The following is a 72,089-nucleotide window of genomic DNA, read 5'->3' as shown; positions in this document are numbered from 1 at the left end:
TTTTTGAAAGACTAGTATGACCGTTATGCCAAGCATGGATTTGAGAAGGTAGGGTGTGAGACCAGAGGTAGCTGGTTTCTTAAAATACTGTTACAATATTCCAGGAAATAAATACTGAGAATATGACCTAGGTCAGTGCCAGAAACCAAACATTGAGACATTGGAAGTTAAATGTGAAAAGGGAATCCGGAATGCTTTGGTCAACCTTAATCGCTCTGAATGGTCAGAGCTAGTCACTCATTGTTTAGTTGAGACGATGGTAGTTAAAGCAACTCTCACCTGTTAATCATATGTAAATTTTTGCTGATTGTCTATTATTGGAATTTCCTGCCTAAAGGATATGGGTGTATCTCAGAACCCCAATTAAAGGGATGGCAAAGGCCAGAGCAAGGAGCAGTCCTCCCACTAGAGGTGGGCTCCCGCCTGGCACCCCTTTTACCCAAATTGATTCTTTCCCAGTCTATTTTCTTTTTTTAAAATTTCTTTATTGATTACAGTGTCACATATTTGTCCTCATCCCCCCATTCCCATCCCACACCCCTCCCCACGGATGCCCCCCCCCCCCGTTGTCCTTAACCATTGGTTAGGCTCGTATGCATGCACACAAGTCCTTTGGTTGATCTCTCCCCCCTACCCCCACCTTCCCCTACCCTCCCTCTGAGGCCCGACAGTCCGATCGATGCCTCCTTGTTTCTGGGTCTGTTCTTGTTCATCAGTCTATGTTGTTCATCATTTCCCCTAGATGAGTGAGATCATGTGTTACTAGAAATATACTTATAAGAACCGAATGTGAGACGAGCAATAATAGTTATGCTGACAGGCAAGTGAATCAGTCTGTAGTGAGTCTTTCTGGACCAACAGTTCTTTTGAGACCCAATTTCAATGTCCACCAGTTCCTTATGTGTACATGTCGGCACTGACTTTTCAGCTCTGGATGGTGGACAGATGGTGGTAATGCAGGTCCGACTCCCTCTGGTTTGGTCTCGGAGACTGCCGGGGTAACCAGGCTGAGCACGTTCCAGGCCACCATTGTGTCGCCAGAGCCGTAGTTCTTCAAGTGTGATCTTTGGCTCACCAGCATCAGCATCATCCCGCGTACCCCTCTCTTTTATACTAGTTGTAGAGCATCTGCTCAGCCAGCCCTCTGGTGGTTCTGGATGGTGTCTGCTCTGTTTTCCCATTGTAGTTTCAAAATTGTTGTGGTAGGCAACAATCAGGCGTCTGCCCTATGCCTCCATCTTGGTCCTCCTTTGTGTAGTTAAATCTTGATTGTTGTTGGTGTCACTGGGAGGAATTTTCCTCCAGGCCAATTGGCTGTGAGGACCCGCTGTATCTATAAAGGAAGAGTTGCTGTGCAGGAGACATGTTTATGGGCCGGGATTTGTTGCAGTAGGGCTTTGGGGCTCACTGAGTCTGCCTCTTGAATGTGTCCTTTATGCTAGTGGTTGAAATCTGGTGTTGTCTCACACCGACCACTAGATGCCCTCGTTTCTGGGTCTCCAATGGGGTGCAGGTCAGCTACTATCTGAGGCCATTCAGCAGGAGTTACAGCAAAAACTGCAGTTCTCTCCTCCTGCTTGAGTGGTTTTGGAGTAGTCTCACTGGAACTACAGTTTATTTGGTTAAGCTGCCACAGGGCAGGCCATTTATATGCAAAAGCTGGTGTTTGTAGCCTGGGCGGGTTTGTAGAATGTGCAGGGCGGGTCTCAGGGTGGGGCATGGTCTCAGGGCGTCACTAGGCTAGGGCGTGGCAAACTGCAATGGCTGCAACTCTGCCTTTTCTGCCTTTCCGAGTTTCCAAGTCCCCGCATCCCGTGCTCCAGCACAGTAAACACTGATTGCTGGGCACACCTCCGCAAGAGAGTCGCTCTCACTTTCCGACACGATGGCCAAGAGTCCAGCTTTTCCGCATAGGTGTCTGGGTCTCCCACGCATCACCAGAAACAGTTTTACTTTCCCTTTTCCAATTTGAATTCCTTTGATCTCTTCTAGTCTGATTGCTGTAGCTAGGACTTCTAGTACTATCTAATCTAATAATAGACAAATATGCAAATTGACCATACCTCCGACACACCCACAAGCCACGCCCACCATCCAATCAGAGTGAGTATGCAAATTAACCCAAACCAAGATGGCTACAGCCACAGAGAGCAAGGTTTCCTAGGTAACAGAGGAAGCCAAGCTTTCTGCCAGCCGTTGCAGGCCTAAGCCTCCACTCAAGCTACAAAGTTTCAATTATAGAAGGTAAACAAATTCAAACAAATAGCGGCAGAATGGAGCTTGAGAGAGCAGGCCAGGGTTGCCCCCGGCAACAGGGGAAGCAAAGCTTTCCACACACCCTTGCCAGGCCACCCGCTTAAGGCAACAAAGTTTCAATTATAACCCCAACACAAATGGCTTCGGACCTCGGAGGGAGCCCCAGGCTTGGCTCTGCTCCAGGCTACAAAGTTTCAATTGTAGAAGGAAAATAAATTCCAGATACCAGGGCCTCTGCTTGCATTGCCAGGGGGCGTGGCCGGCCTGCAAACCACCACAGGCCCCTCGCTCAGGCCACCCCACGCCCCCAGGGTACCCCACCCTGATCAGGGACACCCTTCAGGGCAAACCAGCTGGCCTCCACCCCTGTACCAGGCCTCTATCCTTTCTAATAAAAGAGTAATATGCAGATTGATCATCACTGCAACACACAATATAGCTGCCCCCATGTGGTCAAAGATCCTGCCCCCATGTGGACACAGGATGGCCACCACAAGATGGCCAGCAGGAGAGGGCAGTTGGGAGGCACCTGGCCTGCAAGGGAGGGCAGTTGGAGGTGATCAACCCTGCAGGAGAGGGCAGTTAGGGGTGACCAGGCCGGCAGAAGAGGGAAGTTGGGGGCAAACAGGCTGGCAGCAGAGTGGTTAGGGGGTGATCAGGCTGGCAGGCAGAAGTGGTTAGGGGCAATCAGGAAGGCAGGCAGGCAAGCAGTTGGGAGCCAGCAGTCCTGGATTGTGAGAGGGATGTCCGACTGCCCGTTTAGGCCTGAAGAAGAAAGTTGGAAGGATCACAATACTGGATATCAAACAATGCTACAAAGCCATTATAACCCAAGCAGCCTGATACTGGCACAAAAACAGGCATCTAGACCAATATATCAGAAAAGAGACTCCAGAAATTAACCCATACCATTACAGTAAATTAATAGGAGTAAAGACAATCTCCTCAACAAATGGTGTTGGGAAAGCTGGACAGATACATGCAAAAAAAAAAAAAAAAAGATGAAACTAGACCACCAGCTTACACCTTACATAAGAATAAACTCAAGATAGATAAAAGACTTAAATGTAAGGCATGAAACCATAAAAATCTTTGAAGAAAACAGGCAGTAAAATCCCATGTAGCAGAATTTTTTGCCAATACATCTGGGGCAAAGAAAACTAAGGAGAAAATAAACAAATGGTACTACATCAAAATTAAAAGCTTCTGCATAGCAAAAGAAACCACCATCAAAATGAAAAGGTAACTTACTGTATGGGAAAACATATTTACCAATGATAAGGGGGTACTATCCAAAAATATATAAAGTACTCAGACAACTCAACAAAAGAGGGACAAACACTCCAATTGCAAAATGGGCAGATAACTTGAATAGACATTTCTCCAAAGAGGACATACAAATGTCCAAGAGAAAGATGAAAAAATGCTCAAAGTCACTAATCATCTGAGAGATGCAAATTAAAATGACAATAAGGTATCACCTCACACCTGTCAGATGGCTATCATCAACAATTCAATGAACAACAAGTGTTGGCAAGGATGTGGAGAAAAAGGAACACTAGCTCACTACTGGTAGGAATGTAGACTGGTGCAGCCACTATAGAAAAGAGTATGGAGTTTCCTCAAAAAATCAAATATGGAACTTCTGTTTAACCCAGTGATCCCACTTCTGGGAATATATCCTAAAAACACCAAAACACAAATCAGAAAGAATATGTGTACCCCTATGTTCACAGCAGCATTATTCACAACAGCTAAGATTAGGAAACAGCACAAGTACCCATTAGTAGATGAATAGATAAAAAAGCTGTGGTACATCTACACAATGGAATACTATGCTGCTGTAAAAAAGAAAGAACTCTTACCATTTGAAACAGCATGGATGGACCTGGAGAGCATTATGTTAAGTGAAATAAGCCAGTCAGAGAAAGATAAATATCACATGATCTCACTCATTTGTGGAATATAATGAACAAAATAAACTGATGAACAAAAATAGATCCAGAGACATAGAAGCATAGAAAAGACTTTCAAACTTCAGAGGGAAGGCAGGGGAGAGTGGTGGGGGGTGGGGTAAGAGATCAACCAAAGGACTTGTATTCATGCATTTGAGAATAACCAATGGACACAGACAATAGGAGGGTAGGGGCATTGCTGGGGGCAGGAGTCGGCTGGGAGAGGTCAATGGGGGGGTTGGGGAAGGAGACTTATGTAAAACTTATTACAATAAAGAATTTTTAAAAAAGCTGTGGGACATTTATACAATGGAATATTATGCAGCTGTAAAAAATAGGGATCTTTTACCCTTTGAAAAAGTATAGATGGACCTGGAGAATATTATACTAAGTGAAATAAGCCAATCTGAGAAAGAAAAATATCACATGGTCTCATTTATTTGTGGAATTTAATGGACAAAATGAATTGACCAACAAAATAGGGCTTGAAGAATGGAGGCATGGAACAGACTGACAAACCTCAATGTGGGGATGGAGGGATGAGAAGAGATAAATCAAAGAACTCATATACTTATATACATAGCCCATGGACACAGGCAATAGGGTGGTGAAGAACTGGGGTAGGTGGGTAACGGCTGGAAGGAAGAGAGTAAAGGGGGGGGAGATGGGAGACATCTGTAATACTATCAACAATAATATATATTATAATATATAATATAAATATTATATATAATATATATTATCCTACCTAATAAAACAGTAACATGCAAACTGACCGTACCTTCGCTACACCCATAAGCCACACCCACCAGCCAATCAGGAGCAAATATACACATTAAACCAGCAAAGATGGTGGGGGGAGGAGGCAGTGCCTGCTACCGGTGGGATCCAAGCCATGATGGTAGACTGGGGCAGGCGGTTAGTGCCAGCAGCCGCCTGACCAGCGGCGGCTGACTCGAAGCCCCGATCAGGGATCACTGACCAGGGCAGGTGGCGTGAGTTAGCACCCGCAGCCGCCTGCCCAGGTCCTCCATCACGGATCACGGACCAGGGCAGGCAGTGTGAGTTAGCACCGGCAGCTGCCTGACCAGCTCCGCGATCATGGATGACGGACCAGGGCATGCGGCGTGGGTTAGCGCCTGCAGCCACCTGCCCACGTCCTCCATCATGGATCATGGACCAGGGAAGGCAGCGTGGATTAGCACCGGCAGCTGCCTGACCAGGTTCCCGATAGGGACTTGGAGTCTAGCATAACAAAAACAATATTCAGCAAAAGCAGGAGACAAGGTTTCATAAGTTTTTCCCCAGGTCACCACTGTTCTCTTATACATTTTAATTATCCCAGACTTTGCCTGATGGGATTTGATTTGAATTATGCCTGATAGAGATTACATGGCATGAATTGTAAGCTCATTCTTTTTGTGGTTGCCTGACTGAGAAAGGCCTTGGAATGAGAGAAGGCACTTTTATTTTCCTTTTTCATTCTATAGAGACTGAGGAATTACAGTTATATGAAGAAGTTAGTGAGAGAATGAAAGTCTCATGCTGTATTTTTCTGTAAGTTTTATCATGTGTACTATCAAAAACTTGGTGGGATCCTTTTCAAGAGGTGTTACAAAAATTATGTTGGAATTAACATTCAAGAATAAAAGGAGAGAAGTGAGTGGTGGGTAAAGGAAAGAACTTTGTCCTAGAAACCAAATAGAAGCCACATAAACCTTCAGATTCTTACTCATTGTGCTTTGGAGGTATTAAAGGATAATTTTTAAAAAGGTAAAATCATGACTCATAATCTGTATAGATAAAAGGCTAAGTGACCGACATTTGTCCATCCGTCTGACCAACCAGTACATATGACGCACACTGGAAATTTAAAAATAAACTTTGACTCGCACACGTGCCATACATATAAAGCTCTCGCTGGCGCTACTTTGAATGTTGCATTTGGTGGGAAAGTTCTTTTCTGAGGGGATTTTTGTGCCACCATGCTATACGATTGGCCATAGTACAAATAAGTTAAAAGTACTGTAGTGTTTGGGGATGTTTCAGATAGTTGTCTCTTAAAACAAATATGAGATCAGAGGATTCTGCTTATAGTGAATGGTTAAAAAAACTTGGAGATGGCAAACTTGATAGTAGTTTTCATTTAGGAATGGATATTATTGAAATTCCCCATGAAATGATTTTTAATGGATCTATTATTAAAGCCACCTTTGGAAATAGTATATCTATAGATAATATTAAAAATATATCTAAACGTGCAATTCTTTGTTCAAAAAATGAGCACGTTCAAAAATTAAATGAAGAAATTTTGGATATACTTGATGGATATTTTCACACCTATTTGAGTGATGATTCCATTGACTCAACAGATGATGCTGAAAAGGAAAATTTTCCTATTAATTTCTTAATAGTATTACTCCTTCTGGAATGCCGTGTCATAAATTAAAATTGAAAATGGGTGCAATCATCATGCTATTGAGAAATCTTAATAGTAAATGGGGTCTTTGTAATGGTACCAGATTTATTATCAAAAGATTGCGACCTAACATTATCAAAGCTGAAATATTAACAGGATCTGCAGAGGGAGAGATTGTTCTGATTCCAAGAATTGATTTGTCCCCATCTGACACTGGCCACCCATTTAAATTAATTCGAAGATAGTTTCCCGTTATGCCAGCATTTGTGATGACTACTAATAAATCACAAGGACAAACTCTAGACAGAGTAGGAATATTCCTACCTGAACCCGTTTTTGGACATGGTTAGTTAATGTTGCTTTCTCTCTCTCTCTCTCTCTCTCTCTCTCTCTTTTTTTAAGTATTTTTAAAAAATATTTTATTGATTTTTTTAAAGAGAAGAAGGGAGAGGGACAGAGAGTTAGAAACATCGATGAGAGAGAAACATCGATCAGCTGCCTCCTGCACACCTCCTACAGGGGATGTACCCGCAACCAAGGTACATGCCCTTGATCGGAATTGAACCTGGGACCTTACAATCCACGGGGCAACGCTCTATCCACTGAGCCAAACCAGTTACGGCTGTTGCTTTCTCTTGAGTTCAAAGAGCATGTTACGTTAAAGTTAAAGTTGTAAATACTTTATCTCAAGGGAAATTAGTCAAGCACTCTGAAAGTGTTTTTACTCTTAATGTGGTATACAGGGAGATATTAGAATAAGTTTAATCACTTTATCAGTCATTATTTGCATCAATGTTGTTTTTATATTACGAGTTTGTTATTGTTGTTATATCATTTTGTTATTGTTTAGTTATTAATAAAATTATGTATTATTTTCCTATACATTGTACTCATTTCCTTTTATCTCTCACACTTTTATTATAGAGAAAGGGCAAATAGCAATATTAAAATATTTCATCTAATTAATTCCCTTTCAATGTGCACAAATTTTGTGCACTGGGCTACTAGTATATATATAATAGTCACAGGGATGTAAAGTACAATATAGGGAATATAGTCAATAATATTGTAATAACTATATATGGTGCAATGTGGGTACTGTAAATATTAGGGGAAATACTTTGTAAAGTATATGATTATCTAACCACTATGCTGTACACCTGAAAATAATAATCTATAATAATAAAAGAGTAATATGCAAATCAACCAAACGACCAAATAGCAGAATGACTGTCCAGATGACCTTCCAGACAACCATGCTATGACACCCAATGGCACCAAGCCAGCCAAGGTGGGTGCGATGCAATTGGCCATCACCCCATGATTGCCCTGCAGAGGGAGGTCCAGGCCATCAATAGGCAGCTGTGGTGGGTGGGTGGGGCCTCCCTCTGTTGGGGTGATGGATCGCAGAGCTCCTGGACTGTGAGAAGGCACAGGCCAGGCTGAGGGACACCCTCCCCCCCTGAGTGCATGAATTTACTGCACTGAGCCTCTAGCACAAAATAATACAGAATGTAAACTATAATTGAAAAATAAAATTCACACATATTTTGCTTATAAAAAAAGAAGAAATTTGGGAAGAAGATAGAACCCTGGAGTTTTCATGGAAATAGACATGAGCTGCCTGCAGCTGGACCTGCAGAATTCTGATCAATGAGACATTATGATTCCACTTGCTTTTGGACCTTGCCTGGGTTCTCTGCCCTAGAGATGCTGCCATTTTGCCTTCTCAGCTTCCCTCCCATACCCACTCTTGCTCACTCCTCCCTGTGCTTCTACTAAAGTTACTGTTTGCAGTTTGGATCTTGGCTCTTTTAACAATGCCTTGAGATTCTGAACCCTGGCTGGATCCCTAGATTGTTGACTCATGGACATACCCTAGGTCTCCCTCTTTGGTCTTGGACTTTGTCCAGGGCTCATGCTGGCTGGGTTTCAGGTTCTAGCTGCCAAGACTCAGCAAGTGTTGTGGGGGAGGAATGAATTCAAACATGTTTCTTCATCCCCTCTCAGATTTGATTCTTTCTCTTTTTTTTCCCAGTAGGTCATAGAGGAGGCTGTGATTTGCTTGAGTGGCAAACAATCTCCAAATTGAGATTGCAAAATGGGCAGATAACTTGGTTATATTCACATGGCATGTTAGTCAGCAATGAGGGCTTTGTAAACTGGAGGGCAAGCATTAATTTAGGAGTAAGTTGGGGGAGTAGGGATGGCAAGGAAGACAAGGCAAGCTCTCATTCCTGTATTCAGGGAAACTGGAGACAATTTATTTCTGTCCTCAGATCAGGAGAAACTAAACAGCAAAATAGTTATTTTAAACCACATATTAGGAGGGAACCCCCCCCACACACACACACACAATATTACCTGGAGAATGGCACCTTTTTCTACTTTAGCAAAATGAAGCACACCAGGTATATATAACCTCTTCCTAATGACTCCTGGTTCTTATTGTGAACTTTACATCATGTACTCACTCGAATATGTTTTTATTGATTTTTGAGAGAGAGAGAGAGAGAGAGAGAGAGAGAGAGAGAGAGAGAGAAGAGAGAAACATCTATCAGTTGCCTTCTGTATGTACCCTGACCAGGGATCAAACCTGCAACCTAGATATGTGCCCTGACCTGGAATTGAACCCACAGCCTTTTGGTGTATGGGATGATGCTCCAACCAATTGAGCTACCTGGCCAGGGCCAGTGTATCTCATTTTACAGGGTTTATTTTCTTCCTTCACTGTCAATATGTCAATTGCCACTTTTCATGATCGTCAGCAAACCTACTTCTTGCATGAAATCACTTTTTCCTAATATTCTCATTTGCTTGACATTAGAATTTAGATTCATATGGTTCATAGAAATTTATATAAACTAAAGTTTCTGGGCTCTGACTACATTCCTGAGCCTTTCAGCACCCCTCCCTGAGAAAAGTATGACACTTGGGCTTTGTGATGGCCATTTCAATTGCTTTGAGTCTTTCCTTTTTCCATCCTCTCAGTTGTGATCTTATTAAGCAAAGTGTATTCATTCTTTTAGATAATATTTTATGTAATATTTCTGACATATCTCTACCATATGTCAGAGATTCTTTTAGAGGCTTGGGATATAGAAGTAAGCAAAATATAAAAGGTCTCATGAGGCTTTCATTTTATGGACTAAGTACATTACATAATATTAGAAGATTCAGAACACTATGAAAAGAAATCAAGCTGGGGTGGGGAAATGATGGAAATTATATAGTGCTGAGGGTGCAGTTCATTATTTTAAACTAGGGGCCCAGTGCATGAATTTGTGCACTTTGGAAGGAACTGTGGGCCGTGAGGCTACTGTGGGCACAGGGGTGGGTCTCGGCCCATCCTCTGCACCCCTGCCCAGTCCCCTCTCTGCTGGCAGCCCCACTCCTGCTGCTGCCACTGACAGCGCCAGAACTGCTGCTCACACCCACTGCCGGCACTTGGCACTGGTCCCGATTGCTTGGTGGTGTCAGCAGGTGTGAGCAGTGGCTGCTTCTCCCATCACCCTTCAGGAGCAGGGGGAGGTGGAGAAACCCTCAAGGGCGATCGGGGCTGGCAGCTGCTCACACCTGCTGACAGCGCCAAGCGATTGGAACTGGTGCAGGGTGCTGGCAGCGGGTGTGAGCAGTGGCTCCAGCACCTACTGCGGGTGTGAGCAAGGCCGGTGCCAGCAGTGGGTGTGAGTGGGGCCATCGCTGACAGAAGGTGGGAGAGGCAGCTGCTGGCCCTGATTGCCCCTCAGGAGCAGGGGGAGGTGGAGAAGCCCTGAGGGGTGATTGGGGCCAGCAGATGCCACTTGCAGCTGCTGATGGCGCAGAGCGGTTGGGACCAGTTCTGGGCACCGGCAGTGGATGCAAGCAGTGGCTCTGCATTGGTCAGGTGCCCCCGCTCACCATCCCACCCCTGGTGGTCAGTGCACATCATAGCGACCGTTGTTTAGTTGTTCCACCATTTGGTCTATTTGAATATTAGCCTTTTATTATATAGGATAGAATGCTGTGATTGAGAAGGGGGTTGAATGGAGGGACTGAACCATGTGAATGCCTAAGAGGAAAGCATTCCAGATAGAGGGAGACCCGCCCCTGTGCCCACTGCAGCCTCACCGCACACAGTTCCAAGTTGCACATAAGTGGAATCATACCACATGGATTCTTTTAAGAATGCCTTCTTCCACTAAGTCTATGTCTATGAAATTCATCAATGTTTCATGTAGCAGTAGTTCATTTATTTGTAATACTGAGTAGTATTCCACTGTACAGATATAATGCAGTTTGTTTATTCATTCACTTGTTGATAGATATTCATTTCATATAATTTTCAGTTTGGGGCAAAAATGAATATATATGTTATGAAAACTTGGGTATAATTATTTTGGCAATTATTTTCAATTCCTCTAGGTAAAAATCATATGACAAAGTAAACATTTTCATACTACCACCTAGATTCTACCCTTGTTTTATTTTATTTGCTTTACCACACATGTCCATTCCTCTATTGGTCCATTAATCTCTCTTATTTTTGTGTATATTTCAAAGTAAATTAGAGACAAAAGTTATTTTTTTTTATTTCACTAGGCACATAATTAACTAGAATTCAATGTTTGTTTACAGTTTTTCTTTAAATTTAAAATTTACACAAAATGAAATGCACAAATTTAAAGATATCACCTGAGTTTTGACAAAGTAACTCTACACCTGAGTAAGTCAAATCCTAAGAAAAATGTAGAACATTTTATCATTACTATTACCTCATGCTCCTTCCGAATAAATCCTTGTCTGAACCATCTTCTGAAAGCAACTACTGTTCTAACACCTTTCCAGGATGAATACTTAGCCATTTCAAGAACTTCATACAAATGGAGTCATATAGCATGTACTCTGATGTGAAAATCTCCTTTTGCTTGGGCTTATTTTGCTCTTCTTTGTTCTATTTTTAAAATATATTTTTATTGATTTCATAGAGGAGGGGAGGAGAGAGAGAGAGAGAGAGAGAGAGAGAGAGAGAGAGAGAGAGAGAGAGAGAAATATCAGTAATGAGAGAGAATCATTGATCAGCTGCCTCCTGCATGCCCCACACTGGGAATCAAGCCCGCAACCTGTGCATGTGCCCTTGACTGGAATCAAATCAGGGACCCTTCAATCCGCAGGCCAATGCTCTATCCACTGAGCCAAACTGGGTAGGGCCTTTGTTCTATTTTTGAGGCTCATTAATGTGTTTGTATGCATCAATAGTGCTTTCTTTTTATTCTTCCATTGTATGAATATATTGTATTTTGTTTATCCATTCTCCTATTGATAAACATTTGTTTTCATTTCCATTTCTGTCTATTATTAATGAAGTTGTTATGAACATTCTTGTACAAGTCTTTTTGCGAACATATGTTTTCATTTCTCTTGGGTAAATACTTAGGAGTAGAATGGCTGGTCATATTGCAGGAATATGTTTAGTTATAAAAAAAAAAAAAAACACTTCAAGAAATTTTTCCAAAGTGGCTTACATTCCAAACAAAAATATATAGTACCACCAGTTTCTTCTGTAGTCTTTTCAGATTTTAGCCATTCTGATGTGTGTGTAGTGTTTTTTTCTTTTGGTGTAATTTTGTATCTCCCTAGTATTTACTGATGTTGAATATTTTTTCATGTTTTTTGGACATTTATATATTTTGTCTTGCAAAGTGTGTTTAAGCATTTTTCCTACTTTAAAGTCAGGGTTTTCTTTTTGTTATTTTCTTATTGAGTTATAATTGAATTTTGCTTTGTAATATACTAGGAGCCTAGTGCACGAATTTGTGCAACTTGAAAGGAACTGTGCACAGTGAGGCTGCAGTGAGCACAGGGGTGGGTCTCAGTCCATCCTACATGCCCCCACCTGACATATCCTTCCGTGGTTCCCCAGTCCCCGTCTGCCTGCAGCCCCACTCCTGCCACCTCCACTCCCACATGCTGATGGCGCCAGCCCTGCTCACACCCACTTAAAGCACAGAGTGATTGGAGCTGGTGCCAGCAGAGGGTGCAAGTGGCTGCTGCTGCCCTGTTCACCCCTCAGGAGCAGGGGGAGGTGGAGAAGCTTTCAGGGTTGATTGTGGCCGGCAGCTGCCACTCACACCCATAGAAGCCATCATTATATTCTCTGCTTCTGTAATTTTGACTATTTCAGATTATACATATAAGTAAGGTTATACAGTATCATTCTTTCTGTGTCTGGCTTATTTGCCCTCCAGGTCTATCTATGTTGTCATAAATGGCAGGATTTCATTAAAAAAACAAAAAAACACCGACTCTTTATTATTGTATTTCAGATATCCCCCTTTTCACCCCCCATAAACCCCCTCCACCCTGCTCCTGTCCCCTCTCCAAGCCTTCCCCACTATTGTATGCCATGGGGTATGCATATCTATAATAATAAAAGCATAATATGCTAATTAGACAGGACGTCCTTCCAGATGAAGCTGGGGCTGAGAGGGAAGCCCAGATCCCAGGTGCTAGAGGGAAGCCAGTGCCAGCAGCCAGGGGAAGGAAGGCCTACTCTTGCACGAATTTCATGCATTGGGCCTCTAGTATGCATATAAGCTCATTGGTTAATCTCTTCCCACACCCCCCTTTCCCTCTGAAATATATCAGTCTGTTGCATGCTTCAATGTCTCTGGCTGAGTAATATTCCATGGCATGTATATACCACATTTTTCCACATTTTTTTAATCCATTCATCCATCATGGACATTTAGGTTGTTTTCATATCTTGGCCATAGTGAATAATGCTGCAATGAACATGAGAGTACAGCTATCTCTTTGAGATCCTAATTTCAATTTCTTTGGATAATATATGCTTAGAATTGGGATTACTGTATCCTCTTACAGTTCTATTTTTAATTTTTGAAGAACCTCCACACTTTTTTTATAATGCCTATACCCATTTACATTCCTGCCAACAAAGCACAAGGGTTCCCTTTTTCCATATCCTCACCAACACTTGTTACCATAAATTGGAAAAATTAACATTGTTAAAATAGCCATACTACCAAAAGCCATCTATAGATTTAATGCAATCCCTATAAAAATTACAATATCATTTTCACAGAAAAATAATTTTTAAAAATCCTAAAATTCATACAAACCCACAAAAGACACCAAATAGCTAAAGAAATCTTGAGCAATAAGAACAAGACTGGAGGCATCACATTTCCTGATTTCAAATTATACTACAAAGCTATGGTAATCAAAAGAGAATAATAGCATTGGCACAAAAACAGACATATAGTCCAATGGAACAACATAGAAATCCCAGAAATAAATTTACCCATATACAAAAAACTGTTTTTCAACAAGGGTGCCAAAAATGTACAATGGGAAAAGGATAGTCTCTTTAATAAAGGATTATGGAAAAACTGAATATCCAATGCATAAGAATAAAATTAAACTCTTACCTTACACAATACACACAAAAAATTCATTTCAAAATGGATTAAAGACTTAAACGTAAGACCTGAACCATAGGCCTCTTAGAAGAAACATAAGGGAAAATCTCCTTGACATTAGTCTTAATAATGATTTTTTGGATAGGACACCAAAAACAATAATAAACAAGAGGGACACGGGATACAACAAATAAAAATGCTTCTGCATATCAAAAGAAACAATCAACATAATGAAAAGGCAACTTACAGAATGGGAAAAAATTCTTTCAGAGCATATATCTGATAAGAGGTTAATATCCAAAATACATAAGGAAAACATAAAACTCAATAGCCAAAAACACAACAAAAAATTATAAAAATGGGCAAAGGGGCACTCACATCCTCCCACAACCACATCAAAATTATGATTAAATCACAGAACTGACTGAAATCTGGCTGAACAGAAGTCTTACAACTAGAGAATTAAAGAAGAAGCCAGCCCTAACCAGTGGATAGAGCATCGGCCTACAGACTGAAAGGTCCCAGGTTTGATTCCGGTCAAGGGCATGTACCTAGGTTGCAGGCATATCCCCCAGTAGGAGGTGTGCAAGAGGCAGCTGATTGATGTTTCTCTCTCATTGATGTTTCTAACTCTCTTTCCCTCTCCATTCCTCTCTGTGAAAAATCAATAAAATATATTTAAAAAATAAAGAATAAGCCACATTGAGACTGGTAGGAGTGGTGGAGGTGCAGAACAGGCTGGTCCTATACCCACATGTATTGTTGTTGTAGTTGTTGTTGCTGTTGTTTTTAATCTGGAGGGATATCTTGGCTGTGGAGATCTATGTGAGGAGCAAGACCTCCTTAGCCCAGGGTTCCAGTGCTGGGAAGAGAAGTCCCCATAACTTTGGGCTGTAAAAACCAAAGGGAGTGTGGCTGAGTGACACTGAAGCTGCTGGAATGCCAGGTGTTTCCATTAAAGGGCCAGCACAAGGACTTACACGGACTCACTCCCTCTGAGCTCCAGCTCTGGGGCAGCAGCTTGAAAGGATCCAGGAACATACAGGGAGAACTAAATTGTCTGGTAATAAGAGCACAAACTGGGGGACAGCTTTCTCCCAGACAAAAGTGCTGTGGAGGTCATTGTTCCTATGCTGAGACCATCCTTGCCCCAGAGCTCACTGGCAGGCGCCATATCTGAGTTTCTATCAATGTGGCTCACACTGTTTGCCTGGCCCTGATGACTCCCTGAGAACCCACTCCACCCTAATTGTAGGCCCACCTAAGCTGTTTGCAATGGTCTTTTCATACGAATAGCCAGTAATGGCTCAGGCTTCAGACTTTTCTAAAATCTCTCAAACAAAAAGCAGCTGGCCTCAGCAAGCCCCATGCCTCTCAATAAGAGGCCCCATACCAAGCATGAGCAGCAGCCTGCCTTGGTTCACAGCTTGGCCTCTCCTGGGCAACTCCCAAGCCCAACACAAGTAGCAGCCATCTATAGATCTCTCTGTAGCTTGTGCCGGGTGGACCTAGGCAGGGCACAGACAGTACTTGACTTTGCATCTCCTGAGAGGCCCCAAAGCCAGTGAACCTAATAGTCAGCTTCAGACTACACCAGATTACAATCCTATCACATCCATGAGTGACACACACAAGGGATAGACTCAGAGACCACCAAAGCCCCACTGATGCAAGTCCTGCTGCGTAGGGGTATCTCCTGCACAGCAGTTCTTAGTCACAGCTGCTCTGCACAGCCAATTGGCCTGGGGGTCAATCCCTCCCAGTGATACCAACATCAAGCATGGCTTAACTACAACAAGACAGTACACACAGCCCACACAGTGTGCACTTAGAGTGCCCAGCTCAGGTGGCTGGGGAGGCAGATTTACTGGGCCCTGTTGGACAACTAATACAAAATATCACTCTACCAGTTCCAAGAGACATAGCAGCTCTACCTAATTCATAGAAACACACAGGGAAACAGCCAAAACTCAAAAATGAAAAAAACATGTCACAAATGAAAGTACAGAAAAAATCTTCAGAAAAAGAACTAAATGAAATGCAAGCAAGCAAACTACCAGACACAGAGTTCAAAACAATAGTTACTCAATGTTGCTCAAGTAACTTAATGAGAACTTCAAGGAACTTAGTGAGAATTTCAAGGAAATTAGTGAGAACATCAACAACATAAAAAAGTACCAGTCAGAAATAAAGCATACACTGCCTGAAATAGAGAATAATTTATAGGGGATTAACAGTATAGTAAAGTATACTGAGAATCAAATAAAGATTTTGGAATATAAGGAAGCAAAAAGCACCCAATCAGGAAAGCAAAAAGAAAAAGAATTAAAAAATATGAAGATAGTGTAAGGGGCCACTGGGACAACTTCATACGTACCAACATTCACATCATATGGATGTGGGAAGGAGAAGAGAGGAAGGAAGTAATTGAAAACTTATTTGAAAAAATAATGACAGAAAACATCCCTTACCTGGTGAAATAAATAGACATCAAAGTCTAGGAAGCATAGAGTCCCAAACAAGAGTAATTCAAAGAAGCCCACACCAAGACACATCATAATTAAAATGCTAAAGGTTAAAGACAAAGAGAGAATCTTAAAAGCAGCAAGAGAAAAGCAGTTAGTTACCCACAAGGGAGTGCCCATATGATTGTCAGCTGATTCCTCAACAGAAACTTTGCAGGCCAGAAAGAAATGGAAAGAAATATTCAAAGTGATGAAAAGCAAGGACCTACAACCAAGATTACTCTACCCAGCAAAGCTATCATTTGGAATTGAAGATCAGATAAAGAGCTTCCCAGACAAGAAAAAGCTAAATGACTTCATCACCATTAAACCAGTATTGCATGAAATGTTAAAGGGTCTTGAGGAAGAAGAAGAAGAAGAAGAAGAAGAAGAAGAAGAAGAAGAAGAAGGATGAGAAGGAGGAGGAGGAGGAGGAGGAAGAGGAGGAGGAGGAAGAGAGTAAATATGAACAATAAATACATACCTATCAACAATTGAATCTAAAAATCAAAATAAATAAATAAGGAATCTAATGAACAAAAGAAACTAATGAATAAAATAGAGGCATGGAAACATAGTACAGACTTAATCTCAGAGGGAAGGGGGGAGGGGGAGAGGGAAGAGATTAACCAAAGAACTTATATGCATATATGCATAACCCATGGACACAGGCTATAGACTGGTGAAGGCCTGGGTGAGGCATGATCTGGTTGGAGGGGGATAATGGGGGAAAAGTGGGGCATTTGCAATACTCTCAACAATAAAGATTTTAAAAAGAAATAAATAAAAATGGGCAAAAGACTGAATAGACATGTCTTCAAAGGAGACGTACAACTGGCCTATAAATATATAAAAGATGCTTAACATCACAATCATCAGGTAAATATAAATCAAAACCACATCACACTTATAAGGGATAGCCACATGGACCCCTGAGGCACTATATTTTATGCAGATCCATCTTCTGTAGCACTCTGCCCTTCAGATTCTAGCCACTTCAGATACTCTTACCTCTGTATTCTGCCTTCTCACTCCATGAGAATGCCTTGCTTTACTTTGCTTTGACTCTAGTCACTACACTGTGATTGGAAAACTTTTTCCAGGCTGAGAGTTAGGTGACTTCAGGCTTACATTGTGAATTTACTTTGCCTTCGTTTTCTGAGTCATGTGCTTCCTATTACCTAGTGTTTGAAAACAGCTGCATCATACACTTCTTATAGTTTTATGATAGTTATCTGCTACAAAGCTTGTCTACTATACACAAATTGTGCTTATGGTATAAAATTTATAACATATCAAAAGGTATAGAGAAAATAAAATTATCACAATACTACCACTCAGGAAAAACACTCTTGCAGTTTGGACTCTTCCTTTCATGCATTTTCCTATATATACATATAAATGTTTATGCAAAAGTGAGATCAGACTGCATATATAAAGTTGCATCCTGAGTTTTTCACTTCACATTATATGGTGACTAATTAGAAAATCAGCACATGACAGCTATATAAGTTTTGAAAAGTATACAAAAACAAAAGGTGAAAATAACAACTACTCTAATCTCCCCATTCAAAGGTAACCATTGTAGGTGACCAATTTTAAGTGGCAGAAATTTCCTGTGTCTGCTTTATTCTTAGATAATCAAATTCAATAGTGTTTAGCCCTTTTCTTGTTCCATGACACCAAGGGAATATAAAACACTCCCTGAATAGTTTACAAGGTCTTCTCTTTAATCTGGTTTTATCCCCTTGTTTTACAGACAAAAACCTGAAATCCAGGAAAGTTAACTTCTTGCCCATGAGAACTGCATCTATCCAGGGTTCCTATTCCCTGAAACACAGCTCATATTGCTACATCCAGCTATTTCCTCCTCTTTAAACTGGACAATCTTTATTGTCACCAACATCCCCGCTCCCCAACCACCAATGCCCTAAGTGATTTACAGAGAGTTTAATGAAGTCAAATACAGCCTGAAGTGGCAGAAAGAGAGAAGATGGCTTATTTATTGAATTATTCATTTGCTCATTTATGGTGGGAAGAAAACAAATGTTATTTTAAGACCTATCTTCAGTTTGCATGTGTTGGCTCTGGAAGAAAGCTGAATTTTATAAGAAAAAAAATCCTTTGTTTATAAAAATCACCTTATTAGGGTCATGTGGCCATAAGAGGTAGAGCCAGTGGGCAAAGTGGAAATTAAAGAGGAAAGATCAACAAGAATCAATTTTCTCAGCATAATAAAGTAACAGGTGCTTTCTCCTTTCTGCCAGTAAGCAGGGAAGAATGGAGTTTGAAAAGTAAAATTGATGGGGAATCTAGGAAGGTGGAGGAAGAATTTAGAGAAGTAGCATACAAGGTCATAAGGGTGAGGGTGACAGTGATACTATGATACTGCACAGTGCATTCTCTGGGGCCACAGGAGAGTCTAGCCTCACATTTAATTCTACTTTGTTATTGTGCTGGGCTATAATCTCTCTCTGCTACCCCCATAATTTCTTATTTTTTTCTTCTTCTTCCTCCTTCTTTCTTCCTTCTTGTTCTTGTCCTTGTTCTTGTATTCTTGTTCTTCTTATTCATAATCATCATTATCATATTTATTGAGTGTGTACTACATGCAGGCACTGTGCTACTTGATGTGCTATTAAATTATGTCATTTAATCCTCACAAACAGTTCCTGAAATAGAGGTTATGGATATTCTCATTTTCAGATGAAGAAACAAGCACAGAGTGGCTAAATAACTTGTTCAAAGTGAACTATCTAATAAGTGGTTCAGTTAGGACATAACTCCAGGTCTGTGCTCTAAAATTGTAATCTTCACACTTAGGCAATTTCCCATCCCATTAGTTAAATGTTTTGATCAACTATCCCAATATATAAGTGAATATTCATCTATAGCTTATATACATGTACCACTAGAAAATATCTGTATTATAAATACACTGCACATCTATATTATAAAACATTTTAATCAAGAATTTTGAGCTATTTGTAGAAAATGGTGGCCAACAGGACTGCAGTAAGCAAGAGAGTGTGAGTGAGTGAGGGAACTAAAGAGGAGTGTGTGGATGTGTGGGGCATGTGTGTATGTGTGTGAGAGAGAGAAGGAAGGACAGTTGTATTCTGTAGGACTGTTGGGGGTTGGCAGACCAGGCTCCCCTAGCCAGGAAGCTTCTACTACCTCTGCAGTCTCTCCCAGGGTGGCAGGCTCTGTTGCAGAGACTGTGCCATCTTGAAGGGGAGAGCAGATGTGATTGGGAGCTCAGCCTCACCTCCATCCAGGGAGACCTCAGACACCACCCAGGACCCTACAGCCACACCAGCCAGGGACCTGATGCCTCAGCTGTGAACCCACAAACACTGAGACTCCAACCTCCCCAGCTGCAGGCTTCTAAAAACTTTGTCCAGGGGAGACAAAATGGCGACTGAATAGGCAGACATGTCCTGTGCCTTCTCACAGAGCAGATAGAAGAAAGAGCTGAATCTAATAATATCCACCTGGAATTGGTGAGTTAAACACTTGGGAGACAATCCATGGCTGGAAAGGACAGAGGATGCCTGGAAAACAAGAGTGAGCCACATAACCAGACACCTTGAGAAGAGCAAAAATAGGGAGACAAAGAAACAGCCCCCATATGAAAGAAAAGGAGGAATCACCAGAAAAGGAAGTAAACAAAATGGAGGCAAGCAATTTGTCAGAGAAAGAATTCAGAGTGATGGTAATAAGGACACTGAAAAAGATGGAAGACAAGTTCAAAGGCATGTGTAAGAATGAAGAGGAAATGAAGAAAAACCAAGAAGAAATGAAGAATAACATAGCTGCAATAAAGAACATAATAGAAAGCATCAACAAACTAGAAGAAGCTGAGGACTGCATTAGTGATCTAGAAGACAAGGTAGTAAAAAATTCCCAAGCAGAGCAGCAACTAGAAAAAAAAAATCTTAAAAAGCAGGAGAGCCTAAGGGAGCTTTGGGACAACACTAAACGAAACAACATCCACCTAATAGGGGTGCCAGAAGGAGAGAAAACTGAGCAAGGAATAGAAAACCTGTTTGAAGAAATAATAACAGAAACATTCCCTGATATTGGGAAGAAAACCTCACACAAGTCCAAGAGTTCACAGACTCCCAAACAAGATGAACCCAAAAAGACCGATACCATGATACATCATAATTAAATTGGCAAACACCAATGACAAAGTAAGAATCTTAAAGGCTGCCAGAGAGAGACAGAAAGTTACTTATAAGGGATCTGCCATGAGACTATCAACTGATTTCTCAACAGAAACACATCAGGCCAGAAAGGAATGGAATGAAATATACCAAGTGGTGAAAAGCAAGGAACTGAATCCAAGAATACTATACCCAGCAAAGCTATCATTCAAATTTGAAGGTGAAATCATGAGCTTCACAGACTGGGCTAAGGGAGTTTATCACCACCAAGCCAGCAATGCAAGGAATGCTAAAGGGACTTCTGTAAAAAGAAGAAATAGGAAGGGAAGAAGGAACACAGGCATAAAGAATAAAAATGGCAGCAAACAAGTACCTATCAATAATAACCTTAAATGTAAATAGATTAAATGCTCCAATAAAAAGACATAGGGTAGCTGAATGGACAAGAAAACATGACCCATATATTTGCTGTTTATGAGAACCACCTCAGAACAAAGGACTCACACAGACTAAAAGTGAAGGGATGGGAAATTTTTTTCAGTCAAATGGAAACGAATAACAACAACAAAAAGCTGGGGTAGCAATACTGACAAAATACACTTCAAAGTAAAAGCCATAACAAGAGATAAGGAGGGCCACTTCATAATACAAAAAGGAGCAGTTCAACAAGAGGATATAATTCTGCTAAACATATATGCAACCAACACAGGAACACCCAAATACATAAAAAAAAAATGTCTGGAAGATATCAAGGGAGAAATTGACAGCAATACAGTCATAGTAGGGGACTTTAATACTCCATTGACACCACTGGATAAATCCTCTAAACAAAAAAAAATCAGCAAAGAAATATCAATCCTAAAAGACTCAATAGATCAGATGGAATTAATTGACATCTTCAGAACATTTCACCCCAAAGCCCTAGAACATACATTTTTCTCAAGTTCACATGGGACATTTTCAAAGATAGACCACATATTGAGACACAGGCAAAGTCTCTTCAAATTCAAGAAAGTAGAAATCATATCAAGCATCTTCTCTTATTACAGTGTCATTACATTAGAAATAAACTACAATAAAAACAATGAAAAAAATCGAACATGTGGAGGCTAAATAGTATGCTATTAAACAATGATTGGGTTACCAAAGAGATCAAAGAAGAAATAAAAAGCATACTGGTAACAAATGACAATGAAAACACAACAATCCAAAAGCTATGGGAACAGTGACGGCAGTTCTGAGAGGGAAGTTCATAGCTCTACAGGCCTACCTCAAAAAACAAGAAAAATGGTAATAAATTATCTAACAATACAACTCAACTAATTAGAAAGAGAGCAACAAAAAAGCCCAGAGTAAGCAGAAGGAAGGAAATTATAAAGATCAGAGTGGAAATAAATGACATAGAGACCAAAAACAAAACAAAACAAAAAAATAAAACAAAACAAAACAAAAAACAATAAAACCAAGAGTTGGTTCTTTAAAAGGATAAACAAGATTGATGAACCTCTAGCCAGCCTCACCAAGAAGCAAAGAGAGAGGACACAAATTTAAAAAAAACAAAAAAAAACCAGAAATTAAAGAAGGGGAATAACAACTGATCCCACAGAAATATAAAGTATTATGAAAAAATACCATGAACAACAATATTCCAACAAAATGGACAACCTAGACAAAATGGATATATTCTTAGAAAAACAGAAGCTTCCAAAACTCAATCAGGAAGAATAAAAAATCCTGAATAGGCTGATAATTACCAAAGAAATTGAAGCAGTAATAAAAATCTTCCAGCAAACAAAAGCTCTGGTCTGGACAGCTTTACAGGGAAATTCTATCAAACTTTCAAAGAAGAAATAAAACCTATCCTCCTCAGACTATTCCAAAAAATTCAAGAGGAAGGCACACTTCTATGAAACCAGCATTACCCTAATTCCAAAACCCGATAATGACACCACAAAGAAAGAGAACTACTGGCCAATATTCTTGATGAACATAGATACTAAAATCCACAACAAAATTCTATTAAGTCAAATTCAGCATTACATTAGAAAGATCATTATTCCAGGGATGCAAGGATGGTAGAATATCCGTAAATCAATAAATGTAATACATCACATAAACAAATTGAGAGACAAAAATCACATAATCTTATCAATCAATGCAGAAAAAGAATTTGACAAAATCCAACACCCTTTCTTGTTTCAATATTTTTATTGATTTCAGAGAGGAAGGGAGAGGGAGAGAGAGAGAGAAACATCAATGATGAAAGAGAATCATCGCTTGGCTGCTTCCTGAACCTGGGACCCTTCAGTCCACAGGCCGACACTCCATCCACTGAGCCAAACCAGCCAGGGCCCAACATCCTTTCTTGATAAAAACTCTCAGCAAAGTAGGAATAGAGGGATTATACCTCAACATAATAAAAGCCTTATATGACAAACTTACACCCAACATCATACTCAATGGGCAAAAACTAAAACCATTTTCCCTAAGAACAGGAACAAGACAAGGATGCCCACTTTCACTACTCCTGTTCGACGTAGTACTGGAAGTGCAAGCCATAGCAATCAGACAAGAAGAAATAAAAGGCATCCAAATTGGAAAAGAAGAAGTAAAACTGTCCTTATTTGCAGATGACATGATATTGTACATAGAAAACCCTAAAGACTCCATAAAAAAAAACTACTAGATTTAATAAATGAATTTGGTAATTTAGCAGGATATGAAATTAACAACCAGAAATCTATGGCTTTTTTATACACCAACTAGAGGCCTGATGCACAAAATTCACACAAGGGGCTTGGCCCTCGCATCTGCAGTCACAGCGGCTTGCCTTGGCCCTGGCAGCCATGGTGACTTGCCTCCTGAAGGTCATTTGGCTGTCTGGTCTAATTAGCATATTATGCTTTTATTATTATAGATAATGAACTCTCAGAAAGTGAAACCAAAAAAACAATCCTATTTACCACTAGAGGCCCAAACAATCCTATTTACTACTAGAGGCCTGGTGCACAAAATTCATGCACGGGGGGAGGGGTATGTGTGTCCTTCAGCTCAGCCTGCACCCTCTGCAATCTGGGACCCCTTGAGGGATCGGGCCTAAACAGGCAGTCAGACATCCCTCTCAGAATCCAGGACTGCTGGCTCCCAACCGCTCGCCAGCCTGCCTGCCTGATTGCCCCTAACCACTTCTGCCTGCCAGCCTGATCACCCCCTAACCGCTACCCTGCCAGCCTGATTGATGCCTAACTGCTCCCCTGCCAGCCCGATTGCCCCTAACTGCCCTCCCCTGCTGGCCCAGTCACCTCTAACTGCCCTCCCTTGCCAGCCTGGTCACCCCTAAATTCCCTCCCCTGCTGGCCTGGTCACCCCTAACTGCCCTCCCCTGCAGGCCTGGATCTCCCCCAACTGCCCTCCTCTGCTGGCCCGGTCACCCCTAACTGCCCTCCGCTGCAGGCCTGGTCTCCCCCAACTGCCCTTCTTTCAGGCCTGGTCCCTCCAAACTGCCCTTCCCTGCTGGCCTGATCGCCCACAACTGCCCTCCCCTGCTGGCCATCTTGTGGTGGCCATCTTGTGTCCACATGGGGGTGGCCAACTTTGACTACATGGGGGGACTATCTTGTGTGTTGCAGTGATGGCCAATTTGCATATTACTTCTTTATTATATAGTATTGCACCAAAAAAATTAAGATACACAGGAATAAATTTAACTAAGGAGGTAAAAGACCTGTACTCAGAAAACTACAGCACATTGAAAAAAGAGTTAGAGGAAGACATAAACAAATGGAAGAACATACCGTGTTCATGGATTGGTAGAATCAACATCATTAAAATGTCCATCCTACCCAAAGCAATTTATAAATTCAATGCAATCCCCATTAAAATTCCAGCAGCATATTTCACAGACATAGAACAAACTCTCCAACAATTCATCTGGAATAAAAAAAGACCCTAAATAGCCACAGCTATCCTGAGAAAGAAGAACTAAGTTGGAGGGATCACAATTACCAGGTATCAAGCTGTATTACAAAGCCATGGTTCTCAAAACTGCTTGATACTGGCACAAGATCAGATATATAGATAAATGGAACAGAACAAAGTACCCAGAAATCGACCCAAGCCATTATGCTCAATTAATATTTGACACATGAGGCAAGAGCATACAATGGAGTCAAGACAGTCTCTTCAATCAATGGTGTTGGGAAAACTGGACAGATACATGCAAAAAAAGTAAAACTAGACCACCAACTTACACCATACACAAAAATAAACTCAAAATGGATAAATGACTTAAATGTAAGACGGGAAACCATAAAAATACTAGAGGAATACACAGGAAGCAAAATATCAGACATATGTCATAGCAATATGTTTACTGATACAGCTCCTAGGGCAATGAGAAAATAAACAAATGGGACTTCATCAAAATAAAAAGCTTCTGCACAGCAAAAGAAACCATCAACAAAACAACAAGAAAGCCCACTGCATGGGAGAACATATTTGCAATGTTATCTCAGATAAGGTTTTAATCTCCAAAATTTACAGGGAACTCATACAACTTAACAAAAGGAAGGTAAACAATCCAATCAAAAAATGGGCAAAGGACCTAAATAGACACTTTTCAAAAGTGGACATACAGAAGGCCAAGAGACATATGAAAACATGCTCAAAGTCACTAATCATCTGAGAGATGCAAATCAAAACAACAATGAAGTACCATCTCACACCTGTCAGAATGGCTATCATCAACAAATCAACAAAGGACAAGTGCTGTTGAGGATATGGAGAGAAAGAAACCCTCTTACACTGTGGTGGGAATGCAGACTGGTGCAGCCACTGTGGAAAACTGTATGGAGTTTCCTCAAAAAACTAAAAATACAACTCTAATTTGACCCAATAATCCCACTCCTAGGAATATATCCTAAGAAACGAGAAACACCAATCAGAAAGAATATATGCACCCCTATGTTCATAGCAGCACAATTTACAATAGCCGTGATTTGGAAACAGCCTAAGTGCCCATCAGCAGATGAGTGGATTAAAAAACTGTGAATACCAACAGCATATTTCACAGAACTAGAAAGAACTCTCCAAAAATTCATCTGGAATAAAAAAAGACCCCGAATAGCCACAGCAATCCTGAGAAAGAAGAATAAAGTAGGTGGGATCTCAATACCAGATTTCAAGCTGTATTACAAAGCCACTGTTCTCAAAACAGCCTGGTACTGGCACAAGAACAGACATATTGATCAATGGAACAGAATAGAGAACCCAGATATCGACCCAAACCACTATGCTCAATTAATATTTGACAAAGGAGGCATGAACATACAATGGAGTCAAGACAGTCTCTTCAATAAATGGTGTTGGGAAAATTGGACAGATACATGCAAAAAACTGAAACTACATCACCAACTTACACCATACACAAAAATAAACTCAAAATGGATACAGGACTTAAACAAAAGACTGGAAACCATAAAAATACTAGAGGAATCCACAGGCAACAAAATCTCAGACATATGCCAAAAGAACTTCTTCACTGACACTGCCCCTAGGGCAATGGAAGCTAAAGAGAAAATTAACAAATGGGACTACATCAAAATAAAAAGCTTTTTTACAGCAAAAGAAACAATCAACAAAACAACAAGAAAGCCCACTGCGTGGGAGAACATATTTGCAAATGCTATCACTGATAAAGGTTTAATCTCCAACATCTACAGACAGCTTATGCAACTTAATAAGAGGAAGATAAATGATCCAATAAAAAAATGGGCAACAGACCTAAACAGAATATTTTCAAAAGAAGACAGAAGGAAGGCCAAGAGACACATGAAAACATGTTCAAAGTCACTTATTATCCGAGAGATGCAAATCAAAACAACAATGAGGTACCATCTCACACCTGTCAGAATGGCTATCATCAACAAATCAACAAACGACAAGTGTTGGCGAGGATGCGGAGAAAAAGGAACCCTCGTGCACTGCTGGTGGGAATGCAGACTGGTGCAGCCACTGTGGAGAACAGTATGGAGTTTCCTCAAAAAACTGAAAATGGAACTCCCATTTGACCCAGTAATCCCACTCCTCGGAATATATCCGAAGAAACTAGAAACACCAATCAGAAAGGATATATGCACCACTATGTTCATAGCAGCACAATTTACAATAGCTAAGATTTGGAAACAGCCTAGGTGCCCATCAGCAGATGACTGGATCGGAAAACTGTGGTACATCTACACAATGGACTACTATGCTGCCATAAAAAAGAAGGAATTCTCATCATTTGCAGCAACCTGGATGGAATTGGAGAACATTATGCTAAGTGAAATAAGCCAGTCAATGAAAGAAAAATACCACATGATCTCACTCATTTAGGGATAGTAAAGAACATTTTAAAGTGATGAACAAAAAGATAGATACAGAGACAGTAAAGCATCAAACAGACTTTCAAATTACATGGGGAAAGTTAGGGAGAGGTGGGGGAGTTATGAAATCAAACGAAGGACTTGTGTGCATGCATATAAGCATAAACAATGGACACAAAACTCTGGGGGGTGAAGGCATGTATGGGTGTGGGGTGGGGGGCATAATGGTAAGATATGTACACATATAATACCTCAATAAAAAAAACAAACAAAAAAAAAACTGTGGTACATCTATACCAGTGGTTCTCAACCTTTTTAATGCTGCGACCCTTTAATACAGTTCTTCATGTTGTGGTGACTCCCAACCATAAAATTATTTTCATTGCTACTTAATAACTGTAATTTTGCTACTGTTATGAATCGTAATGTAAATATCTGTGTTTTCCGATGGTCTTAGGCGACCCTGCTAGCGGTTCTCAACCTGTGGGTCGTGACCCACTGGTTGAGAATCACTACTGTAGAGCCTAAGACCATTGGAAAACACAAATATTTACATTACGATTCATTAACAGTAGCAAAATTACAGTTATGAAGTAGCAATGGAAATAATTTTATGGTTGGGAGTCACCACAACATGAGGAACTGTATTAAAGGGTCGTGGCATTAAAAAGGTTGAGAACCACTGATCTACACAATGGAATACTACGCTACTATAAAAAAGAAGAAACTTTTACCATTTGCAACAGCATAGGTGAAACTGGAAAGCATTATGCTAAGTGAAATAATCAATCAGAGAAAGATAAATATCACATGATCTCACTCATATGTGGCATATAATGAACAACATAAACTGATGAACAAAAGTAAATCCAGAGACAAGGTAACACTGATCAGACTGTCCAACCTCAGAGGGAAGGCAGGGGAGAGGGGTTAGAGATCAACTAAAGGACTTGTATGCATGCATATTAGCATAACCAATGGACACAGGCACTGGGGCGGTGGGATCTTGTCCTGGGGGGTGGGAGTGGCTGTGGGGTCTGTCGGGGACAAAGGAGACTTATGTAATACTTAAACCAATAAAAAAAGAATTTTGAGAAGAATGATATAAATATGATATAATACCTACAAATATTGTATAAATACCGATGGCTTTACTCTGCAATTTGCTAATATCTCAAGGCATAATACTATACATTCATCGCAAGGTTCATCCTTAAAAATAGTGATAAAATATCACATTTCATATTGTCTTGATAATTTCAACTTTTTGCCAGTTTTTTTTTCTTTTTGTCACATGTGATTTACTTGTCATGTAGCTTACAAAGGATTTGTTCCCAGATTAGTTTTAGTGTTGGTGGTGCAATTTTCTTGTCACTCATTTATGCTTGTATTGTTAGTGTTATTTTCAATCTGCTGTTTCTTTGCAGAAAACTTCTTAAAGCAGTTATCTACTTTGGGAGAGTTATTGGAGTTAAAATTAAATGATGTCTTTTAAAATTGAATTTATTTGGGTGACAATGGTTAATACAATAATATAGGTTTCAGGTGTATAATTCTACAGCATCATCTGTATATTGTACTGTGTGATGGTGTCTTTTTATTTTAGTCATTCTAGAGTGTGTGATTTAGTACCTTGTTGTGATTTTGATTTGTACTTCCCTAATTCCTAATGATTATAAGCATCTTTTCATGTGCTTTTTGGCCACTTGTTTATCACTTTTGGTGAAATGTCTACTCAGATATTTTGCTCATTTTTAGTTAGGTCATTTTTCTTTTTTGAGTTGTAAAAGTTCTTTTTATATTCTAGATACAAGTCCCATATCAGATATTTATTTTGAAAATATTTTGTCTCATTCTCTGTGTTGCAGAGGATGTGAGGAAATCAGATCCTTCATACATTGTTAATAAGATTGTAAAATTGTTCAGCCATTTTGGAAAATAGTTGATAGTTAATAAAAAAAGCTAAACATAGTTTACAAATGACCCAGCAATTATACTATTAGGTATTTACCAAGAAAACTGAAAACACACATCTATACAAAAATTTGTACGCAAAGTTCATAACACTTTTACTCATGATGGCCAAACAGTGGAAACAACCTAAATGTCCATTAATAAATGAATAAATAAAGAAAATGTGGTCTAGGCATACAATCTAATATTATTTGGCCATAAAAAGAAATTAAGTACTGATACATACTGTAATATGGATGAATCTTTAAAATACACTAAGTGAAAGAAGCCAGACCCAAAAGGACATATATTGTATGAATCTGTTTATATGAAATATCCTAAATAGGCAAATTCAGAGACAGAAAGTAATTTAGTAGTTGCCTGCAGTTTAGGGGACAATTTAAGGAAAATGAGGAGTGATTGCTAATGGGCATAAGGTCTCATTTGTTTGGGTTGATGAAAATGTTCTGTAATTAGATAATGGTGATGGCAATATAACTCTGTGAATCTACTACAATCCACTACAATATACTATAGGAGATAAAATGTTATTGTATTAAAGGGATGAATTTTATGTAAAGTGAATTATACATCTTTCCTTAGGATACCACTCCCATAGTGCAGGACTCAGGCCTGTCTGGCACATGAATGGACAAATCAAGATAAGTATAACAGGTCAACATGCATACTCCATAGTGGGTAGATAAATTTGTCTCACTTTTTAAATTTAAAACACTGGTTCAAGAGGTGGGACAATAACATGAAGTGATAAGTTCTATAGTGTGACTGCAGGAGTAGGTATCTGAGATAAAATGAGGGGAGTGTCTGTAAAGAGATTAAGGAACTGGTAAGTTGGGAAGTTGGATGAATTTGCAACATATATGGATGCTGAAGTCATCCATGATGATAGAACTTAAGATGCAAAGGAACACTGTGATCCAGGTGCCAGGTCCTCAATAAATGGCTAAGAGATCTGTAGGTTAGAAAAGTAAAGAAAATGAGAATGTGGTATACCTAAATGATATAGGACTCAAATACTAAACAAATGTTTCTTTTTTTAAAAAAATTCTGTTTTACCAGAAGTGGAAGAGTCATGATCTGGAGCATAAAGGTCATCAACACCATTTCTAGATACTGAAGTATGTGAGGTGTGAAAAAAAAATAAACAATCTCAGCTTTCATTAAAGACAGCCACAAGAAAAGGAGCATTTTCAGAGGGAGCCTGAAAGTCATTCTGACAAGCATTGGAGGGAGGAGCAGTAAAGAAAAGGCAGAAAAACTGTAACAAGTAATCACAATAATGCAAAATGCATTATAATTTTTAGCAGGAGCAAGTATCACACTTCCAGAGCTTCTGTATTGCAGTCAATGGATATCACACTGTAGGCCACATACTATAGGTTCTATATGCTGCCAAAAATGCGGTGTAGGAATCATCACTAGTACAGAGATTTTTTTAAAAAGTAAAGCCTAGAGAGGAAAATAGACTCATCCAATGTTCCTTAGACAATCAATGTCAGATTCACAAAGCAAGATATTTTTCCTATAGTGGGCCACCTCCTTTATACCCTTTCCAATAGTGTTATTAACCTGCCATAAGGGTTAGTTACCACTTTCATTTATTTTCTGGCCACCAGGAAATTAGGTGTTGAGAGCTATGTCAAGGGGGTTGGTTTATACTCTGTAGCCCCTTTATTCTACTATCCAAGAACATATTCCTTGTAATGAATCAACTTCTAGTTCATCTTATTTGACTTTTGATCCACAAAAATGAGAGAGACAAGATCCAGGAACACCTTGGGCCCTTCCATGCCTGGTTTATTCTGGTAAGACATCTGTGGAAGTTTTAAAACATGGTTTCAAATTCTTATACACTTCTCATTGAAAGATGAGGTCTATATATCCCTGCCCCATTTGAATGTGGGTGAGCTTGTGACTTCTAAAACCAACAGAGTACTAGAGAAATGATGTTATATCACTCCTGATGTTGTTCATAAAAAGTCATTCATCTTCCTCCTGAGTCATTGAAACACTAGCTGTTGAAGCCTTGAACAGCCATGTAAGAACTCCAATCACTCTGAGACCACTGTGCTGGTAAGGCCATGTGTAAGTACTTACGTAGACAGGCCCAACTGAGCCTAGCCTTCCAGACATCAATGCTGAAATACCAGATATGTTAATGAAGCTGTGGTGTACTCAGCAGATCAACCCCATCCTCCAGCTGAATACCTTTGAGCGATCTCTGTCAATGACAAGAATCACCCAGGTGAACCCTGCCTGGATTCCTAACTCATGTAATTGTGAGATATAATAAAATGGCTGTTGTTTTAAGCCACTAAATTTTGGGACAGTTTGTTGTATAACAATAACTACCAGAACATAGGACCAGAAGAGAAAAACACTCAGTTGCATCCCCCTATTAGTCTCATCCCCTGCCACATAGTCCTGCCCTTATATACCTTGTGCTGCTGACATATAGAACTTCCGGCTCTCCTCTGAGCATACCTTTTAATAGCTCCTTTTACTATTGTTCTCCTTTGCTTACCCTTCAATCTAGTACCTTATCCAGAGTCAGTATACTTTATCGTCGGCCTGTCTTCATTCATAGATTATGAGTTTTCTGAGGGTAAGGACCAGGTCTTGTTCTTTTTGGCATATCCTTCAGTGTCAAACATGTTTTCTAAGTGGGTTTCCAGAATGTATTATTGATATGTAAGAGGCCTTGATGGCATAAGCCCCATTCTTTAGAGGGAAGACAGCTCAGGTAAGGGGAAATGGAAGTTATGGCATGGTAAGACCAGGTTTTCTGGTCTTTATTTACAGTAGTGGGTCATTTGTGCACACGGTTCATTCTCATGGTAAATGAATATAAAGAGCCTTCCCTAAGGACTTGGGACAGAGCAGGGATTATGGAGGCTACTGAAGAAGTGGACTTCCCAGAAAATAGACCTTTCCCTCAGAGAATCTCCAATTTTCATCATGTGGTTTGCAGAGTTCTACATGGTATTGGATTGGCTATTAAGAGCTTATAGATCAGAGCAATTGGGAAGCTGTGGCAATATGCCATCATGTACCACCAGGTAGTTAGAAGTTTGAAATGGTCCTTCACATATGTCCTCACCTTGTATACATGTAATGAGCCCTCAAGCTTGAACACATGAGCCTGGAAATCCTGGCCTGAAGGTTATGAACAAGAGAGCAGTGAAGAGAGAGAGAGATTAATTGTACTATTATACTGGCTTAGTCCCCCCAGTCAGTTCTTCAATCTTGCGGACCTGATTTCGTGTTTGGCATGGATTCTGATTCCTTCCAGAAATGCCCACCTCTACCCCAGAATGCAATGAGGAACTGTCCAACCTTCTGCCTAACACCTGAGACATGGCAGCTTACTCCCACACTCTAAATAAATAAGGATCTTGGATTTCCATCTGTAAAATGTGGGGCCTTGGCTGGCAGGTATCTCAGGGTTCCTTCTTCCCTGCCTTCACCAGCAGTAGCTGGAATTGAAATGAAGCCTGAGACCTCTCCCACTGAGTAGGCTCTGAATCCTGGAAATCCCCATGGAACTGGGCATTGGGAAATTTCCAAGGATATATTGGGACTGCTATACTTGGTAAGGCCAGGGGGGCAATTAACAGCAGGCTAATTACAGTCTAAGATGCCCCACTCTACTTATTTACTTAGTCATTATTTGATGAAGTCAATTAATAACTTTTGGATGGATTTTTAATCCCTGTGAGGCACCTATGATGAGAAGGTGACAATGGGCAATTAACAAGGCAACAGGTCATGAATGACAATGATTTTACAAGGAGAAGGAAGTCCTGTCCCAAGTCTCATGGTTTCATAAACAGAGGAAGTATTTTGAGAAAGTTAGAACTAGTGATATAGAAGATGCCAAGAGAGAATATCACTTTGTAAACCTCATTGTGACTGATGCAGCTTTAGAAAACTCAAAACTTTTATAATCTTTGTGGCATTATTAGAACTAGAGGATCAAGACTAAGGAACTATAAGCTGTTTCCCTTTGTGTTGGAAACAATCAGACTCCTCTAGTCACTCTCTCAGAGAGGTACAAGGGCCAATTTGAAGCTAGTGATGAGGATAGTTAGGAGGAGTGCTATGATAATAAACCCTAGATCACAGGGATTGGTGCCAAGGTAGCTCAAGATTAGGGAGAACCAAGAACCTACTTGAGAAGGCAAAGCAAAGAGACATGTGAGAGATCCGCCAGTCCTGGAGCTCAGGATGCCCATGACTTAGGTTTTCTACTCTTCCTCTGTCCTTCACTAGAAGCAGTGTCCTGGATGGTCTGTTGATGGCAGAAACTTTGGTGGGCTTGCCTGCCTTGCAGTCTGAGAGTATTGTATGTATGAGACAGAAGTTGCCAAGTCAGACTCCAGGGGTAGAGTAGCTTAGGAAGTTTCCTATAGAAAGGCCACTAACCAGACAAGCCACCATGAGGCCACAGGAGAACCAGCTTGCATTCTGCCAAGAACCATTCATCTGTGCCTTAGTCGATCATGGCCAAACAGCTAATCTGTGCCCAATGCCAGAAGATTACACATCTGCCTCAGATTAAATCCCAGGTGGGGGTTATAAGGCATTTACCCTTCCCAGAAAGTTGCTGCCAAATATTAATGAATAAGTAGTTTCAGAATTTCCAAAATAAACTAGCTTATTTGAAAAAAAAATGATAGAGAAATTATATATTTGCATTGCAGGTCATCCTATAAAGTGCCTGTAAATCCTCTAGGGATTTTGTTTAAATGCAGATACTGACTCAGCATGTCTGGAGCAAGCCTGACAAGCTACACTTCCAACAAGCTCCCAATTGATGCTGCTACTAGTAGTCCCAGGCCACCACTGGAATAGCCAAGACTAAACAATGTCCCAGTCAAACCCTAGATGGGCTAAGCCAGGGCAGCTACCTGGTGCCTGATGGGAAATGCCCAGATTGGAATGGCATCCTTGGGCGTGAGGTAAATAATGGTCATGATAATGGTCACAGTACTGGGCTCAGAGTTGGGATTCCAGGGGCCTGATCTGTAGCACCTCCCATCCTTTATGGGGTTCTGGACTGAAGAGTCAAACACGAGAGTCCGGCAGGTGGAGATGGAAGAAACAGTTCCACTGCTGGTAAAGGCTGGATGAAAGGCCTTGGCTTAGGTGAGCAGTCACCATGGGCTTGCCAATCCCTTCCCCAATTCTTCAGATGAGTGCTACCCCCTCCCCAGGCATTGACACAGCTGGTCAATTCCTGCTTTCTTGTGAGGGCCAGGTCCCTTTCTGCTTGGCAGATAACATATCATTAAAGTGTCACTGCGCCCTGAATGAGGGCTGGCCTCTAAAACAGAGAATTAAGAGGGGCCTGCTGAGGAGAGAGGAATGTGTTCAGCTCCCTTTCTTAAGCCCTTCACCTATGGGGAGGAGAGAGAAAAAAGAGAGGAAAGTGGGCATGAGTGTCACCTCTCAAGTTCCTTGACAGGTTACCATGAAGCCAAGGATATGGGAGTTGCTGCTCACCCTAATCAAGCTTGACTGGGTTCTATGTGCCACACACTGTATGGAGACTTGAAAAGCAGAGGCATTCTTGTTGTCTCCCACTCCTGGATCTCCTTTAATTTCCCTGCAGTCTGATCACCGCATGGTGGCCAGAGTGTCCTTATAATCATGATTATATCATGTCACAACTTTGTTCAAAACATTCCGGTGGTTTCCAAACACATGGGGAATGAAGTCTGAATCCCTCAGCAAGGCCCATCAATTCCAGCATTATCTGGCCCTGGATCACTGCACTCTAACCACATGAGCCTGTGTGCCTTGCCTCAGGTCTCTGTTCAAATGTCATCCCCCTCATACTGACAGGTGCACACTCTAATATAACTCCCTCACTTTGCCCCGCTTCCCCCCACTCTCCTTTGTTTATGGAATTCATCATTGTCTAATCAGTTGAATAAACTCTTCTCCTGCTGGGGTTGTCCCTTCTATTTTGCCTGATAAATTTCAACTACAATACTTGCTCACAGACTCCTTCCCTTGGAAAAAAAAATTTTCCTTGTGCCTCCTGTCTTCCCTCTAAAGTGAGATGTATCTCTCCCTAATGTGAGAAAACAGGAGTAGAGTGTGCATGGATGGGACAGGGGTGCCCTCTCTAAGAGGATCTCCCCTGAGCTGTAAACAGGCCTGGGAGCTCCTCCTGCAAGGTGAGACCTGGAAAGCTGGTTGACAGATCTCCTGTTTGTTAAGCTCAAGAATTCTCCTTTGCTTACCTTTTCATACCTCAGTCCTGATGGCCGTAGGTGAACATAGCCAGGATCATCACCTTTTACTGCTCCTCTGAGCAGTCTCTCCTAAGATTACTGGACATAGTCCAAATCTGGTCAGCCTCTCTGGGTCTTTGGGCCTCCTACAAATTCTACTACTATTGGACTGTGGGGACCTTCCCTGAGTCATTGTCTTTGCCTGGGAAATGGGGGTTGTATGAAAATAGCAATGCAGGAAATATTTTCTGAAACAAAACTTTAGGATCAAATTGCTTTCCTTGTGAATCCTTCAATGTATTAAAGAATGAAAGGAGAGTAACAGAGCAGGGAGTTCCAAGAATCCATTTCCTCCACTGGAGCAACCATTAATCTGACAAAAATGTTTCAGAATCAACTTGTTTTTGGAATTATGAAATCTAATCAAAAACATACAACAACTTGGAAAGTGCTAAATAAAGAAAGAGCTTGTTAAGTTTTGTGAAAACAGTGTTGTAGGATTCTTGCTTACATCCTACAACCACCATTGCCCTGCTCAGGAGCAGCTGTGGGGACGGTGGTCCACATTCATAGTACAGGTTGCTCATGCTAGAGGGGGGAAATATAGACCTTATTATCAAATAATTGTGGTTGTGTATTTTCCTGTCTGGTGGCTCCCTAAAATAATGATTTAGGGGCTTGTCTTTGTTTCACTCCCCTCATAATTCTCTCATTGCTGGAGTGGCCTCCTGAACAGCATTTTAGGAAAACACTTAAAAGCATACACTGTCCATAGCTGGCTGTGGCAAGAGACCACAGATGGGGCAAACAGAAGAGAGAATGAAACCCTAGGAATGAAGAGGCTGGGGTAGAAGATACATAGGTAAATAAGAGCTTTGAAAGTCTTCCATACACATCTGATAATCCAGAAAAGCATGATCATACCCAAGAACAGATCCATGCTCAGCAAGACCTGAGACCACCTTAAGCTCTGACAGTTAGGCCCCACTTAAGCAGGAAATGAAGGTTAAGGCAAAATTGTAGCACCTGGCTGAGCCTTGAAGAGGCCCCAACTCAAAGCCAGTCTTCAAAGACATATAACTACAACCCACGAGAAGCAGTAAGTACAAACCCTTGGGAGTGAAAAAGAGTAATATTTCTAGAGTTACCACATTATAGTTTTCAAAATGGCCAGTTTCAAACAAAAATTACGAGCCATGCACAGAATCAGAAATTTTGGACTATTCATGAGTGAAATAAAGAAATTAACAGAAACTGTCCCTGAGGAAGGCCAGACATTGGACTTACTAGATGAAGGCTTTAAATCAACTGTCTTAATTGTGCTCAAAGTGCTAAATGAAATCAGGGATAAAGAACTAAAGAAAAACAGCAGAACAATGGCTCACCAAATAAAGAATACAAATAAACAGATAGAAATGACGAATTGCAAAAGAAACCAAACAGGCTTTGGGAAGGAAAACTATAGTAACTGAAATGAAAAATTCACTAAAGGGATTCAACAGCAGATTTGAGCAGACAGAAGACTTAGTAAATTTGAAAGTGGGTCAATTAAAATTAACCTGAAGATCAAAGGGGAAAAGAATGAAGAAAAATGAACAGAACCTACAGGACCTGTGGGAAACCATCTATATAATAAAGAGGTAATATGCCAATTGACCATCACTCCAACACATAAGATGACTGCCCCATGTGGTCAAAGATGGCCACCCCCATTTGGATACAAGATGGCCTCCACAAGATGCCCAGCAGGGGAGGACAGTTGTGGGTGATCAGGCCAGCAGGGGAAAGCAGTTGGGATGGACCAGGCCAGCAAGGGAGGGCAGTTGGGGGCAATCAGGCCTACAGGGGAGGGCCGTTGAGGGGGGGGGCAGGCATTCAGGGGAGGGCAGTTGGGGGGGGACCAGGCAAGCAGGGTAGGGCAGTTAGGGGTGACCAGGCCTTCAGGGTAGGACAGTTGGGGGCGACCAGGCTGGCAGGGGAGGGCAGTTAGGAGTGACCAGGTCTGCAGGGGAGGACAGCTAGGGGCAACCAGGCAGGCAGGGGAGGGCAGTTAGGGGTGACCAGGCCAGCAGGGGAGGGCAGTTAGGGGCAATTGGGCTGTGAGGGGAGCAGTTTGGTGTTGATCAGGCTGGCAGGGGAGTGGTTAGGGGTGATCATGCTGGCAGACAGAAGTGGTTAGGGGCAATCAGGCAGGCAGGCAGGCAGGCAGGCGAGTGGTTGGGAGCCAGCAGTCCTGGATTGTGAGAGGGATCCCAGATTGGAGAGGGGGCAAGCTGGGCTGAGGGACACCTGCTCCACATCCCCCACCCCCGTGCACAAATTTCATGCAACGGGCCTCTAGCCATCATTATATATAAAAGCCTAAGTGACTGTTTGATCATTCAACTGTTCGACAAGTAACTATGATGTACACTGTCCACCAGGGGGCAGACTCTCAATGCACAGGCATGGAAAGACAGAACAATCTGATGAATCTCAGAGGGAAGAGGGGAGGGCAGGAAAAGATTAAACAAAGTTCTTATATGCATACTAGAGGCATGGTGTGTGGATTCTTGCACCAGTGGGGTCCCTCAGCCTGGACTGTGGAAGCTGGGCTGAAACCAGCAGTCCAATATCCTCCAAGGGGCCCAGGATAGCAAAAGGGCACAGGCCAGGCCGAGGGACCTCACCTGTGCTCGAATCCATGCACCTGGCCTGTAGTGAAGTATAACAACACTTGTATAATGGAAGTCCCAGAAGAAGAGGGACAAGAGAAAGGGGCAGAAAGAATATTTAAAGGTACAATAGCCAAAATTTCCTGAATTTGATGAAGCACATGAATCTACACATCTAAGAGGCTCAATAAAACTCCAAGATAAACTCAAAGATCCACATTGATAAACATTATAATCAAACTGTCCAAAGCCAACAATAAAGAATTGTGAAAGCAACAAAAGAGAAGTGAATTGTCGCCTACAAGAGAGCCTTAAGAAAATTAACAGCTGACTTTTTAACCATAAGTCATGGAGGTTAGAAAGCAGCAAGATGGCATATTTACAGTGCTGAAATAAAAACAAAAATGAACTGGCAACTAAGAATCCCTTACCTGAAACAACTATCCCTCAAAAATTAATAATTGTCACATTCCCACATTTTCTTTCTTAAAAAAGGGTCTGACAGAACTTGTTCCTGGAAGACCCATCCTACAAGAAATGTTAAAAATGTTTCTTCAGGTTGAACTGAAAGGAAAGTAGAGGTTACTTAAAGCTATGTAAAGAAATAAAGAATTCTAGGAAAAGTAAATATATATATATATATATATATATTATATCATAGATTCTTGTATATTTATATCATAGATTATATATAGAAATATAGACATCTATATATATATAGATATATAGATATATAGATATATATCATAGATTCTTGTATATTTGATTTGTGACTCCATTTCTTTAACAAGTATAATTTTAAAAAATGCAGAAAACATTTTAAATAAACATGTGAAAGGTCAATGTGTAAAGACATTAATGTGTAATAATAACAGTATAAGGGGGGTATGGAGCTGTATGGGAGCAGAGTTGTTTTGAATGCCATTGAAGCTAAGTTGCTATCAATTCAAACTAGATTGTTGTGGGGAAGCACGGGACTTGGTTGGAAAGTCTGAAAGAAGGATTCTCTGAAAGGTTGGGGGCCTCCAGGGGGACCTTGCTGAAGGAAGCAGCCACTGCCTTGACTTTTTCAAACAAGTCTGAGCCCCCAGGTGTTTTACTGGAATCTCTATGTTTAGTCTCAAGACCGGACCTTGTAGAAGCATGTGCTTTCTCAAGGATACTTACCCTGCGGAATGTATCTGATAGTTAATTTTAGTTCAAGCTGTTGTTACAATAAAAGACTAAGGAGGCAGAAGAACAGGGTGGCCTGGTGCCTCTTGATAGCAGCCCCTTTAGCCCTCTCTTTCACAGAAACGAGTGTCAGAGTAATCATTCATCCATCGCTTAGGGTCTGCTGGTCAGTCCCGGCATATTGTTATAAACTTAGAATATTAATTGTAATCACAAAGAAAATGATTTTAAATATATATGGAAAAGCAAATGAATAGGGAATCAAAATAGTACACTAGAAAAATAATCCAGTCAATACACTGGAATGTATTGGAGGAACTGGAAGGATAATAATGAAGAAATTAATTAAAAATATATAGAACTTAAAGAAAACAAGTAGCAAAATGGAGCCCTTCTTAATCAGTACTCAGTTTAAATATATATAGATTAAATTATCCAATTAAAATGCAGAGATATAAAGAATTCTCCCAAACATTTAAAGAAGAATTAAAATGAATCATTCTCAAACTCTCTCCAAAGATAGAAGATGAAATATTTAACTTATTCTGTGAAGTGCCAGCATTACCTTGATACCAAAGCCAAACTATGGCATTACAGGAAAACAACAGGCCAATATCCCTTACGAATATACAATAAAAATTCCTCAACAAAATATTAGCCAACTGAACAAAGGAGCTTATGATAGGGATTATATACCAAATTCCTAAAATATAGGAAAAACACGTGATCATCTCATTTGATGCTGAAAAAGTATTTGACAAAATCCAATAACTTTTAATGATAGAACATTCAGCAAGTTAGGAGTAGAAAGGAACATCCTCAACATGATAAAGGACATTTATGAAAAATTAAAAGATAACATTATAGTCAGTAGTGACAGACTGAAGACTGTCCCCTAAGATCACACGCAGAAACACACGCAGATCACAATACTGAAAACAATGAAAAGGAGCATTGATGGGTGTGACACAACTTCAAGTGGCCTATATACATACACTTGCAGACCCCAACAGAGAGAAAAATGAGGGGATGGAAAAATATTTGAATGAAATATCTACAAATTTGATGAAAACCATAAACCCAGAGATCCAAGAAGCAAAAGGAATGGGAAGAACAAAAAATATGAAGACAACTACACCAAGGTCCACAATAATTAAATTACTTAAAATCAATGATAAACAGAAAATTGTAAAAGTATCTAGAACAAAAAGAGACTTTACGACAGAGGAACAAAGATAAGGGTAAGAGTAGATTACTTGTCACAAACAATAAAAGCAAGAGGAGAGTGGAGCAATATCTTTAAAGTACTGAAAAATTAAACTGTCAACCTAGAATTCTATATAGAGTGAAAATATATTGCAAAACAAAGGTGACTTTTTCTGAAATACAAAACCTTAAAGAATTAATCACCAAGAGGCATTCACTGTAAGAAATATTAAAGAATGTTTAAAAGAAATGTTAAAGTCCTCCAGGCAGATAGAAAATGACATCAGAAAGAAATTTGGATCTACACAAAGGAATGAAGAGCACTAGGATTGCAACTTCATCCATAAGCATAAGGATGTGTTTCTTCTTTATGTAAATATCTTTAAGACATAACTGTTCAAAGTAAGGATACTAACAGTGTATGGTGGGATTTACAACACAATGTACAGTAGAAGTAAAATGTATGCCAACAGTAGACGAAAGGCTAAGAGAGGAGAAATGGAAGCACACTGTTGATTTTTGTTTATTTGACTCTTCTGATCCAACGGGCATGGAAAACTGTTTTCCTTTTTGTACCGAGACCCCAGCACAGTGACCAGGTGAGCCAGGCCTTGAAGTTGCACCCATCATTTAAATGTGAACATGGTGTAACTAGAGGGGCTTCTGTGAAATCCAGATCCAAATTACTCCTCTTTGTTCTCTATGCAATAAGGAACTCTTATAGAAAACACTTTCCCTGTGTTCTTAAAGTGGCTTTAGCTACACAGCTATAATAGGTTTTGGTTGAGATTAGGGAAGCTGAATATCAGTCTAGGACAGTGGTCGGCAAACTCATTAGTCAACAGAGCCAAATATAAACAGTACAATGATGGAAATTTCTTTTTCTTTTGAGAGCCGAAAACCGACTTCTGCGCATGGGAGACGAAGTTTCCATTGCACTGTATGTGTGTACCCGCACGTGGTATTTTGTGGAAGAGCCACACTCAAAGGGCCAAAGAGCCGCATGTGGCTCACAAGATGCAGTTTCCCGACCACTGGCCTATGTATATCTAGTTCAGAGGTGGTGGTTACTAAGGACTTGGGGAAACAAGCAATGGGATGGGAGAGTGTGCTGGGGCTGCAGAGGTTGGGGGCCACAAGTTGTTGGTAGTGCTGGAAAGCCAGGCTGCAAATTTGGCATTCAGTGTATTGGACAGAATGGACTCTACCTCTATACACCTATGCAGGAGCATGAGGAAGTCCATGTCTAAAGAAAGGTCTTCTAGCACAGAACTCTCCCTGCTGTGCTCAGGGACAACCTTAGAGTTCTGTCCCTGGTGTCAGGACCCACTGGCCCAACAGGGAAGAAAGGGTGCTGGACTAAAAGGACTCTGGGTTTATAGTCTTCATTTCAACCAGACTACTCTGCCTTCCTCATGTGTGTGGAATGGATTAGTGTGAAAGGCCTTTTGGAATAAGAGGTTTCACTTTTAAAATTTTGAACACAATAGACTACCAGTGGATACAGGATGCATCATGGAGATATACCAGTTAGATATAGGATGTATAGGATGGATTCATGAATTCTAGCCTCCTGAAAATCCTCCAGCCCCTTGTGCTATTTGGCATAGCAACTTTAGTTACTACAGAGATGCCAGCTGCCTAAACAAGGTTAGACAAAGTATCTGAGTATTGGTGGATGTACATTAGGTCTTGACAAGGATGCCAACAGAAGAGTATTTAAAGTGGCATATACACTGAATGGCCAGATTATTATGATCTCTAAACACATAATAATCTGGCCACTCAGTGTATATCCTGTATAATAAAAGGCTAATATGCAAATTGTCCCCTCCACCAGGAGTTCGACCAGCAGGCAGGCCGGCCAACTGCCCATGTCCTCTCCCCCTGGCCAGGCTGGCTGGACCATACCCATGCACGAATTCATGCACTGGGTCTCTAATATAAATATCTGTACACTGAGTGGCCAGATTATTATGCCTTCAGAGATCATAATAATCTGGCCAGTCAGTGTACATGCCTGAAATCCATCAATCAGAATTTTTTTTCTGTTTTATATATATACTGGTAGGCCTGAGCACGAATCCATGCACCAGTAGCTCTCTGTGGGGCCTGGCCGCTCTGCACCTGCTGCCCAGAGGCTCTCAGCAGCCCAGAGGCCAATCCGTGGCTGGCCGTGGAACACTTGCCTCATTAACGCAGCAACGAAGCAAGCATTCCACCAGGCTGCTCACACTGCCTGCTCTCAGCAGCCGCCCCCCTACCCCAGGACTAGGGGACTCTCGTAGGGCTGAGAGGACTTGGTGTCGCCATCTTGTGGCTATGGGCACCACCATCTTTGTGACGGAGTGGTGGTTAATTTGCATATCACCCTTCTATTAGATAGAATAATGACTGCTGTTTGAAAATGTGGAGCTTGTCCACTGCCTGGGCCTTCCCTTTCCATGGAAGTAACCCAAAGTGTTCCAACTGCTCATGTAACTTTAATATCCCTATGGGACTCTGTTACTGAGAGTGCCATTATGGGCACCTCTTCCCTGGGGCCAAACACCATCTTGGAGGTGGAGGTGCTCTCAACAGGATCATCCATGGTGCTTCCAGCATTGGACCCCACACATCCCCAAGTTAAGGTGCCATCCCCTTGGATTTTCCATTCACCCTGAAAACATCTGCACCTGGACCAATCTGGTATCCCAGATAGTGTCTGCTGGCAACATAGGACAGCAGTGGTAGCCACAGGACACCTGCCCTTCTTATGCCAAGAACTCAGAAACCCCTGAGGCAGTAGGATCCAGGAACAATACACACATAGTGTTTCCAAGCATGTCCATACCCAGCCCTTTGTCTGCAGAGTCTGACATGATTAGTCCTGTGACTTTCCTCTTCTGATTTCACCCTCCTTGCAGCAGGCACAGCTCATGGGTATTCCTGACCTATCTCAGCTCTCGGTCCCCAGTTACCAATCCCTCTCATTCACAAAGCCCCAACCTCTATGTGGGGTTGCCCTGCATGCAGGTGGAAAGTCCCCGGCTGCTAGCAGGCATCATGACAGCTCCCAGCCCCAGGACACCACAAGAGTAGTCAAGAGATGTAGTTCATCTGAATGATGCAGGGAGCCAGCTATACTCTTCCTGACAGAGGCAGGGGGACTGTAAGGTTAAGGACAGGAGTATGGCAGGTCACTGGGCCATTCTTCATATACACCCTGCAACATCCAGCTGGTGAGGATGATTCAGAGATTTCCCCAGCCTTTGTCCTCTCTTGCTCTCTTCCCCACCTTCTCTCCTTTGGGCTCTTTCCCCCTAGCCTCAACTCTTTACTGACTGCCACCCTGCCTGGGGCCCTCTGGACTTGGTGCTGCATGTGGTCTCTCTCCTTGATACTGGCAACTGCTCTCCCCTCAATCTTCCAATGTCCCTCACTGGCTGAGAGTGTCCAGTCGGGTCCCCTTCCCTGGCTCCTGACTGAATCAGTGCTTCTCAATGCAAAAGGGAAGTGTTTTGTTGACATTTCAGAATTTCAGGATGTTAACTCATGCCCAGAGGAATCCTGTTACTCGGGACATTACTGCATAAATGCAGCTTTATATTGGAGAGGAATGAAGTTAGTGTAATTTTCAATCTAATTCGAAAACGGGAGAGATGCAAATTAAAACAAGAGTGAGTAAATATTCTTGCTCACAATTCTAACCAACATTTAAAGGAATGCTAAAACACATTGGAAAGTGAAAGATACTCACATAAAAAATTTCATCATATGAATGGTATAGCATTTTTGAAAATTTCAGCAATATTTATAAAAATCTGAAATATTCAGACCCTTTGCATTTTAAGCTTATAACTGTGCTGTTAGCAATGGCCACCTCTGAGTAGGAGGCTGAAATTTGAAAGGATTTTACAAAGGGAGCAATTATCTACTTTTACAATTTTTTTCCCCAAGAGAATATATGCATTATATTCAGGATTGTGCTTGTAATTAAACTATTTAAATACACCTAACAGCAGATAATGTTGCTGTGTATTGGTCAGTTGAAGTAACTGCAAGCTGATGAGACAGAGGAAAACTGAAATTTGAATGGCTTAGCGTAACAAAAGTCATTTTGTGCGGATACAAATTTGGATGCAGTTGGGCAGGAGATCTCCTCTATCTGGTGACTCAGGGATCTGGGATACTTCAAGATTGTAGTCCCATCATCTCAACACAGGTATGCTATGTTTGCTGTTGACTGAAATAGGAAGGTGGGGCCTGTCAGAGTGGCTCCCAAATGTCTGGATGTGACAATATTTCTGACCAGATCTCAGTGACAATAGGTAGATGTTCCTTCCTAACAACAAGGGGACTGGCAATGTAGTTTTCCCATATACAAAATATGTATGAGACCTTGTAATCTCTCCCATACACGGTTACATATTAGGTGCTCAAAAAACAATTATGATTTGTTATGACAATAACCTTCATTTCTTGGAGAAATTTCTGAGAAGGTCAAATTTGCCGTAAATTCCCCAACTTTTTCAATGACTACCGTGTGACAGGAGATTTGAAATACAGGATCACATTAATTTTCATAGGATCCTGTAAATATCAGTTGAGTGGGTTTGCCATCTTCACTCAATAACACTTTTCTACACTTCCCTTTGAGATAACCTATATAATCTCAGTTGGATGACAATTTTCTCTTTCCTTTTGATGCATGACCAAAATCTTGTGAGTTTCTACTGCCCTCTACATGACTGAACATACCTGAACACCTATACAGGTGCCATCAGGTACACGGAAAATGATTATTTTCCTGGGGTACAGATACACAGAAATGAAACAGTAGAAGGGGGGAGATAATTATTTTTTCATTTGTAATTAGGATGAACATGTCTACATAAAAACCATTTTTTACCTACAAGGGGGCTCCAAGTTTGGGAGAATTTAGCCTCTGTAGATGTTTGCTGCACAGTGATTTCCATGGTCTTTCTGCATCTACCACTTATGAAGGAGGCACTGGGATTTGACCACCTAGGTAAGCTGATTCATCCGTGTATGTGTTTGGTGGCCAGTTTCAAATAATACACCCCATAAAACTCCTGCTTTAAACAGCAGGTATTCTAACAAACCTTCCCTCTAACTTCAGGGTTACATCCCCAAATTGGTAGACTATGGGCCCAATCATACTGTACTCATTGATTCATTTGGAAAGCATTTTAAGAATGTGCTGAAGACATCCCCAGGATGTTCGAGTATCTAAAGGTCACTGTTCAAATTCAAAGAGATTTTTCCATCAGAGCGGTTCCAGGGAGAGGGATGGATGACCACTACTTCAGCAGGGAGTAGAAATGTTCTAAGCTAGGGCCGGGGTGGTGTGGGGGTGTAGGGGGTAGGAGATTCCAGGGCTTCCACTGTGAGTGGCCACAGGCTTCAGAGGAAGCAGCAGTGAGAAGCTGGTCAGCGGGCCAGGATCCAGGGATGGACAAGAGGGCACACAGTGGAAGCCCAGGGAAAGGGTGCTGTCATGTGGAGAAATGCATGGTCTGGACAAAAATGCCAACATCTCAGCTCTCAAGAGACCCAGGGACTTGGGCAGGAGGAACTTTGGTAAATAAAGGCCACAGATAGTACCCAGATTGTGTTTGATTTGCACTGTCACCTTCCTTCCTTAGGCCTGCTTTTAGTGCCTTGGCCCCAGGGTCCCTCTTTTTATTGCCTGAGAGACATCATGCAGTACTGAGAAGAAAAATGATTTATGAGTCAGAAGGTTAGGCACATCTGGGATGGGTGTGAACAACATGGACTTTAGATGGAATTCAGACCAGGGATCCAATCTCTGCCTGTCATTTACTAGCTATGTGATCCTGGGGATATAAGCTGGCCCTAAGAGCTTCAGGTTCTTCATCTGTGAAGTAGGTGGGTTTGATAAGCCCTGTCTCATAGGACTGCAGGAATGTACTGAGTGTTTATAAAGCACCTCCCGCAGTGCCTGACGGAGATTGGGACTATGATGAATGCCAGTTATTTTTAATATTATGTTACCCCAAGCCCTACTATCCTCTACTCTGGAAGGGTTGTTTTTTTTTTGTTTTTTGTTTGTTATTCTTCTTGTTATCTACTACATCTCAGTGAGCATTCAGCTCAGTAGGATATGCAATACTAAACTAGCCAAAGACATGGATGGACCTTGAGAAATAAATCAGAGAAAACTAAGAACTATATGATTTAACTCCTATGTGGAATATAAAAGTGAAACTTACATACACAAACAGCAGAGTGGTGGTTGCCAGAGGGAGGGGAGTGGGGGAAGAAAGGGGTCCCAATATCAGGTGACTTTGGGCGGTGGGCATATGGTCCTATATACAGATTTTGTAAATTAGTAATCCACACATGTAACCTATATGTTCATGTAGACTAATGTCACCCCAATAAAATCTTACATAATAAAAAAATAATAAAAAATATACTAGCCAAAGACTCAGCTTTGTAAATAAATCTCGGTAAGTGTTACTTCCTTCTTAGAGGGCACATTTTAAAATTTAGGGGTGGGGGAACCTTTCCCAGCTGGATGCAATTTAAAGTTCCAGGAAATTGAGTCAGAGACCAACTCCGTCCCTCCCTGACAGCTGCTCTTCCATCGAAACCATTATTTCCATTCATTTTACTCCCAACAAAAATCTATACATTGCTTAGAATTGCCCAGGTTACATGAAAGGTAATGTAATTAAATGGAGTCAGCACTGGCTACCCCAGGGCATGAAAAGGGGTGCCTGGCACAACATCGGAGAGTCTGGCTGCTGCCACCACCCAGCTTCATCACGATCAATGCCCACAGAGGGAATCACTGTTTCCCAAAACCCCAAACTGCCCTGGCTGAGGCCATTTACACTTGAGTGATGTCCCGTGGAGTCCCACTACCTCTCCCCTTATTTTACTTCTTCTGTAGGATTTAGGGGACACTTTAGATCACCCCCTTCCTTATAAGACTTCAGCACCTACACTATCATCCTGTGGGTGGGTGTGCCATGCTCTTCCCAGTGGGCAGAGGATCAGCCAATGTCTGGGGAATAAATGAACCACTGAGCAGAGGTCGTCTTCTTTCCGATTAAATGCTATCCACTTTCTTGAATGAAGCAAGCAAACCCAAGGATCCTTATGTAATTTGTCTCATAAAAAGACAGACAAGAAGGGATAGGAAGCAAGAATTAATGACCTTTTGATTTTATTTTTCTATTTCTTGACTCCACCGATTGCACCGCTGAATTCTTTCACATTTCCAAGGAAATCCTGTTCTGATGTCATGTTATCTAGTTTGGGATCACGAACTAAGCTGAAAGGTATTCAGCTTTGTGTTACACAGTAGCAAATCTCTTACTCCTTTTTTGTTAATTCTCACAGGAGGATATTCCCCGCCCCATTGATTTTTACAGAAGGGGGAGATACAGAGAGAGAAACGTTGATGTGAGAGAGACACATCAATTGACTGCCTCCTGCTACCTAGGTATGTGTCCTCGACTGGAAATGAACCCGAGACCCTTCAGTCATAGGGCCACACTCTAAACACTGGGAAAAACTGCCTAGGGCAGCAAATCTATCACTCTTGAACTGGACAAGTACAAATATATGTGTGACCAATGTCTTTCATACACTTAGATGCTGAAGCTTATGAAACCTTCTATGAAAAAGAACATTGGAAAATTCCTAAAGGATACATTTCTAAATCATCATAGGAACCCAAAGATGCTACAGCCCTTATCCCCCCAACTCGCCCTAGATCTCATGACCTAGAACGTTGACTGCTCTCTTCTCAAAAGCAGAGGAAAGAACTAGCCTCACATCATGTCCAGCAGGAGAAGCTGCCAGACAGGGGCCTGAAATGTGTTTGGGTGCAACTTGGCTCAGGACCCCTCTTCCTCACCACTCATAGCCTCTTCAGACAGGAATGGGATGGAATTGGGATCCCTTCTATAAACCCTGAGCAAAAACTCAAGGACTTTCAACTTGGTGGTCTCAGCATGGGCTCTGGGGCCCCACAGGAACTGGTAGCGTGCAGGATGGCTGTTGGGCACCTGCTGGTACTCCAGGTACTTTTCCTGCACCCAAATTTTGGTGAGGAGTTCCCTGGGCTCCCCATAGATACAATGCTCCTTCCCATCATGCACCCCCCTGACATGCAGGGGTTTCCAGACTTCCTCCTCAGAGGCACAGTCGCCCTCTGCGGCAATCAGCAACAAAAGTGTGACCAAGAGGCCAGTGTTGGGAAATCTGTGCCCATCGCCCACCATCCCATCATAGGTGAGGCCCAAGGTGGTGACCAGGACATAGGTGTGGGCGCTGGGATCCACTTCCTTCACATCAATGCCAAAGACCAGCTGCATGCACTCAGAGGCTGCGCTGAAGATCTCAGGGAAGTAGTCCTGGTGCTCTCTGATGACACTACTCAGCATTTCTGCCTTTGTGGTCGGCTCCTTTGCACAATACTTCAGGAGCAGGAACATCACCAGGTAAGCCTTCTTCAAACGTAGGGCGCCTTGGAGAGAGGACTCGGCCTCTTCAGAGCCCACCCTGCTGCTTGGCCCCTCCTTATTTGGGCTGCTGGAGCCCTCATCTTCAGGTTGGCTACATGGAGAGGCTGCCACGGCAGCGGGGGGAAGGCAGGCACCCTGAGAGCTGTGGGGAGGACTTGGTGTCTCAGCAGCAGCTGCCTCCTTTAGGCTCTCTTGGAATAGGACTGAGAGGGAGGGAGACATGGCCTCTTCCTCCTCCTCGGGGCTGAACAGCTGCACTGCCGCCAGTTCCTGGTTCTCCCTTGGGTCCTGAGGGTCTTCCTCGGGCTTACAGAGCTCACTCATCTGATGGCGATGCATGATGACTCGTGCTGGGACAGTGACAGAGTGTGGGAAGGCGGGCAATGGGGACCCACGGGCCTGTGAGAGAAATGGAGTGTGAGGGGCCTCGGCTGAGAAACGCACCCTAGGCAGATCTGACAAAGGTGACTTACAAGTCTCTTTTTTAGGAGTGCTCTCGGGCCTCACACGGTTCTCTCCTCAGTGGCCTGTCCAGTAAGATCCTGAAGGAGGAAGTGAGAAGGCTCCTCAGGGTGCAGCTGGCACAGCCCAAGGTGCTGGGAAAGACAGTGTCGTGAGGTGGGATTGGGTACTGTGGGGTCCTCCTCTGTTCTGGATGGGTGATCACCTCTGTGCTCACTGAGGGTTTTCACCAGTCCCCGGGCAGGGCCTTTTTCTCCCCCTCTGCTGGCCTGAGACAAAACTCTCAGAACAATACCATACACTTCTGAGACTAACCAGAAGGACTTGGGTGGCCCCACATCTGGCCACACCTGCCCAGAGTCTAATAGGTGTCACGAAGGAACAATAATGTGCGCCCTTACTCTATTGATTCCATCTGTCCCACTAAGTCTTTACCCTTTCATTGTCCAGAAACTGAAGCAACTGCATCTGCTGACTTGAGGTTACCCTCCTAAAGGAAAGGCCTCATCTCCACAGACAACTGAGGAGGAAGTGAGGGGAGCCAGTACACCCACAATTCCAGGTCTCCCCATTCCTGACAAAAATGGCTCGGCAGACCTTGGGCTCCATGTATGCTTGTTTCAGGGGTCCCCTCATTCCTCATTGTGACCACCCTGCCAACTCATGGGAACCTGACTCGACCTCTGTCCAGACCCTCAGACCAAGGCCCTCCACTCCCCCAGACTACCAATCTAAAAATCAGGAGGGAGGAGGGACTTAGACTGACAGCCCCGCCCAGGGTTTCCAGGGCTGAGAGTAGGGGCAGGCTGGATTTCTGTGGTGTCCCATTTTTGTCTCAGGGCTTGGGGTACAATCACTCCTCCCTTGGGGTCCTCATCTTCACTTTGGCAAGACCCGGGACTCTTCTCACTGTTGAGCGGATACCCTTCCTCAGATGACCGGAGAGCCCCAAGAGACAAATGAGGAGGCATCACATTGCACAAACTTCAGGGGTAGCCTCAGGTGGCTACCATCTCCCCTCTCCACCCCTTCCCCTGTCGCACCCACCCGGGATCCCTGCCATCATCACAAAATGCTGGCAGCAGGGACTGGGCGCTCTGTCCTGGTTGCATTCCTAGTGCCCCTGTAGATTATTCATTTTTACTCCTGCCAGGGCCGGGCCCTACCTCCATGCCTCCTACCTGGGATACTCTATCTCTCCCCCTTAGAGAAAGACCCCACCTCACCGAGGACTCCCCACTTTCCCACCCATGATAGAAAGGAGCGTGCCACTTAGGTCCACTGTTGTTCCTTTTGGGGTTGAGGACTGCGGACAGCTGGCCTTTGTATCACTCCTCCTTTTCTGAGAAGGGGGTGTGCATTGAGGCTTCACGGATTATCAGCACATTCACACTGGGCAGATCCTGGGACTAGTCCCACTGCTGATCTTGGGTTAACTCTCAGACCTAGGTCCTCACATCCCCAAGATTCCCCCATCCACATCCATGTGGCAACAGCAGGAGTTTGCAACATCGAGTCCTTTCTGCCAGGGTCCCCTACATTGTGGGGTCCAGGGTCACCTCAGTGCTCCCTAAGCCGACCTGTGGCTCTGTTCCTTACACTGGACCTGGATGGGGAAGTCAGGAGCTATGCCTGTGGTCACTACGCCCACAGGTCCTCTTAGGACTGAGTATTCTGGTGTCCAGGGTCGCCTATTTCTCCCTCAGGGTCCTCAACTTGACAGCAGCAGGACCTGGGGTCTCCCCTCTGCTACCCCTTTGGTCCTTCCACCAAACCCCCAGTGTCTCTCAGACCCAGATGCAGAAATCACAAAGCACAATGTGTGAGATCACCCCTCCCCCACCCCCGGGAGGCCTGCTGGACAGACACTGTTCTGTTCTGGGGTCCAGGGTCCCCCAATCTCCCTCAGGGTCATCAACTTGACAGCACCAGCACCTGGGATCCCCCACCCCTGCTGCCTGAAGCCCTGCTCCTCCTACCAAACCCCCAGAGTCTCTCAGACCCAGATGCACAACTCACAAAGCTCAATGTGCGAGATCACCCCTCCCCCACCCCCGGGAGGCCTTCCGGATGGACACTGTTCTGGGATCCAGGGCCCCCAATCTCGCTCAGGGTCCTCACACTTGCTGTGGGCAGGTCCCAGACACCCTCTGCCGACCTGAGACTCTGCCATGACATGGAGGCCCCCGAGTGTCTCAACCCAGAAGATGCGGAAGTCAGTCCTCGCCACTGGTGGTCACCCCGCACCTTGGGGCTCCCAGGACTGACTGCTCTGGGGCCCGGAGTCACCTTGTCTTCCCCCACGGCCGGCCGTCACCATGAGGCCTGCAGGTCCTGGGTCCCTCCCTCTGTGAACCGGGAGGGCGGACCCCCACACGGAGCCCTCAACCCCGAGACCCCAGGGGAGGTCCGTGGGCCTCCTTCCCCAGGGCTTCCGGCAGGGGCTGACCTAGATGCCAGGGGACCTCCGTCTGGTCCTCACCTTGACTCCAGGCAGAATCTGGGTCCCGCCCGTGCCGACCTGAGATTTCTCCCCTCAGCGCTTGTCCTTGACCCCCTCCCTCACGCTCTCTGAGGAGGTGGGCGAGGGGTGCAGGAAATAGTTCTCAGACACCCCACCCGGACTCTCAGTGCTGACGGCAGGGCCACCCTGGGTCCTGGGGCCTCAGTCGTCCCTCAGGATCATACCTGGACTCCTTCCTTCTACCGACCCGAAGCCGGCCTCCCAGACATGGCGTTCTCCTCTCTCAGACTTCCCGGCGGAAGTCAGTGGGCGGAACTTCCGGACGGGCTTTCTGGGGTCCCCAGGCCTGAGAGCAGGGGCAGAGATGGGATCTAGAGGCCTGGGAGTCGTGACTCTGTTCCCCTCCCGCACCTGACAACACCAGGGCCCCTGCCCTCTGCGGACCCAAGTCTGTGTCCCTCAGACCTAGGCTCTAACTCTCCCAGATTTCCCGGGCATGTGGAGGCATATGCTCAGCCTGAGAGCCCCACCCAGGGTCCCGTAGAGCTGACAGGAACACCAGGAGATGGATTCTCTAGCGTGCTCTGTTCTGAAGCCTGTGGACCCCGAAGTCCTCACTCAGGAGGGCCTCACAACCCTTTCAGAGATGCTACAATACCAGGACCAATGCTGGAGGGGGCACTACTGTGCCCAGGATGTGTCAGGAGCAGAGAAGAAGGATTATTATGAGTGAGGACTAAAAAGTGAAATCACCTGCATTGGACAAGGAAAATGTACATAGACAACCACAATGCCACAACACTCCTTCAAATCCCTGCTGCTGCTCAGCATCTTCAATAGTAGCTAACCTTTAGAAACCACAGTTTCCACAGTTGTCAACTAAGCTGGTGAAGAAACCCCCTGAGACGCTTTGATCTTCTTTGCTCTCCACCCCTTCGAATAGGTATAGGAAGAAACTGGGATCCTTGCTATTGGCCCTTAGCTAATATTTCAGGAATTTCAACTTGCTGGTTTCAGTGTGGGCCCTGGGACCCCTCAGGATCTCCTACGGTGCAGGATCACTTTTGAACCGGGTAGTACAAATATAGGTTTGGTCAATGTAATTCACAAACTTAGATGCTGAAGCTTGTGAAAACTTCTATGAAAAGAAACAACGTTTGAAAAATTTCCGTAGAAAACAAGGATAAATTTCTAAATCATCACAGGTACCCAAAGATGCTACAGCCCTTCCCCCTCGCCCCCCTTCTCCCGCCTCTTCTCAAATGTAGAGTGAAGAATTAGCCTCACATCATGCCCAGCTGGAGAAGCTCTCAGACATGGGCCTGAAACGTGCCCTGGTGCAACTTGGCTCAGGCCCCCTCTTCCTCGCCACTCATAGCCTCTTCAGACAGGGATGGGATGGAACTAGGATCCATTCTATAATCCCTGAACAAAAATTCAAAGACTTTCAACTTGGTGGTCTCAGCGTGGGCCCTGAGACCCCACAGGAACTTGTGGTGTGCCGGATCACTGTTGGGTACCTGCGGGTACAGCAGGTACTGTTCCTGCAGCCAAACGTTGGTGAGGAGCCCCCGTGAGATCCTATGTTCCTTCCCGTCATGCACCCCCATGACCTGCAGGGCATCCCAGGTTTCATCCTCACGGGCACATTTGCCCTTCGTGGCGATCACCCACAGAAGTGTAACCAGGAGGACATCGTTGGGAAATCTGTGCTCATTGCTCACCATCCTGCTCCTAAGGTATCTTGCAAAAGAGCAGATCACAAAGGCAGAAATGTTGAATGGTGTCATCAAAGAGTACCAGGACCATTTCCCTGAGATCTTCATGCAAGTCTACAGTGCATGCGGCTGGTGTTTGGCATTGATGGGAGGGAAGTAGACCCAATGAACAATCTTATGTCCTGGTCACCACTATGGGCCTCATTTATGATTGGGGGCTGATCCAGAAAGAAGTTCTGACCAAGAGAGACATCAATACACAAGGAGCTTTACTTGAATGGGGCCTGTGAAGAATCCTTCACAGCAGGAGACTCTCCGTGGGTTTTTGGGTCAGGAGAGCACTGGCCAGAAGGGAGTGCTATGGTTTGAATGTTTGTGTCCCCATAAAAGGCTGATGTTGCAACCCTAACCCCTAAAGATGACAGCATTAGGAGGCTGGGCCTTTGGGAGGTGCTTAAGTCACAAGGGCTGAGTCCTCAGGGATGGTAGTAGCACCTTACAAAGTGTCTCCAGAGAGATCCACGCTCCTTCCACCATGTGAGGACACAGCAAGGAGGGCCCTCACTGCAGCACACTGGCACCTTATTCTTGGACTTCCAGCCTCCAGAAAGGTTGGAAGTAAGTTTCTGTTGTCGATAAGCTACTCAGTCTGTGGTATTTTGCTATGGCAGCCCCACTGGACTAAGGCAGGAGGGCAAGGGAACAGCTGGAAGAGTGGCATTGGAGAGGAGGCTCATGTGTCTAAGTGTGGATGCTCACCAGCTCTGGGGGAGTGGTTTGAGGTCTTGGAAACATAGGCTCTCTTTTATCTACTCTTAGAAGCCAGGCTAGCCTCAAGGGCCCCATAGCTCAGCACTTTGTCTATGGCTGCAAGGCTGTGCAGAAGCAACAGCCAAGTCAAGACTGAAATCACTTTCCCTAGGAGCTGGCTGTCCAGGTAGTCCAGTCAACTGTGCTGCATTGCAGCCACCTAACTCTGGGGGTTCTGTTCATAAGGCGGCAACACACATGGGTCATCTCTGGGACCTTTGGAGCTCTGGAGAGCATGGTGCCTAATAAACACTGTCTGACTGGTGGTTGTGGGGCCCAGGGTTAAATTTCTGGGACTGAGCAGGCTTAGCAGAGGGAGGCCATTTCCATAATGCCTTTCATCAACTCCACTGAAGTTAGCAGTGTGAATATTTCATCTTCAGAGGAAAAGGTGAACTTGATGTCCTAGATTCTTCACCACAGTGGCAATTCAGTGGCTTTTGAATAAAATAATATTAGCTAATGATCCTACGGAATCCTTGGGACACTAGCATTGAGTGCCTAAATCATACCAAGTAAACACCTGTTCTCCATGAGATGCCAGACTGTGATTTCCAGAGCCTTCTCTCCAATTTCCCTCCCATGAAATGAGCAAATTCCATTGAATAAGTAACCTGCAGAGTAATGAGCTAGCAGAGGCCACAAGGAAACCTCCTTTTCAGCCTTTAAATAACTCCCTTAAGAAACAGTACTTTGGTAGGCAACTGAAGGGAGCTGGCTGTTTAACCAGAGATACTAACCCCCCCTCACCCCCCCTGCAATAAAGGCGCCCATTCTTAGCCTCTAGGGCATGTCCTCCAAGAATAAACTGATTCTTGAGTGAATGCTTTGTAAACCTGTTTAGAAGCACAAAGACCATGGACTGAGCCTGAATCTAGACCAAGGGGCTCCATTAAGGATGCAGTTCTTAGTCTGAGGGGCACCTTGGGGGATTTTCTTCCCAAATGCCTTCGCACTCCACTTTTAGCAACAAAGGATTGACCCCACTGTTTAGAAATAGAGTACAAATGACTCCACTTAGTGGCAGGGCTGAGACAAGGACCTAAGACCTGTGCAGGTGGTGCCTTTCCATGGTACCACTCTATCTCCCTATACAGGGTGATTATTAAGACCAAAGTTGTCCACAATAGCTAGAGAACATGAATCACAAAGTCTACCGTAGTATCCTCTCCTCTATAGCAAAGATGACTTGAATTTTGCTTTTGTGCTATCCCACACCCAAGCTCTCATCTACGTTCAACTAAATATTTATGATTATTTTCATATCAGCTTCCTTCAGTCATACCTAGCTAAACAAGTTAGAATTTAACTTGGTAGTGAATGTGTGTAAAGTAGGGATTTTGGTTTTTGAAATAATCTAACCTAAGAGCAAACAAAATGAATCAATGTACCTATCTTCAAGGCTATGGCAGGAGAGGAACACACAGGCTTCTGGCAAGGAGAACAGGGCTGGCATGAGAGTGAGTCAGCAGAATGCTTTGTTTCCCCAGCACCGAGTATGTGCCTAACCACAAATCACTAATGAAAAGGGGAAGTACCAAAGGAGATCCAATTTGGAAGTGGGAAGCCCAAAATCTGGGAGAGCCAAAGCCCACCCACTTCACTGAAGAAAGGAAATAGGGCATAGGGAAGGCCTCAAGAGAGCCTGAATCTGAATCTGGGGAGGATGCTTTGAGAAGAAAAATGCAGGTGTCCCAAAGTGAACCCATCTTGGGTAGTAAGAAGAGTTCCTATGTGGAAGACATACAAACTAAAGCCAAGGCTATTGTGACCTGAGAGTGGTGAGATTTGGGGCAAGCCAAACTCAAGAGGGGGCTCCATAGGACATCAGAGGATGTGGCTGTCCATTCCCACTGCAACACCATGTTTATCATCTTCTCTCAGGTGCTTTGGGTAGCACTGAGGTTGAGGAGAGGAACGTTCCCACCTGTGCTGGAGCACAGCCCTATTCTAGGGACAACTCGACCCAGAGCTAAGAAAATAGGACTCTCTTTTGGGCTCATCTGAGAAGAACCTACCAACAAGTAGGCACAGCTGGAAGAGACCAAAGCAGGAAGCTTGTGAGGGGTGAATTGAAGTGGGGGGTTACCTACTGAGACTAGGCCAATCACCATTTTCTGGGAGGTACAGTCCCTCAGGGGCCCATCTGATTCAGGCAATATTGGTGGTTGCCCAAGCAAAGACTAACCAGGGCCTTGCCCTTGAGCAACAAAGAGGCCATCAACTGCCCACCCCACCCCCCGCCGCCTCTGTAGGGATGGGGGTGAAGATAGGATCGTGACCTCTCAACACATCCAGTGAACTAGCAACAAGAAACAATCTCCCGGGCAGCATATGAGCACCTTTTCTATTAACCTGACCCCTATTATGTACTATTTGAAAAGAGAGAAGATGGGGGCTCTAAAGATGTCCACTCCCCCACACTTGGCCAGGGCCCACACTCCAGAGAAGCCATAAGTCACCTTTGTGACATCACATGACTTAAGCAGCTGGTTGCCCCACGACCGAGACCCTAGAATTTTGAGGACAGTATATATAGGGCATCACTGCTGTGACCAAAGGCATTTCTGACCCCACTTTTTTTTTAAAATTATTGATTTTTCTTTTTTTTATATACATATTTTATTGATCTTTTACAGAGAGGAAGAGAGAGGGATAGAGAGTTAGAAACATCAATGAGAGAGAAACATCGATCAGCTGCCTCTTGCACACTCCCCACTGGGGATGTGCCCGCAACTAAGGTACATGCCCTTGACCGGAATCGAACCCGGGACCCCTCAGTCCGCAGGCCGATGCTCTATCCACTGAGCCAAACCGGTTTTGGCCTGACCCCACTTTTGAAGTGACAGGATCCAGGGTACCAAGTGCTTGTTGATGTAGAGCATCAACATGGCTAGTCAGAGTACCCATGAGATGCACGAAGCCAAGCTCGCCCCATCGGAGGATGGACAGCAAGCAATAATGGTCCAATAGGATACATCCGTAGGTCCTCATGTGGGTCCCAGGGAGGCTTTGGAGAGGCACGGGGGCCAAGAAGAGAGCTAAGATACAAGCCCGCAAGACAACCCACAACCACAGGACCCAAATCAAAGCGCCCCAGTGTGGAAGGAAACAACATTCTTCATGGGCCGTCCTTCCCAAGAAAGCTTTGGAGGATAGTGGAGGACGACGCCTTCAGGTCCTTAGGCTGGAATGATGAAGGAGACACCGTGATCATCGAGGAAAATCTTTTCCAGAGGGAGATTCTTTGCCGAAAGGGTGAGGAGCAAATCTTTGAATCGAACAGCCTGAACCTCCTCTTGCTGAACCTCCATGGTTTTAGCAAAATATACCCAGGCAACTCTTCAGTTTGCTTTCCAGGGAACATGATAATGGTAAAGTAGAAAGTCCTCCCATTTCCCATGTTCCCTGTTACTCAAACATCTTCCTAGTGGACCCAGAAGAACGATATACTGAAAGGGATTCATTTAAGGGTCTAACCCTTTTTCACATGATATACAGTGTTTATCAAAAGATGAGAAAGTATAGATTTTCATTTGAAACTATAGCCCCCTTAGAGACAACCTGCAGGAATGAGTAGACTCTGAGAGGCCAGTTAATGTCAAATACATATCTTTTCTCCACAAATGACTAAATTAATTAATTTTGTTTCAGATCTACAGAAATTGCAATTTCCAGAGAGGCAAGCCTTGGCTCCTCGAGAACATTAATACACAAGGCAACCAGGTGACTCGCGTTTGTCCAGGGACCAGTGCCACCCCTCCAAAGACAAAGAAGAAGATGGCCCCCACAAGACACTCCCCAAGAATACACCACGAGGACGGCAACAAAGAAGCCGAACAAAAGGCTCAGGAGTCAACCAAGAATGACTGGGGACCCAGTGCTGCCCAGGCATTCGAGTTCTCCGTTCCTCAGCCCCTGAGCAGTGCCAGGGAGGTCCAGTGCCCAAGTGCAGCCAGTGGTTCAAGTGGGGAGGACACTTCTGGTAATGTCATGTTTGTGCCCACGGCTACTGCTGGAACCGACGGCACAGGGGATCTTCCCCCCCCCCCCCCAAATGAACTACTACAAGGTTCAGTGATGTCTTTGTACAACATCTGTTATTCCATTTTGATAGCTGGCCTTTCAGTCATGGCTCCACCCAAGGACCCTGACCAGGCCGAGGAGGAGGAGCATGAGGGCTCCTCGGATAACAAGTGTTCACTCTGTGAGCAGTTCAAGGATAATGCCGGCCCATAATATCACAGGCTTTGTAACCACGAATCCATTTCTGCTTTAATAAAGAAAGGCAAAACTACATGGTACAAAATAAACATTCCAATGAGAATTGTGAGTCCGTGTTCTTCTGTTTCTGTGCCACACACCTCGTCAGATGAACCTGAGGAGGCTAGAAATCCTGGCCCCAGAAAGACGTGCATCCCTGTTGTCCTCTTTCATGTTCACCCACTCAGCCAAGGTTCTGAAGCAAGCCCAGGAATATCTGGTTCCCTGAGCCTTGCCTACTGGACAGGAGACAGAACTGCCTGACTCTTCACCTTGGGGAAATTACCTTACATTAGTTATGCATCCTGAAACAGGAAGGTCTTTACTCACAGGTCCCCCTATGATGCCAGGAAGTTTCTGATCAGCATCTGAGTGTCTCTAGCCCAAGTTCCAGGCACCTTGCAGAGAGGCCCACCTAGAATCAGGGCCACCCCATGTGCTAAGTGGTGTACTACAGAGCCAGTCTGGCTCAGAAGACTGGCCATTCCAGCCAACACCTGCGAGAAAGCCCATCATCCTCACAGCTAACAACCATCAGTAACCCTGCTAGAAGGGATCCAAATAAATTAAAGATTGCCCACACAGGAAAACAAAAAACTCTACCCATCACTTTTCCATCAGAGCTGTATTACAGATCTGTCCTTGGGTCACTATGTGACATGTGTAACAGAAGCCCTCATGAGCCAAGGGACACTTTTCCAGCAGACCAGTCACTTTCCAGGGGAGACAGGTGCTTTCTGTCGAAGTCTGATGTCCCTTTCACCGTGAATGAGGCCACGCCTGGCTGGTCACCCTCCGGCAATCATTCAGTGCCTGCTCCCAGACCTCCCACAAGGTCCCCTGGGTGCTGCTGAAGTGTTCTGTGAGTTTGACCAGAACAGAGATGGGAGTCCCAAACAATAACCAGTTCTCCTAACACATTTTTCTCTGTAAAACCCAGGAATGAGCAGGACCAAAAGAGTGATAGCACCAAGATATTTCCTGGCAGCTTTCCCTTTTCTTAAAGTCAGACAGAGTTCTTGAGACAGGCAATGAGCCCAGAGAGGCATCTCACGAGGACAGTCGCCTACATCTGGGCACAGAAATCTGTTTACGAGAACAGCAGATGGTGGGTAATGCTCTCCATGGCAGCGCCAATTCAGTTCCACATCCGCGGCATGATGGCCCATTGATGGTCACGATTCATCTGGATTCTCGGTAACCTTCTTGTGGAGTCCTCCTGCTCCTAGGGGATCAGGTGCTGTGGGATGCCTACCTGGAAGATAGCCTTTCCCCCTTTCCTGGGTATGCGCTCCAGTAACCACCTGGGGTTTGAAAGTGCAGTCTGGTACTTCTGCTTCAGGTTGGTCAGTACAGCCTGCTTTTTCCGTTCCACAACCTCATCAGGAGCCATGTGTTCTGGGCACTGCGGAGTTGCCACAATGTCAAGGAGCCCCATGCACCACGAGAGAAACACTGAGATGTTTTTCCTTCCATAAACCGAAGGCTTCCTGTGAGAGGAAACAGTTCTTCCAAGTTTTGCCCACGAGAGGCTAAGCTGATTTCCCCAAAGGGACATGGAGTGAGCTGGGTCCCTCTGAATGAGCACTTCCTATGTGTCAAACTCTGTTCAGGGAATTCTGGGTGAGGCCAGGGGAGAGAAGGAAAAGAAGAGGACAGAGCCTGGTCCACTAATGGGCAGATCCCAGCCCAACTGCTGTGGGCAGCACGCACAGGTCAGAAGTGCCCTGACTACTGTGAGGAACCCACAGGCAATCAGATCCCAAGCTCTTCACCAGGTGAAAGGAGCTGGTGTGGGACCTCAACCACTGAGGGGTGAGCGAAAGAGACCTGGATGCCATGGGCAGTGTGGGTGAGGCAGGTATGAGAAGTCATGCAGACAGCCTGAGTCTGGGGGCCGCCTGACATTCTCTGTGCTGTGCAGCCTACCCTGGTCTGTCATGCACACACACATGCATGCACACACACATGAATGCACACACATAAACACATGTGTGCACACAGGCAACACCACATGCAGACTTGGACCTATCCCTGCCTCTCAGGTCACCAATGGGAACTCAGCCTCAGGCCCAGGGTGGACAGAAAGAAGGGTTCACCCATGTCGTAGGAACTCAGCCCATGGAACGCCAGCCTGGGTCCCTTGCTGCCTCTTTGAAGGTGTGCTGCTAACAGAAACCACAGCCCCACCACCACAGGCTTAAAAGAAAATAAACCCCAAACCCCTGAGCAAGGTCCTGGGGGTACTCTTGGAGGGGTGTGAGCAACACTCAGGGTGTCACACCTTGCCAGCGATCACTCCTCAGCCATACTTCTCCCTTCCCAGAGCAGGGCCTGAATCTGCCTGGGGTTCCACCCCAGCCTCTCCAGCAGCAGCTCCCACCAGAGGGTATCTTCCCAGTCCCTATGAGCAATGTGGATGGTGATGGTACAGTTCCTCTGGCTGCTCACTAGGGTTGCCAATGAGTCTGGAGTATTGACCGCATTTAAGACAAAGCCTGCATATAAGGCTGCCAGAAGGAGAGGCAGGAGAACTCCATCTCCCCAGAGATCTGTGGGCTTCACGTGGCCTGGGGAAACCCACAAGTGTGACTGTCAATAAGCATCATGCATCAGTCCTCCATGTTCATGGTCTGTGGGCTCACCTCTCCCCAATGACCCCTGGAGCCCTGGAACCCCACTGACAGGGATGGTGGGAGAGCAGAGTGTTGGCTCCTTCTTCCTATCCCCACGCAGTCAGTGGCCAGGTCCAATGGAAAGGGCTGGCGATGCAGATGCCTCGTCCATCAGATGGAGTCTTTGGGGGGCTCAAGGAAGAAGGTAGAGACAGGTAAGGAGAGACACTCACACAGGATGTGGTCAGTTCCACAAAGGAGGTCACTGAGGCCAGGGGAGCACAGAGGAGGGAGAAAGGGCGTGTTGGCTTCACACCAGGTGAGTGGGTTCTAGTCCTCTCCCAGCGCAGACACTCCTGGGCTTTGCTTCTTCTCCTCACCCCACCCACCCCAGCACAGTCAGCTCCCTCCTCTTTTCACCCCAAGGCTCTGCAGGTCCCCAAGCACACCGGTCCCTCTTGCAGCACTGCTGGTTGCAAATCCTTGGGTAGCAACCTCAGCTGGGCCCTGGGTCACCACCAGTGTGAGCTCAGATCATCCTGCCAGGTGTCTCCCTCAGGCCCCTTTGGGAGCCACCCTCCTCCATCCCCTGGCTGCACCACTGCTATCTGCTGTCAGCAGGCACTCCTGGCCCCCACTGCAGCCTACAGAAAGGAATAACAGGAGCAGGAAGAATTGGCACCAGTACCCACACACCAACCCCATGCCAGGCCCTGGGATGGGCATGATCCACAAATCCTAGAATTCAATCCTCAAATAATGGGGATAGGGGAAGTGCCACTGTCACTCCAGTCTACAGTTGAGAAGGTGGCACAGAGGGATGAATAGATGGCCCATGATCATGGGGGCCCTGACTACATCACCCACTGTCCTTGCCTTTTCCCTGGGGAAGGGGGTCCTAGTACCTGGCAGACCTCAGATTCCATAGGGCTGAGTACCTGGCCTGTACCATAATAGGACAGTCACAACCTGTGGCTACACATCAACATCATAGGGCCTGAGCCTCAGTACCACACTCCACATGAGCAATCCCCCGACTCTGGGTGACTCTCCCCTCCTGTCTTAAAGGACATAAACCTCACTTCAGCTATTATGTCCTCGTGTGTATGGAAACATACCCACTCTCAAAGACAAGGCCCAGGGGACAAAAGCTGCCTGTGTTCACTCCCTTCCCAACCCAGTGTCCTTGCAGTCCTGGTGCCCAGCTCCTCTGCTCTGCATCCCCTCCCTTTCTCTGGCTGGGTTGCCTTTCCGTATGAGGACAGAGGCTCAATGAATGTTTAGGGTGCACATGAACCAGGGAGAAGAGTCTTTTTACTGTTTATTTTTCTACATTCTTGAATAAGCTAAGAAAATCCAGGTATATATACTCTATTTTTACAGAATGACAGACTAAAAATGATACAGGAATAAAAAATTAACTATTTTATCTGTTTTACAGCTGTGCTCATTCACATTAAAAAAAGCCTATTCCAAGCTATTCCAAGTCCATGTTATCTGGTTACAGAGTACAAATAAAATGAAGGATTCCCATTTTTTTTTTTTTTTACAAAATAGCAAAACTTTGTCTTAAGTTAAATAACAATAAACATGTGACCCGTGTCACTTGTAAACTTAGATTCTGAAGCTAATAAACATTCTACTTAAAGTAACATTTTAAAATACCAAAAATAAAAGAAGATAGCAATAAACATGTGACCCGTGTCATTTGTAAACTTAGATTCTGAAGCTAGTAAACATTCTACTTAAAGTATCATTTTAAAACACCAAAAATAAAAGAAGATACATTTCTAAGTCAACCCAATGGAACAGAGACACACAGATGTTATTCACTGTAATCCCCTAGTTTGGCCCTCCACTGCTTGGATCATTGACTTCCCTCTTAAAACACAAAGTAAAGAAATCTGCCTTGGACTTCACTGAGGGCAGAAGAAGCTACTGGACATGGCAGAAGAGCTTGCACTGGCCATGGCAGTAGTATCATGTGTGGTGCTAATTCTGGCCTGGGCTCTCTGTTCCTCCTCTCTCAAAGCCTCCTCATACCAGTGTGGGAAGGATCTGGGGTCACTCCCATTGATCTGGGCCATAAACTCCAGGACTTTCAACTTGGTGGTCTCAGCGTGGGCCCTGGGACCCCACAGGAACTCGTACCGTGCTGGTTCGCTATTGCGCACCTGCCGGTACTCCAGGTACTGTTCCTGCACCCAAACTTTGGTGAGGAGCTCCCTGGGCTCCCCAAAGATACAATGCTCCATCCCAGCATGCACCCCCATGGCATTCAGTGCTTCCCATATCTTCTCTTCGGGGACACAATCATCCTGCGAGAAGATTATACTAAGGATGAGTATCAGAAGGCCAGTCTTGGGCATACTGTGCTCATTGCTCACCATCCCATCATAGGTGAGGCCCAGGTTGGTGCCTAGGACATAGGTGTGGCTGGTGGGGTCCACTTCCTTCACATCAATGCCATACACCAGCTGCATGCACTCAGAGGCCTCGCTGAAGATTACAGCAAAGTGGTCCTGGTGCTCTCTGATAATGCTACTCAGCATTTCTACCCTAGTGGTCAGCTCCTTTGTGCGATACTTCAGGAGCAGGAACCCCACCAGATCAGCTACCTTATCATCAATCACGTTTCTGGGCAAGGACTCTGTGTCTGGCAGGGCCCGGGAGGTACTCGGACCCTCCTCTTCTGGGCTGCTGGACTGGCTCAATGGAGCAGCAGCAGCAAAGGCAGTTGGGGGGGCACAGGCACTTGGAGAGCTCTGGGGAGGTCTCGGTGTCCCAGCAGCAGCATGAACCTCCTCCTCCTCCTTCTCCTCCTCCTCCGGGGTGCTTGGGTTACTTGAAAGCAGAGGGTAGCAAGAGGAAGAGGAGGTGGAGGAAAAAGAGGAAGGAAAAGAGGAGGAGCAGGTGGAGGAGGAGGAGGAATAATCCTCTTCCTCAGCCTCGGTAATCTCAAGCGTGTAGCGTCGTCGCTTTGGAGCTCGAGGCATGATGACTCCTGTCAGGCAGCCACAGGAGTGCAGGCAGGAGGTGGGCAATGAGGACTCACAGGCCTGCGGAGAGAGGAAATATAAGTGGCCTCAGCTGGGTACACCCTTGTCAGCTTTAACAAAGCAGAGCTACAGGTCTCCTCTTCAGGTGTGCTCTTGGGCCTCACTGGAGTCTCTCCTCCTGGGTGGCCTGTCCCCTAAGATCCTGAATGAGGAAGTCAGATGGTTCTCCAGGTACAGTCGGCATAGGCCAGGGTTCTGTGGCTGGCAGTGGGGTGGGGTCGGGTGCTGCAGGGGATCTCCTCTACTCTGGCATGGGAGAGAACCTGGGGACACATTCTAGATGAGGGCAGGCACCTCACCTTGACGGCTGGCACGGCCTGGACCTCCTCTGCTCCGTGACCTGTGTTTTGTGCCTCAGACCAAGGCCTTTATGCCCTGGCTCCTGGAGCCCCTGTAACAGGAAACAAGGAAACACCTCAGCGTGCAGGTGGCATGCACAGCCATGGGCCTCCAGTGCTGACAAGAGGAAGGCCAGGATTCTGTGAGTTCCCCACTGTTCTGGGCTGGATGGTCTCCTGCGTCCTCATTCAGGGTCCTCACCTTTCCCCTGGCAGGGCCTGTGAACCTCCCCTCTGCTAGCCCTGAAGCAAAACTCTCAGAACATGACTACACACCCCTGATACTGAACAGAAGAAAGTGAGGGGGCCCCACATCTGACCACACCTGCCCAGGACATCCCACGGGATACAGGATGACATGGCGAAACTCTGTGGGGACTATCTGCCCTGGACGGGGAGTGCCCTCAGTCCTAACGTTGACATCTGACAGGGTCTTGGACAACTTCCTGTGTTGACTTGAGGCCACTTTCCTTCAGACTAAAAAGCTCACTTTCCTGAGTCACTGGTGGAGGACGGGAGGGACACCACGGTTAACCACCATGTTCCACTTTCTCTCATGGCTGACAGAAGTGGCAAAGTAAGGCTGGGATTTGACATGTTGTGATGTGAGTTGTTCCCTCAGTCCTCAGCTGAATCTTGAAAGGAGACAGCAAGACTCTGGAGCAGGGGAGGAGCATTAGGGTTCCTTCTGTCTTTCCTCAGATTCCTCACCTTAAAAAAAGTCAGGGCCCGGGCCACCCCACCCCTCCTCCTGTGCTTACCTGCACGTGGCCCCCTCAGTCCAGGTCTCTCACCTGACTGAGGCCCACCACCCCAGCCAAAATCAGAGTGCTCTCTGTTGGACAGCCCTGCCTGGGGTCTCTCGGAGCTGAAAGTGGAATTGGGGTGAATGTCCGTGAGGGCCACATTTGTTCTGCAGGACAATTCCCCCTCCTTCCTCCCTCATGGTCAATAGCTTGGCCACTTGCAGTGCCCAAGTGTCCTGGCTCTGCTTTCCATATACCACACCCTTTGTGTAAGGCCCCACCTCTTTCAGATTCCTGAGAGCAAAGGGATTGGGAGAATCCATGGGAAAGCGATTCCAGAAACCCCAGGGCTGAGGGCAGGTGCGGGTTTCTGAGGGGTGCCCACTGTGGTGGGATCCAAGGTTCCCTCAATCCTCCCTTAGGATCCTTCCTTGACTCTGGCAGATGCTGGCCCACCCTCTGCTGAAGTGAGGCCCTGCTCTTTATACCCACGCCCCAGACTGTCAGACCCAGATGCACAAATAAGAAAATGCCACCTGTGATCATCCTCCCATGAGGCCTGCCTATGGACTTTGGAAGGTCCTGGGCCCACCCCCTGCTGTTCTCACTATTGCTCCTGATCCTGACCCTGTTGTGCAACTCAGCACATGCTGTCTGTGGTCATCCCCCCAGCGAGATCCCAGCACTGTCTCTGGTCTAGCTTCTAGGGTCCCTCTGTCCTCCATCAGAGTCCTCACCTTGACTCTGGCAGGTCCTTGGCGCACCATCTACCTACATGGGGTTCCACTCCCTCTACCAAACCCCTAGAGTCACTGAGACCAGGACTGACTCTGGTCTAGATTCCAGGGTCCTTGGTGCACCATCTGCCTATATGGGGTCTTTACTCCCTCTACTGAACCCCCCAGAGTCACTGAGTCCAGGACTGAGTCTGGTCTAGAATACAGGGTCCTTGGCACACTATCTGCCTCTATAGGGTTCCACTCCCTCTATCCACGCCCCCTGAGTCTCTGAGACCAGGACTGACTCTGGTCTAGTTTCCAGGGTCCTTGGCGCATCATTTGCCTAGATGGGGTCCCACTCCCTCTACCAAACCCCCAGAGTCTCTGAGACCTGGATGAGGATGTGGAAGGGAGAAAATGGCGGGTGTTGTCATTCTCACCCTCGTCCCCCCCCCCCATCTGTTCTCCAGGTCATGGTCCTCCCTGTGCTGACCTGGGGTCGTCATCCTTACAGCAACCCTCCCCCCCCGCAGCTCCTGTCTCAGATCCGCATGCGGAAGTGAGATAATGTCCATGTGTTCACCTCCCTGCGTGCTGCCTGGTTGGCTCTGTGGTGGGTCCTCGGGTCCTTCCATCCCCCTCAGCGAGCTGACCGTGACTAGGAATCTCCTCTGCCCGCCATGCGGACCACAGGCTCTGCTCCTTATCACCGCGAGCTCCCGGGCGGGGCTGGCTCTGCTCTAGGTCCCTGGGTCCCTGGTTCCATCCCCCTCTGTGAGACCGGGGTGGAGGCAGACAGAAGGACACGCCACCTAGGGTCCTCCTCCCAAGAAGCCCGCCCACCAGATGGATCTGGAGGGCCCTGGGCCCTCCTCGGCCATGTTGAGGTACCGCGCCTCTCACCAAACCACCAGAGTCGCCCAGACCTGGCTGCGCCAACCTCCACTAGCCGCGTGTGGTCCGCCACCCCCCCCAGGGGTCTCCGAGGAGGGAAACCGTTGTTTGAGGTCCCGGGTTCCCTCCACCCTCCCTGGCACCCTCACCTTGACTCGGCCAGGCCCCGGGTCCGACTCTGTGGATGTGAGCTCGCTCAGGCTCTCCCTTGGGCATCCCCAGGGTCCCTGAGACCCGGATGCGGAGGCGGAAGTGAGGACCTTGGCTCTGGCAGGGGTCTCTGAGACCCGGATGAGGCGTGTGTGGTCACCCTCACAAAAGCCCTTCCGTGTTGAGTCTGTGGTGGGGGCAGGGTCTCCCCGCTCCCCGCCCCCCAGGTACTCACCATGACCCTAGGCAGCGCCTCTGCCCCCCCCTCCGCTGACCAGAAGCCCTGCTCTTGATCTCTGTCCCCAGTCTAAGGCCCCTAGGAGGAAGTCAGGGTGCAACCGAACAAAAACGGAGGTTCTGCTGCCTGCCTCAAGGACAGCCAAACGCATGAGGCAGGTGCTGTTGAAAAACGCAAGGATTTATTCATGAGTCACATGACCTGGGCCAATGCTGGGCTCCTGTCTCAGAGACCAATCTCCTCTTCCTACCTAAACCCGCCTTTTTTTTTTTTTTTAATCTTTATTGCCAAAAGTGTTATGGAGCTCCTCCTTTTTCCTCATTGCCCCTTCCAGCGGGCACCAGCCCCTGCCCCAGGCCTTAACTACACTATAGTCTGTGTCCCTGGGTTATGCACACAAGTTCTTTAGTTAATCTCTTCCCACCCACCCCCGCCTTCCCTCTGAGATTTGACAGTCTGTTCCACGCTCCTATGTCTCAGGATCTATTTTGTTCATCAATTTAGATTGCTCTTTTGATCCCACATATGAGTGAGATCATGTGATACTTGTCTTTCTGGCTTATCTTGGCTAGCATAATATTCTCTGGGTCCCTCCATGCTGTCTTAAAGGGTAACAGATCCTTCTTTTCTACTGCTGCATAGTGTTCCATGGTATAAATTTACCACAGCTTTTTTACCCCCTCATCTACTGCAGGGCACTTGGGCGGTTTCCAGATCTTCACTATTGTAAACTGTGCTGCTATGAACATAGTGGTGCATATATTCTTTCTGATTGGTGTTTCTAGTTTCTTGGGATATATTCCCAGAAGTGGCTTTACTGGGTCAAATGGGAGTTCCATATTTAATTTTTTTGAGGAAACGCCATACTGTTTTCCACAGTGGCTGCAGCAGTCTGCATTCCCACCAGCAGTGTAGTAGGGTTCCCATTTCTCCGCATCCTCGCCAGCACTTGTCATTTGTTGATTTGTTGATGGTAGCCATTCTGACAGGTGTGTCCTTTTAATCTGCATCTCTCCGATGATCGGGGTCTTTGAGCATTGTCCTTTGAATCTGCATCTCTCTGATAATCGGGGTCTTTGAGCATTTTGTTGTATGTCTCTAAGCCATCTGTATGTCCACTTTGCAGAAGTGTCTATTTAGTCCTTTGCCCATTTTAAAATTGGATTGTCTTCCTTTTGTTAAGTTGTATGAGTTCCTTATATATTTTTGGTTATTAACCCTTTACCAGATGTATCATTGGCAAATATGTTCTCCCATACAGTGAGCTCCCTTTTCATTTTGTTGATGTTGTCTTTTGCTGGGCACAAGCTTTGTATTTTGATGTAGTCCCATTGGTTTATTTTCTCTTTTGTTTCCCTTACCCTAGGAGATGCATTGGCGAACATATTGCTTAGAGGGTTGTCTGAGATTTTGCTGCCTATTTTCTTCTTCTAGGATTTTTATGGTTTCACAACTTACCCTTAAGCCTTTAATGCACTTGGAGTTTATTTTTGTGTATGTTGCAAGTTGGTGGTCTAGTTTCATTGTTTTGTTTTTTGTTTTTATTTTTTTAATTTCTTTATTGATTAAGGAATTACATATGTGTCCTCATCCCCCTATTACCCCCAACCTCCCCCCCCCCACTCATGCCCTCACACCCCTATTGTCTGTGTCCATTGGTTAGGCTTATTTGCATGCATACAAGTCCTTTGGTTGATCTCTCCCCCTTACCCTCACCCTCCCCTACCTTCCCTCTGAGGTTTGACATTCTGGTCGATGCTTCTCTGTCTCTGGATCTGTCCCTGTTCATCAGTTTATGTTATTCATTATATTCCATAAATGAGTGAGATCATGTGATATTTATCTCTCTCTGACTGGCTTATTTCACTTAGCATAATGTTCTCCAGTTCCATCCATGCTGTTGCAAATGGTAAGAATTCCTTCTTTTTTACCGCAGCATAGTATTCCATTGAATAGATGTACCACAGTTTTTTAGTCCACTCATCTGCTGATGGGCACTTAAGCTGTTTCCAAATCTTAGCTATGGCGAATTGTGCTGCTATGAACATAGGGGTGCATATATCCTTTCTTTCTGATTGGTGTTTCTAGCTTCTTGGGCTATATTCCTAGAAGTGGGATCACAGGGTCAAATGGGAGTTCCATTTTTAGTTTTTTGAGGAAACTCCATACTGTTCTCCACAATGGCTGCACCAGTCTGCATTCCCACCAGCAGCACACTAGGGTTCCCGTTTCTCCGCATCCTGTTTCTCCGCATCCTTGCCAGCACTTGTCCTTTATTGATTTGTTGATGATTGCCATTCTGACAGGTGTGAGGTGATACCGCATTGTCGTTTTGATTTGCATCTTTCGGATAATCAGTGACTTCGAGCATGTTTTCATATGTCTCTTGGCCTTCCTTCTGTCTTCTTTCGGAAAGTATCTATTTAGGGCCGATGCCCGTTTTTTGATTGGGTTGTTTATCTTTCTTTGGTTAAGTTGTATGAGTTCCCCATAAATGTTGGAATATTCGACAATGTTATCGGTGATAACATTGGCAAATACCATATGTTCTCCCATGCAGTGCGCTTTCTTGTTGTTTTGTTGATGGTTTCCTTTGCTGTGCAAAAAAAAAAAAAAAATTTTTTTTTTATGTAGTCCCATTTGTTTAGTTTATCTTTAGCTTCCATTGCCCTAAGAGCAGTATCAGTGAAGAAACTGCTTTGGCATATGTCTGAGATTTTGCTGCCTGTGGATTCCTCTAGTATTTTTATGGTTTCCCATCTTATGTTTAAGTCTTTTATCCATTTTGAGGTTCTTTTGTGTGGATGGTGTAAGTTGGTGGTCTAGTTTCATTTTTTTTTTTTTTTGCATGTATCTGTCCAATTTTCCCAACACCATTTACTGAAGAGACTGTCTTGACTCCATTGTATGTTCATGCCTCCTTTGTCGAATATTAATTGGGCATAGTGGTTTGGGTCGATTTCTGGGTTCTCTATTCTATTTAATTGGTCTATATGTCTGTTCTTGTGCCAGTAACAGGCTGTTTTGAGAAAGGTGGCTTTGTAATACAGCTTAATATCTGGTATTGAGATCCCACCTACTTGGTCCTTCTTTCTCACGATTGCTGCAGCTATTCGGGATCTTTTTTTATTCCAGATGAATTTTTGGAAAGTTCGTTCTAGGTCTGTGAAATATGCAGTTGGTATTTTAATGGGGATTACATTGAATCTATAGATTGATTTGGTTAATATGGACATTTTGATGATGTTGATTCTACCAATCCATGAACACGGTATGTTCTTCCATCTGTTTATGTATTCCTCCATCTCTTTTTTCAGTGTCCTGTAGTTTTTCACATATAGGTCTTTTACCTCCTTAGTTAAATTTATTCCTAGGTATCTTAATTTTTGGGTGCGATGGTAAATGGAATTGCTTTTTTAGTCTCTCTTTCTGTAAGTTCACTATCGGTGTAAAGAAATGCCATAGATTCCTTGGCATTAATTTTGTATACTTCTACATTGCCAAATTCATTTATTAAGTCTAATAATATTTTGATGGAGTCTTTAGGGTTTTCTATGTACAGTATCATATCATCTGCGAATAAGGACAGTTTTACTTCTTCGTTTCCAATTTGGATGCCTTTTATTTCTTCTTCTTGTCTGATCACAATGGCTAGTATTTCCAGTACTATGTTGGACAGGAGTGGTGAGAGTGGGCATCCCTGTCTTGTTCCTGTTCTTAGGGGAAATGGTTTTAGTTTTTGTCCATTGAGTATGATGTTGGCTGTGGGTTTGTCATATATGGCTTATATTATGTTGAGGTATGGTCCTTCTATTCCCACCTTGCTGAAAGTTTTTATCAAGAAAGGGTGTTGGATTTTGTCAAATGTTTTTTCTGCATCAATTGATATGACTACGTGATTTTTATCTCTCAATTTGTTTATGTGATGTATCACGTTTATTGATTCTTGGATATTGTACCATCCTTGCATCCCCGGGATAAATCCTACTTGGTCATGCTGTATGATCTTCCTGATGTACTGCTGGATCCAATTTGCTAGAATTTTATTGAGGATTTTGGCATCTATGTTCATAAGGGATATTGGCCTATAATTCTCTTTCATTGTGTTGTCTTTATCTGGTTTTGGTATTAGGGTAATTCTGGCTTCATAGAATGAGCTTGGAAGTGTTCTTTCCTCTTGAAATTTTTTGCAATAGTCTGAAGTGTATAGGTTTTAGTTCTTCCTTGAATGTTTGGTATAACTCCCCTGTGAAGCCGTCTGGCCCCAGGCTTTTGTTTGCTGGGAGCTTTTTGATGACTGCTTGAATTTTTTCCATAGTTATCGGCCTATTGAGATTTTTAGAATCTTCCTGATTCAGTTTGGAAAATTGTATTTTTCTAGGAATATGTCCATTTCCTCCAGGTTGTCTAGTTTGTTTGCATATAGTTGTCCAGAGTATTTTTTAACAATCCTTTGTATTTCTGTGAGGTCTGTTGTTATTTTGCCGCAATCATTTCTGATTTTGCTTATTTGGGTCCTCTCTCTTTGCTTCTTGGTGAGCCTGGCTAGAGGTTCACCAATCTTGTTTATCCTTTCAAAGAACCAGCTCTTGGTTTCATTGATTTTTTATAATGTTTTTTTTTTTTTGTCTCTATGTCATTTATTTCCGCTCTGATCTTTATCTCCTTCATTCTGCTCACTCTTGGCTTTTCTTGTTGCTCTCTTTCTAATTCTTTGAGTTGTAGAGTTAGATGATTTAGTACGATTTTTTCTTGTTTTTTGAGGTAGGCC

General features: G+C 44.2%; 2 protein-coding genes and 1 pseudogene across 2 annotated transcripts; all 3 read right to left on the bottom strand.

Annotated features, from left to right (window-relative positions):
* Positions 1 to 48,212: 48,212 nt before the first annotated feature.
* Positions 48,213 to 49,181, bottom strand: LOC103301703 (melanoma-associated antigen 4-like). The gene has a single exon (XM_054719554.1). It carries the CDS (start codon positions 49,179 to 49,181, stop codon positions 48,213 to 48,215), a length of 969 nt encoding a protein of 322 aa, XP_054575529.1.
* A 10,603-nt stretch (positions 49,182 to 59,784) lies between these two features.
* Positions 59,785 to 61,099, bottom strand: LOC114229320 (EOLA-like protein; annotated as a pseudogene).
* Positions 61,100 to 63,090: 1,991 nt separating this feature from the next.
* Positions 63,091 to 64,170, bottom strand: LOC129149858 (melanoma-associated antigen 10-like). Its single transcript, XM_054719545.1, has one exon. The coding sequence runs from the start codon at positions 64,168 to 64,170 to the stop codon at positions 63,091 to 63,093; it is 1,080 nt and encodes a 359-aa protein (XP_054575520.1).
* Positions 64,171 to 72,089: the final 7,919 nt, after the last annotated feature.

This window comes from Eptesicus fuscus, chromosome 1 (assembly GCF_027574615.1).
Source record: "Eptesicus fuscus isolate TK198812 chromosome 1, DD_ASM_mEF_20220401, whole genome shotgun sequence".
NCBI lineage: Eukaryota > Metazoa > Chordata > Mammalia > Chiroptera > Vespertilionidae > Eptesicus > Eptesicus fuscus.
This window is presented reverse-complemented; position numbering and strand designations above follow the sequence as displayed.

What these genes read in the sequence shown, in the direction of transcription:
- LOC103301703 (XM_054719554.1), bottom strand. Translation starts at nt 49,181, where the DNA reads ATGCATCGCCATCAGATGAGTGAGCTCTGTAAGCCCGAGGAAGACCCT.
- LOC129149858 (XM_054719545.1), bottom strand. Translation starts at nt 64,170, where the DNA reads ATGCCTCGAGCTCCAAAGCGACGACGCTACACGCTTGAGATTACCGAG.